Consider the following 60,948-nt stretch of genomic DNA (forward strand, 5'->3'; position numbering starts at 1 on the left):
TATTATAAGTAATCCAGAGATGACTTAAAATATAGAGGGGAATGTGCATAGTTATATGCAATTAGTATGCCATTTTATAAAAGGGACTTGAGCATCCTCAAATTTTGGTATCCGTGGGGATCTTGGAACCAATCCCCCTACCCCACACCAAGGGGTGACTGTATGTCAATTATATTTGAAAAAAATAAATAAGAATTTTTTTAATAAATAAAGATATTAGAATATAATAAAAATTAAAATATGATTCATATATACTAATTTATCTTTTTACCACCAGCTTTACTGTAGCCCACCTTTCTCAACACTGGATAGAAGCCATACAAGATACAATCACTGTCTCTACTATTGTTTTGACCTCGTGTAGACCTGAACCACAGTGGCATGTAGTGATGAAAGCCATCCCATGTAAATCCTGTCATAATCATTTAACCACATTATCCCAAGTTATCCAGGAATATTTGTGATTCTATCAGGTGTTTTGATGTAATTAACTGGATTATTTATGCAACTGGTCCTCTTAACTTTGGTTGTAGAAACCCAGCCTGGAAACAATCAAAAGAAGGTGAAATAACTGAAGGTGTCCATGATCTGAGTACTATACAAGTATAATTTTTGTGACTACAGTAGTCATTTACCTGAAAATCAGTATCAATCCATTCCCTTATTTGAAGTTTTGTTTATAAAATTTTCACTTCATGGCATTTATTCCTGTTTAGTGATATACTTCTTTCTGAAAAGTCATTGGTATTTCTTTGTTTCAACAGAAAATTACACTCACAAAATGACATAGGACAGATTCTGCTCCCAGAATTATAGAAATACCCTTACATTTTATTGATTTTTATAAATCAACTCAATGCCTAGGACATATGCCCTAGTCAAGGAGTATGTCATTAACTTAGTCAAGTCATTAACTCCTTACACATTAACTTCTGTGTAAGGAGTTAATGAAATAAGAAAATTATCTTTAGTTTCTCCTTAATACTTTCTCTGAGAAGTCCTAGAAATGAGAGTTCGATTCTATTTCAAACTGGGAGGTGAGGTGTGAAGTAACTGCAAAAATTCAGATTAAAACTGCCACTTAATTCCTTAAAAACTATTCACTTCATCCTAAAAATAGAGTTATTTTAAAGTAAAAAATAAATATACAGGGCGGCCCTATGGTCTAATGGTTAAGTTCAGCACGCTCCACTTCAGTGGCCCAGGTTCGGTTCCTGGGCATGGACCTACACCACTTGTCAGCAGCCATGCTGTGGCAGCGACCCACATACAAAATAGAGGAAGACTGGCACAGATGTTAGCTCAGGGCAAATCTTCCTCAAGAAAAATGAGGAAAATTGGCAACAGATGTTAGCTTAGGGTGACTCTTCCTCAGCAAAAAAATAAAAAAATAAAAATACAATCTTTGTAACACCTCTTTATAAGACTGAATTTACTTGTGACAAAATTATTAGCCAATTAATTTTTCAAGTGGCTTTCATAAATGAAATTACTAAAGCTTTGCTGTTTATTTATGAAATCACTTAAGCAGACTAGAAAACCTAAAGAATGTTATAATAGTTTTCTATCCACTCCCTAACCACAGTTTGATGGAAACTTTAAAATAGAAAGTAGAGCACTCAGAATCTGTTTGTTTTAGAATTATAATTTAGGCTGAAAAAATAGAGAGAGAGTTCAATGTCAGGCATTAACTAGAAAAGAGCAATATGAATGCTTCCCTCTTAATTCAGAAGTATGTTTTATTCTGATCCAATAGAAAAATGATATATAAAACACTCTCAGGCCAAACTTCCAACAACATTTTGAAAGACATCCACGTGTCCCAACAAATAACACCATTTATTTCCAAGTAAATAAGACTGCAATGTCAAGACCATAAGATGTATGATTTGAGAGTAAAACAAATACTAAAACTAGAAGTAGGAAAATTTAATTTATTTTTATAAAATAGTAAGTATTATGTAACCAAAAAACAGAGAGATACTGAAACACTTCCATTGGTGTCTAAAAGCTAGACAAAATAACACAAAATTTATTTTTTGAATATAAGTTTCTCCACATACACTTTGAACTTTGTATTACTTTGTGAAGAAAATACTATCTAGATAATTAAATTATTTCTGTTACATTTCATATCTACTAGAGCTATCATTGAGCCATCTAAGTTGGCCATTAATAAAGGCCACATTTTCAATTACCTACACAGCATTATAATTATACACCTGTATTATAATTACAGAAATGCATAACATACATATTTCACTAAAGCTTTGCTTCTTAATCTAGAAGCTAAATATCAGTGGAATTGAATGATTAAATATAAAGACAAATTCAAGGAGGCTTTTTTACGTTTATATAACAAAGCAAAAACTATGTGAATATACATGGAATTGCATACATTTTTAGTCAATTAATGTATTTACTGATACATGTAGAAGGTAACTCACTAACTTTAAGAGCATCATCTATTATGATATCTAAAATTTTACTGTGCAGAAAAAGGTCATCTATTATCAACTTTCAAGTAACATAAACCAAAACTTTATCATAAATCAAAACACACATCAAAACTTCAAAACTATAACCACTAATTTTTTTGCAGGGGGGGAGATTTGCCCTGAGCTAACATCTGTTGTCAACCTTCCTTTTTTTTTTTTTTTTGCCCCAAAGCCCCAGTACATAGTTGTATATTCTTGTTGTTCTTTTAGTTCATCTATGTGAGCCGCCGCCACAGCATGGCTACTGACAGACAAGTGGTGTAGTTCCATGCCCAGGAACCAAACCTGGGCCACAGAAGCGGAGCGCACCAAACTTAACCACTAGGCCATCAGGGCTGGCTCACAACTAATTTTTGATTAAAGAAAGATTTTGCATTTATACTCCCAAACCCTTAGGCATGACTAAATGTGGTCTCATCCTTTCTTTCTATTCTCAGCACCTAATTACTCCCCCCATGTATCTGTAAGAAAACCATACCAGAGTCCTTCATGTTCCACAAACCCATCATACTAGCACTCATTCCATTCCACTGCCTAGAAAATCTGCTTTCCTCTTCACTGCTTAGAGAAATTCCCCTCCATCATTCAACACCTAGCTCCAATTTCATCTCCTCTATAAAGTCTTCTTTAGTTCCCCAGACTTATGGGTTGGCTCTTCTGTGCTGTCAGAGATTTTTAATTTGTGCTTCTTTCCTAAATTATATTGAATATTCCTTAAGACCAGGATGTGTCTTAATCCTTTTTGAGCCTAACAGGGTACCTGAGGTAGGTCCTTAACAAGTACTTTGAGAAGAGAAAAGGAGAGAGTGAGAGAGGAAGGAAAGAAGATAAAAAGAAAAGAAAAGAGTTAGATGTTACTTCTAATAACTCTATACTTTTTTTTTTTTTTTTGGAAAATTTTTGGAATCACAAAATATCATGCGGTTAGAAGTCTATTTATAAACTATCACTAACATAATTCAGATACTGGAAGACTTGCAAATATAGAACTTTAATATCTGGTACCACAGCAGTGAGAAGGTACATAGGTTTTGCAAAAACATATGCCTTTATTACGGCTAATCTTTAGGAAAATAAAAGTTCAGAGTTATTACTTAAATGATAATATCTGTAAAATCTAGTTTGATTTTAAGAAAACTTTTATTATTAGAGTAAATCGCTTTCTAGTTAAAGAACAGTTAAACAAAGCCTATAGGGAAGGAAAGAAAATCACATGGTTATTAAGGAAGGAGTTTGAAGCAGATTCTGACATTTATTTGGGGCAACTGTTTCCCAGGAATGAACTGCTACACGCTAACGGGGTCAAAGACACTAGATGGTTCTCCAGAGGCCCTTTTCTATTCAAAAGGGCTTTCAAAATAAATTGGGGGTGGAAGAAGAGGCTAGGGAACCGTTCCTTTGTGCACCGAGTGCATCTCAGAGTACTAACATCTGTTTCAGTTTACATACTTCAAGTATGACGTTACACATGGAAATTATACTTAAGCAACAGGCCTAAGAAGCCTGTCTGCAAAAGAACTACATGTACCATCAACAGCTGGAATTTGTATAGGCCCACATTGCACACAGCATAAAATGCTGTGAGCCACCAACGACCCCAGTCTCAGAACCCAAATGTCAAAGAACAGTTCCTAATGCTCATGAAACTTTTACAGCAGAGAGGCATGAGACAGTCAGGGAAGAGGAATCTGATCCCAAAACAATATGGAGGAGTTCTAGAATTTAAAAAGATGCTTTTGGGGGCTGGCCCCGTGGCTTGGGGGTTAAGTGCACTGCACTCCGCTGCTGGCGGCCCGGGTTCAGATCCGGACCCGCGCCGACGCACCGCTTGTCAGGCCATGCTGAGGCGGCATCCCACATACAGCAACTAGAAGGATGGGCAACTACGACATACAACTATCTATTGGGGCTTTGGGGAGAAAAAGGGAAAAAAGGAGGAGGATTGGCAATAGATGTTAGCTCAGGGCCGGTCTTCCTCAGCAAAAAGAGGAGGATTGGCATGGATGTTAGCTCAGGGCTGATCTTCCTCACAACAACAACAACAAAAAGATGCTTTTGTAAATAAAAACAATTAAACATCCAAAGACCTTTTTTAATTTCTTTATATTAAGAAATACTCATTCCATAATATTCCACTAGGCTTACTTATTAGACATTAAAAATATATTTCAATGTGCTGGTAGAATAATCATAATTTCCGGTAGACTGAAGTATAATACAAAACCTGCAAAAATACTGATGTGCCTTTGCTGCCACCACGTGGTACATCTGTGCTTTTGCAGTTGTAATTTACGTTTTTAAATAATTTTCATTCCTAGTTCTGAGGTCATCATCATCAGCTCAGACCTCTGGCATGCAAATATTATTAAAGCCTTTAGGAATATAGGGTCTGTTCCCAGATAATTTATGCACTAACGAATCATCAACCAATAAATAGTAACTACCAACCCACAATGCAGGAAGCATTGCATTATGATATCTAGAAGAACAATACATTGTCTTTCCCTCAAAGAGGACACATCTCTTAACATCAAAACACAGACAAATCAAGTATTAACGTAAGACAACTCAAGAGATATTATATAATTGGATGGCAATAAGTGGTAAAGAAAATTTTAAGTGCTCTGAGTGGAAAGTTGTAAGATACCTGAGAATGTTCATGAAAGAGAACTGAGAAGTTTTGGGGCTCTTGGAAAGGATTTAAATATGCAGAATGAAAACAAGAGGGCATTTCAGATAGAAGTAACGTTATATAAAGGTACAGATCTAGAATCATCATGGAATGCAGGGCGACCACACCCATAGTGAAGTTCATAGAGGGGAGAAAAAGAAGATAGATTAGAAAGATAAGTCAGGACAATTTGTGGCAGTCCTGTATTGCCAGGTCAAGAAGCCTAGATTTTAGCTTACAGATCATAGGGAGTCATTGACTCAACGTATCATGCATTTTTTTCCCTTTGTAGATATACTCCGTCTGCCACATGAATGTCTATGAGTTTATATGAAAATAATTTATTTCCCAAACTGAGAATAATCTAGCAGCTCAGATTCTCAAATCCCTCACGCTTAGTAAGTAATCTGAGGTTACAACGGCCTGAAATCCAAGGCAACGAGTAAATCACTGCCAAATCTCCAGCGGAAAAAAAATTTAATAACTAAATATTAAAAAGGATGATGACTGGGTCCAAGGAGAGGTGAAATCTTCTTCCTAATAATTTAATCTTCTGTTCTGAGAGAATAGGTATGCATTGTAGGGACAGTGAAGAATTTTAGGAAAGAAGGAGAAAAAATTGAGGCTCACAGGCCCCTTTCCCAGCAGAGAGTACTGTAGTGTGCGCCGGGGAGCGGCAGCGTCGGATGAAGGAATGAAGGACTGGGATCACTGCAAGGTGAGACTTAGATGTCCAGGTACAAGTACAAACTCTAGCATTGGGTCTATTTGCTTAAAACGGTTGATACAGAAGTTAAAAAAAAAAAAAAGAAAGCTTATTGTGGGTCATATATTATTGGATGCCATACTGATTTGTTTTTAAAAATGAAGTTACAGAGCACCACGAAGAACAACGGATCACCAGAGTGAGGTTCAAATAACAGTGCTCAATCTTCACATGTGCCAAATCATGGGAGACACTTACACATAGCCTTCTCGAGAAAAAATAGAAATTCTCAAAGAAATACAGTAAAAATTCATCTTGTAAATGAAAACCTTCACTTCAACATAATAGGCACAGATGTTCCTGCTCACTAAAAAACAGCTCTTTCTAGTAATATGCAAAGTAGCAATGGTTTCCCTTTATTCTCCTCCAGCTTTCAAACAGATTCCTGGGACCTAAAGATGCCTTAGAATCCTTCCATTCAAGAGCCTTCTGCCCCTTAACAGCCACTCCTTAGCCACAAGAAACAGCAACATTAGATATTACAGTCTTGTCTTTAATTTTTATATTTTGTAGATAAGTAAAATTCATAGGTAGAGCTTTCTCTGTATGACAGAAAAGCAACATAAGGATATATCCAAACATTAGGATTAAAAAGTAGGGATCAACTAAAACAAAGGAATGATATTCCCTTCCATTAATAAGAAGCGTTAGTGGAATATAATGGAAAGAACTCTGAACTGGGTTTATCTTGTTATTCTCGTTCTAGCCTCTTTAGACAAAAGCTTAACTAATTTTCAGTCTTTTTTGCATTCTAATAAATGCCATTTAAAGACATAAATTTTCCTCTGAATATTGCTTTCTTTGCAGTTTTGGTAAGTTAGTGCTGTCACCATTTATTTCTAACAGTGCTATGTTCTATTTTGATTATATTTTAACTTCAGTTACTTAGGAAAAAAATTTTTTCATTTCCAAATGGATAATTTGGTTTTGTTTTATTGTTCTTGGCAATTATTTTGCTTTTAATTTCTAATTTTGTTGAACTGTGGTCAGTAAATGTGGCCTGCATGATGTATGCTTTTGGGAATTTGTTTAAATAGTCTTTATGATCTAAAAGATAGTCTGTTTTCGTGTATATTATGATGTGTGTTTGGGGGAGAAAAGTATGTTGTCTGTGGGATATGTATGTCAATTAGATCAGTCTGGCTGTGTTACTGACACATTCTACATCTTTATCCATTCAATACGTTGATTTGTGACAGCCAATTTCACCTTTAATTTCTATCAGTCTTTTTTTTTATGTTGTTTGAGGCTATTTTGTTGAATCATAAAATGTTCATGATTCATACCTTCTTAATGGAATGTTATCTTTTAACAATTTAAAAGTATTTCTTTGTTCCTTTAAAAGACTTTTTCCCTAAATTATACTGATTTAAGTATTGCTAAACCTACATTTTTATAGCACTTTTCTGTTATATTTTTTCCTACCCTATTTTCAAACTTTCCATATCTTGTTCTTGACTACATCTTTTGAAAACGCATTTGTAGGCTATTGGATTTGCTCTCCTGCTAATATTGTCTTTTTTTCTATTGGGTTGTTGGGGTGGGGACAGGGAGTTGGTCAATTAATAAGAGCTTTTTGTATATGTCTTATGTTAATCCCTTGTCATCTGCTTACAAATTTTTTTCCAGATCTTTCATATGTCTATTTATTGTTTATGGTGTTTTTGCAACATAAAGGATTTTTATTTGTGTAAAGTTAAATATGTCTATCTATTCTTTATGGTATCAGGATTACCAGCCTTAGTTAATAAGATCATCCTTCCTCTAAATTTTAAATGGTCTTCTATATTTTCTTGTAAATTTTGTATTTGCAAAATTTTGCAATTGTTTTGATTTTGCATTGACTTCATTATTCCATCCAGAGTTCATGGCATATAACAAGTTTATTTTTATTTTCTTCTCCTTGTTTTCAGTAATGATAGCCATGATTTATTACATAATCCATTTTCTCACTGAACTGACCTACTAACTTTGTCTTACATTAAATTATCTGAAATTTATTTCTGTATTTATTCTATTTCAATGATGAATTTGTCTCTTTCTGTGATAACAGAGACTTTGCGGTGAGCTTTGACTTCTGGTAAAGTCCCCTTCCACTATACTTTTTTAAATTTTTTTTCATATTTGGTTGATTCTTCCATGGCATTTATGTTCCTATATAAATTTCCAGATCATTTTGTCCAATCCTAATTAAATTCCTGTTGAAATTCTAATTGGAATTACACTTGATTTATATATTAATTTGGTGGCGAATTAACATTTTTATGATATATAACCTTCCCATTCAAGAACATGAAATACCTTTCCATTTGTTCAGACTTTAGTCTTTTAATAAGAATTTGTTTTCTCATATAACATCAGATCCACTGTCATTCTCTGAAACTCTTCTATCACCTGCATAGTGAGTTAATAGGGATGTGATTAGGAAGTCTTCAGTGGTGATACTAATATCTGTGATGGTTAATTTTATGTGTCAACTTGACTGGGCTAAGGGATGCCCAGACAGCTGGTAAAACATTATTTCTGGGTGTGTCTATGAGGGTGTTTCCAAAAGACATTAGCATTTGAATCTGTAGACTGAGTAAAGAAGATGCCTACAACAATAAGGGTGGGCATCATGCAATGCACTGAGAGCTTGAACAAAACAAAAAGGCAGGGGAAGGGTGAATCTGCTTTTACTTGACCTGGAACATCCATGTTCTCCTGCTCTGGGACATCGGCCCACCTGGTTCTTGGGCCTTCAGTTTTGGACCAGGACCAATTCCCTTGGTCCCTAAATTCTTGGGTCTTTGGATTTGGTCTGAGATTTACACTATCGGGTCCCCCGGGTCCCAGGCCTTAGGTCTTGGACTGATTATATCACTGGCTTTCCTGGTTCTCCAGCTGGCAGACAGCACATCATAGGATTTCTCTGCCTCTATAATCACAAGAGCTGATTCCTATAATGAATCACCACTTATATATATATCTCTACATATCCTATTGGTTCTGTTTCTCTAGAGAACCCTGACTAAAACAATTACCTGATTGTTTTTTCTCAAGTAAGAAATGAAAAGGAAGGAAGGAAAAGAGTTATCATCTACTATGACCATTCTTTCATAAAATAGGGAACGTTTCAATACCATAAAGTGTAGGAAGAAAATCTCCAACTAAATAAGAGAGTTATTTTTAATTAGATTTAAATAAATTCAGCTTTATAAAAATAAAAGTTACTACTTTTCCCTGGACTACAGACCAGTGTTGGAGAACCTTTGGTTCTCCAAGATAAAAATCCAAGATCTTTAAATACGGCACCCACAGTCCTCTGTGACTAGCCCTCTGTCTGGCTCTCAGCCCAATTTCTCATTATTCTCTCCCTGAGCTCCAGCAACATTAAATTGTGTATAGTTGTCCCCCCACATCACTCAGTTTGGGTCTTTGCTTATGCTGTTCATTCTGCCTGAAATGTTTTTTATAGAAATCTCTTTACATGGCTTACTTCTAGTCATCCTTTAGGAATTAGGTGAATCATCACCTCCTTCAAAAACGCAGGCCAGGTGGGGTGTTCTTCCTCTGTAACCCCATATGACCATGTGTATACTCCACACTTTCACTTGATTACAACATAACAGAATGATCACTTTCCATGTCCATATTCCTCAATGTAAGATCCTCGACAGAGGGACTATGTCTTAACTCATCTTTGTATCCCCAGGACCTAGGACACTGTCTTATATTAAATGTTCAATGTTTGTTGAATTAAAAAGCAAAATATTTTATTAAAAAGATAAATTACATGCTCATCAGAAGGGCCAAAATCCAGAACACTGACAACACCAAATGCTGGCAAGGATGTGGAGCAACAGGAATTCTCACACATTGCTGGTGGGATTGCAAAATGGTACACCCACTTCGGAAGACGGTTTAGCAGTTTCTTACAAAACTAAACATACTCTTACCATACAATCCAGCAATTGCACTCCTTGGTACTTACCCAAAAGAGCTGAAAAATTATAGCCACGCAAAAACCTATACATGGATGTTTATAGCAGCTTTACACACAATTTCCAAAACTTAGAAGCAACTAAGATGTCCTTCAGTGAGTAAATGGATAAATTGTAGTACATCCAGACAATGGATATTATTCAGCACTAAAAAGAAATGAGCTATCAAGCCATGAAAAGACATGAAGGAACCTTAAATGCATATTACTAAGTGAAAGAAGCCAATCTGAAAAGGCTACATACTGTATGATTCCAACTATATGACATTTTAGAAAAGGCAAAACTATGGAGACAGTAAAATGATCAGTGGTTTCCAGTGGTGGGGGTGGGGAGGAAAGATGAATAGGCAGAGGACAGAGGATTTTTAGGGTAGTGAAAATACTGTGTATGGTACTATAATAATGGATATATGTCATTATTCATTTTTCCAAACCCACAGAATGTACAACACTGAAGAGTGAACCTTAGGTAAACCAGGACTTTGAGTGATTATGATGCAGCAATGTAGGTTCATCTTTGGTAAAAAATGTACCACTCTGCTGAGTGATAACGGGGAAGGCTATGCATGTGTGGGAGCAGGGAGTATATGGCAAGTCTCTGTACCTCCCTCTCAATCTTGTTGTAAACCTACATCTGCTCTAAAAAAATAAAGTAAAAAAAAATCATAAATTAGGAAAGTATAAATTAAAATAATGACATACTACTATACACCTATTAAAATGGCAAAAAAAATGGATGAACTGTTTTATATAATAGCGACTTTCTTAGACCATTACAATCTCATAACTGATATGTTTTTACATTTTCACTTGTTTTTCAGATAATAATTGTCAAATTTATGAACTGAATTAACACACAAAAGGTTATATATCCACTCTAAGGTGCAGAAAAATGACCAATACCTCTAAAAAACAGCCATTAGAAATTCATCATTTTGACTAATGCAGACACACAATTCATTTTCAGACAATTCATCCATCCTACATGTTGAATTGAACTGAATTCCATGATTCCAACTATTAGTAGATAATTAAAAGCTGATTTAATGCAGATTTTATAAATTACAACTTGCTGCAGTAAACATAATAAAAAAGTGAAGAAACAAAACAGAGTAGACATCAATTACATGTAACCAAGAAGAATTTTTTAAAGTTCTACAGTATTTGGAAAATCAGTTTGCTGTAGAATGCAAACTTGAAAATAATACTGTACTAGAGATGTCAACAGTTTCCTCCATACTCACACTCATTTCTTAGCAACTGGCCTCCAATTTTGTTTAATTGCATACCCCAATAGTTTAAGAAATAATTTTAGTATGTATCCCCAAATACATGTATATTTACTTATTTATAATTTATATATATACAAATAAAATGGATATGGATATGTGTGTGCATATATACATATATTTAGTACTGCACGAATATCTTGTAAACATAAAAACAAAATAGAAATGAAAAGGAGTATGATCAGATAAGCTACAAAGAGAGATTAATGAAATCAGACCCTCAGCAGAGGAAGTGACTGGCAGACCATGCTGTTACCAAGACAGAAAAACTATTCCTTAGGGCTTTCCTATTCCAATTCTCCATCAAGCCCAGCTATACTTCCTAAAAGTTGATTCCATAAGATTTCCCAAACTCCTTGTCCCTAACCCGTTTTCAATTAAGGACATTAATCAAGGACATTTCTGTTTCATACAATAAAATGATCCCTAAAACAACATAAGAAAACATCATTTACTTATAAAGCACTGTGTCTGTCTTTTATTCACATATATTTGAAGTATTCTGCTTAAAATGATGTTATTGTTTAATATTTGAGGCAATAATGAAATAATCGCTATATTAACTTACTTTAGAGAGAGCTGTGTGAACTCACTAATCCATGAGTAGTTTTAAAAGCTAAGTTTGCCAACAGGTTTTCTATTTCTTGTGATATTTCTCAAGTATTAATATACTTCACTTCAATATAAAAACATGATCCATCACAGACCTACTGAATTAGGGTATTCTTCCCCGATCCCTCTTCTACTCACAAATAACCTCACCATAAGAAACATAACTTGCAGCTTCAGAATCCACATCCTTGTGGCTTTCAGTTTTAGCTTTGGTATCCCACATTCCTATGTGGGAGAATCTGATCGGCTCCTTGGTTCAGATACCCTCTCCAATTATATATGCCTTGGAGGAATTTCTCTGAGGCAGTGGTTTCCAAAGAGGGTCACTTGTATGACGATGCCTGGGGGTATGCGATTTAAAAATTATAACTTCACTTTACCTTTATTATTTATCTGATCCTCATCTCATCTGGCAGGTGCAGGAGTGCCTGGCTTAAGAGCCATATGTCCTACAGGAGATAATATCTCTTGAAAAAACCCATAGGCATTGCTTCCAGGGCTCACATGAGGGACAAAATTACAAGAGTAAACACACTCAGGAGCCAAAATTAAAGTGTCCTCATCAGGTACTTATGGTTCATTTATAGTTCCTCCCAGTCCAGATGCAATTTATCAATCAGGGGTCATTTTACCATAGGCAATAGTGCTTGTAACACAGTTGACATTCTATCTTTATCTGGTTTCCAGTAGAACAGAGATAGAAAGGTAGAACAGATAGAAATTAACTAAGGTCACATTCCTACGGTAGAAGGAGAAAGGGTTTTATTAATCTTTACCCACACTCCCCACAATGGGTTCTTTAATGTCCTTAACTAGCCCTGACAGATTTGATTTGAAGTTGCTCTCAAACAAGTAAAACATGGGCTAAAGCGTATCAGTGTAGCCAGGTGCACTCCTCAGCCCTGCACTGCACCCACCTTGCACATCTCCTGTCCAAGAACGTTCAGGGAACATACTGATGGCCTAGAAATATCCCAATGTGCATGGGACTCTTAAGTCCCATGGGAAAGAAATTTATCCCTCTCTACATATGGATTGAGATATAGATACTCATCTGATGGAGTGATTCAAAAGAAGGGGTATGGAACAAAGGAAGCCAGACTGAAAGGAAATTCTACTGCACCCCTAAGAGAAAAGATCCCCAGGACTGAAAAAGACTTTAGGGCCTGAGAGTCAAGAGAACAGTGGTTCCCAGTCAAGCTGTTCTTAACAGCACACCTACTCATCCTCCAAAAGTGCTTGTGTAGTGAAATGAAAAGACTGCATTGCTACAGGCTCATACAATGCTGTTAGGGATTACTAAAAAACATGAGAAGAAGACTCTTCCCTATCAGATGGAGAGACAGGAAAACATCAACAGAGCAGCAGTGACTAGAGCAGAAGGGCAGCTATATTGCTGGCAGAGGCTCTGATTGTATGGACAATCTCAACACCTGTATACACCTTGACAAAAAGTAATCTCGGGACCACCCGGTGGTGCAAGCGGTTAAGTGTGCATGCTCCCCTTGGCGACCCAGGGTTCGCAGGTTCAGATCCCAGGCAAGCACCAACGCACCACTTGTCAAGCCATGCTGTGGCAGCGTCCCATATAAAGTAGAGGAAGATGGGCATAGATGTTAGCTCAGGGCCAATCTTCCTCAGCAACAAAAAAAAAAAAAAAGAGGATTGGCATCGGATGTTAGCTCAGGGCTGATCTTCCTCACAAAAGAAAAAGTAATCTCACCACAGGAACACACATAGCTGGTGAGACCAGAATATTGCACGTGGGGAGGAAAACTTCCCGTAAAAATGAGACTTCCTTTGTGAGAACGTAGATTCTGACAGATTGTATTTTCCAAAGATGGCTACCACGTCTCCCATCCTAAAACATGATGGGACAACTTCTCCTGTTGAGAGGTGAGTCCATTTCCCCTTTGCTTCAAACTGGGCAGGCTTGTGACTGCTTTGAAGTCTCCAACTCTAATAATGGATTCATCTGTTTCTCCTTGCAGTTGTCAGTTTTTGCCTCACGTATCTTGATGCTCTGTTGTTAGGAGCATACACGTTAAGGACTGTTATGTCTTCCTGGGAATTGTCTTCTTCATCTCTTATAATTTTCCTTGCTCTGTAGTCAGCTTTGTTTGAAATTTGTTGAAATATAGTTAATCCAACTTGCTTTTGACTGGTGTTAACATAGTGTATCTTTCTCCATCCTTTTACTTTTAATCTATCTGTATCTTGATATTTAAAGCAGATTTTTTTGTCGACAGCATATAGTTGGGTCTTGTTTTTTATCCGCTATGATATTCTGTTTTTCAACTGGTGTATTTAGATCATTGATATTTAAAGTGATTATTGATATAGTTGGATTACTATCTACCACATTTTTTACTGTTTTCATTGTCCATCTTGTTTCTGTCTTCCACTCATTTTCCCCCTTTTCTTGTTTTAATTGAGAATTTTATATGATTCCATTTTTTCACCTTTCTTAGCATATTAATCATGCTTTTTTTTAACTGTTTTAGTGGTTGTCCTTGAGTCTGCAATATACATTTACAACTAATGCAACTTTCAAATAACACAATACCACTTCACAGGTAATGCAAGTACTTTATAATAGATTATTCCCAATTCCTCCCTTCCGTCCTTATAACATTTCTGTCATTTACTTCATTTATCCATAAGCTATAATCATCCAATACATTGTTGCTATTATTATTTTGAACAAACTGTTGTCTGTTAAATCAATTAGGAATAACAAAAGATTTTATATTACCTTCATTCATTCCTTCTCTATCATGCTTCCTTTCTTTATGTAGATCTGAGTTTCTGACCCATATCATCTTCCTTCTTTCTGAAGAACTTCTTTTAACATTTCTTGCAAGGTAGGTCCACTGGATACAAATTTCTTAAATTTTTGTCTGAGAAAGTCTTTCTTCTTTACTTTTGAAAGATAATTTCACTGGATACAGAATTCTAAGTTGGTGATCTTCTTCTTTCAACACTTGAAATATTTCACTCTACTCTCTTTTTGCTTTCTTGGTTCTCAAGAGAAGTCCAATGTAATTCTTATCCTTGTTCTTCTATAGGTAATGTGGATTTTTTCCTCTGTCCTCTTTCAAGATTTTCTCTTTGTCTTTGATTTTCTACAGTTTGAATATTATATGCTTAAGTGTAGACTTTTTTGGTATTTATTCTACTTGATGTTCTCCCAGCTTTCTGAATTTTTGTTTGATGTCTATCATTAATTTTGGAAAATTCTCACTCATTATTACTCCAAATATTTCTTCTTTTCTATCTCCTTCTGGTATTCCCATTACACCTTTTGTAATTGCCTCACAGTTCGTAGCCATTCTGTTCCATCTTTTGCATTCTTTTTTGTCTTTGCATTTCAGTTTTGGAAGTTTCTGTTGAGATTTCTTCAAGCTCACTGATTGTTTCCTCAGCAGTGTCCCGTCTATTGATGAGCACATCAGACATTCTTCATTTCTTTATTTTTTCATTTCTAGTATTTTCTTTTGATTCTTTCTGAGACTTTCCATCTCTCTGCTTACATTACCCATCTGTTCTTGCATGTTGTCCGCTTCTTCCATTAGAGCCCATAGCTTACTAATCATAGCTGTTTTAAATTTTCAATCTGATAATTCCAACATCTCTGCCATATTGAAATCTAGTTCCAATGCTTCCTCTGTTTCTTCAAACTGTATTTTTTGTCTTTTAGTGTGCCTTGTAACTTTTTGTTACAAGTCAGACATGATGTACTGGGTAAAAGAAACTGAGGTAAAGAGGCTTAACATAAGCTTTTGTGTTTATCTGGCTAAGAGTTAGGCTGTGTTTACTATTTATAGTAGCTTTAGGCATCAGAAGCTAAAATATCCTGCGATAGCCTTATTTTTGTCTCCCCTCTTGTCTTTGCATTTCCCTAGAGACTTATTCTTTTTATTTATTTATTTATTTTGGTAGGAGAGATTCACCCTGAGCTAACATCTGTTGCCAATCTTCCTCTTTTTTTTTTTTTTCCTCCCCAAAGCCCCAGTACATAGTTGTATATTCTAGTTGTAGGTCCTTCTAGTTCTTCTATGTGAGCCGCTGCCACAGCATGGCTACTGACAGACGAGTCATCTGGTTCCACACCTGGGAACCGAACCTGGGCCACCAAAGTGGGGCGTGCCAAACTTTAACCACTAGGCCCCCAGGGCTGGCTTGAGACTTATTCTTAAATAAGGTCTGAACCATGCAGTTTTCTCAGTTGTATTCCCCTGTTATTATACAGGATCCCTAGTGATGTGGTGGGAAAGTGTGGGGAAGGGGAAGTGTTCTACAGTCCTATGATTAGGTCTCAGTCTTTTAGTGAACCTATTCCCTGAGGCTGTGACTTTCACAAGTGCTTCTCAGATTTTTCCCCCTTAGGTGAGACAAGAAGGCCAGAGAGGGTAGAGGTGAGTACTTCCCTTCCCCCAGGTCAGTTAGATTCTGGTAAAATAACTGTTAAAGGCAGACCTTGTTAAGAAGAATTGAATAGTCTGGGAATATTTTAAATGGCTACTTTTTCCCTCCCTTTGCTGAAAGCATGGGGGAATTTTTCTCCCATCTTCACTATGAGAACCTGGTAGGGTTCCTGGAGATAAACACATAAAACTGTGGGGGTACTCCTGAGACTAGGTTCCCTTGGATTTTTTAACTCTCAAATTTGTCCACATTGAGCCTTCAGTAAGTCATGTAATTCTGCCCTTGGGCATCTACTCTAAAAAGCTGTGATTTTCTCTATCTGCCTGTCTCCAGTGTTGACAGCAGGGCTAGTGTTTTTCCTGGGATCTCAATTCTTTGATGGATCTAATAAGACTTGTTGATTTTCAGTGGGTTCAGCTTTTTTCTTGTTGTGAGGATGAGAGTAATGACTTCCAAGCTCCTTACGTGCTGGCCCAGAACTGTGACTACTTTGATGACTTTTGACACTAGGTCATAAAAGGCCATGAAGCTTCTGCTTGGTTCTCTGGAGACCAGAGATCTCTGGAGATCTCTCTAAAGGATGTCAGCCACCATGTAAAAATTCCAACTACTCTGAGACTACCATGTTGAAGAGGCTAAGTTTGGGTGCACTGGTTGATAACACCAGCTAAGCTTACAGCTAACAGTCAGCATCAATTGCCAACTGTGAGTGAGCCATTCTGGATGTCCAGTCAAGTCAAGCCTTTGGATGACTGCAGCCCAGCCAACATAAGATTACAGCTGCAGGAGAGCCACCAAGTGAGAACTGTCCAGCCAAGCCTTTCCCCAATTTCTGACCCACAAAATTGTGAGTAAAAACTGTTTGTTCCATACCACTAAGTTTTGGGGTAATTTGTTACATAGCAGTAGTAACAAGATAACAGGTTTATGAAATATTACTATACATGTGATGCTTTATCTTCAGTGTATCATACTCCTTTCCCATGGAAATGACCAAGAGCAAACTGACTAAAAGACTTCAATTTTTATGTAATCTGTTCAAAGAAACTTCAAGCCTGGCCAACAATATCCTATGATAGTTCAACTCCTAGTTAATCCTTGGGTCCCTGAATGAATGTATCCCAACATGAAATGAACTTCCGAAAATATATAGCACCCTTAACGGGCAGTCTCCCAAATGCCCATCTCAGATATGGCAATAGAGAACAACGAACAAGGTAGGTATTCCCAGAATGCAGAACTAGGGACTAAAGCAATTAGGTCCAAACCTCACTCAGGTCAACCAATTCAAAATAAGCATAAATCAAGCATATAGAAATGAGAGAGAAGTTTGCAAATATGGGGGCCTTCTGAGAAATGCAGTGCCTAGGATGCGTGTGTCTCCCATAAGCCTCAAGTTTACTTAAAAGTTCTGAACAACAACAAAAAAAAAACTGTTAAAGCTATATATTTTAAGGGACTTGACTGATTATAAAAACTTCCTTGTCACTGAGTGAGAAATGTCCCTAAATGCCCTGTTGACTAAAATATCAAGGGTTTGTAGGTATTAAGTCACGTCACCAGAAATAACCAGGACCCAGCCTATGGAAACAATTACAATTGACAGTGAATTAAGATGCTATCAATTACCAGATGTCGTTGACTATAAGATATATCCCAGCATCAGAGATGTGAAAATGATTCTTAGCTATGATGAAATACTGCAATGGTTTTAGATAAGGAGGTATCACCTATAATCTTATTTTAGCCAACTGGTTTACCTCTAATTTTTTTTTTTTTTAAAGATTTTATTTATTTATGTTTTTCCCCACCAAAGCCCCAGTAGATAGTTGTATGTCATAGCTGCACATCCTTCTAGTTGCTGTATGTGGGACGAGGCCTCAGCATGGCCGGAGAAGCAGTGTGTCGGTGCGCGCCCGGGACCCGAACCCTGGCCGCCAGCAGCGGAGCGCGCGCACTTAACCGCTAAGCCACGGGGCCGGCCTCACGTCTAATATTTTTAAAGGAATGGGCTTGAGAGAGACCTGTGATACTACCCTTGATGTCTGACCCAATCTAACCTTGCCACATGTTAATCTTCTGCCTTTCTGCCCCTCCTCTCTCACTAACACTTCAAGTAAGGAATCCAGCTTTGCCGCATCTTTCCCTCTCATCTTTCAGTTGAGCTACATTTGATCTGAGCTAATCTTCTTCTTATAGAACTTTGCTTAAGGCCGAAAAATCTGGGCAACATTCTGCTGCTATTTGACTTAATACTATCACCTTGATAAATGCATGGTCTGATTCTCAAGCAACAGTAGTTAACCAAATTGAAAAATACTGTGAAGTTTATATTCTACTGTGAAATATCTATTGATCACTGTGGCATTGGTTTCATAAAACTATTATTATTGGATAAAAGCTCCTCTCATAGAGAAATTCCAACTCCACCATTCTACCCTTGATTGACTCATAAATTTTTTTATAGTTGTTTGAATCAGGAAAAACTAAAGTCCACATGTTGTAATTGGTTGACACGTCTTAAGATTCATTTAAGCCACAGGTCCACCATTCCCCTTTTTTTTTTATTTCTTTTCAATTTATTTATTAAAGAAATCAGGTTGTTCACCTTATAGAATGTTCCTAAGTCTGATTTTGCCAATCACATCCTTGTAATGTCATCATGTTTCTCTATCCCTTGTATTTTTTGAAAATTGGTAAGTGATCTAGAGACTTGATCACATTTAGTCTTTATTTTTTTACAAAGTTAAGTTAGAGACTTCATAGGAGGCACATGATGTCTGGGTGTTCCTTTGTGGTGTCGGCAGCCATTAACAATGCATTAATTCATTAGGGGTTGCAAAATGGCGATATTATAATTCTATCAGTCCTTCTTACTTACTATTTAGAATACTTACATGAAGAGAAAGTTTCCTCCATCAACCACTTGGTTATCCAAAGGTACAATTCATATAGGAAACACAGAATAAATGCCTGATTCTTAATTTCTTTTTTTAAATAAGTTTTTTGTTTTTGGTTTTTTTGTGTGTGTGAGGAAGATCAGCCCCGAGCTAACATCCATGCCAATCCTCCTCTTTTTGCTGATAAATAAGTTTTTTGAAGTAATTACTTCATTTCCTAGTACCCTCCAAAGATGACCAATGACTTTGTTTTATTTGTATCGTTATGTACTCATGGCTTCAAGTATAACATGTATGTTTCAATCCATTGCAATTATTATTCTTTTTGATACTCAAAATGTCCCAACTCAGTGAGACCCTCTTCAAGTTGGTTCCTGAGTCCATCTGACTCAACCCCAGTGGTCTTGGGTAGCTCTCTTGCTTTCTGGTATGATAAGATGTCTTGTACATCTGTGTATAAGACCTGAAATCAGCCATTTCTACAAGGAGTTTTGTTTCCTTTTAGTGGAAAATGGAATTTAGAAGCCACATATGGGTGCTAAGAGTACTCAATGCTACCAGGTTAATGACAAAATACATTTTTTTTAATAAAATACATCATAAGTTTATAATGCCACTTCCAATTCAAATTCAGAACTATCTTCAGATGTTTCCAATGGGAAGCCAAGGTAAAGAATCAGTAAGCTAGGCCTAGCCTGTCTCCAAATACAGCAGTATTTTTAAACTTGTCTTTTAACATTAGAATCACCTGGGAAACTTTTAAAACCATGATGCCCAAAAAGAAATATCTCAAATCAATAACCTAACTTTACACCTTAAGGAACTAGAAAAAGAGGAGCAAACTAAACTCAAAGCTGGTTGAAAAAAAGGAAATAATAAAGATTAGAGTGGAGATAAACAAAATAGAAAATAGAAAAATAATACAGAGAATCAATGAAACCAAAAGTTGGTTCTTTGAAAAGATTAAAAAAAAAAAGTCTCATTGATAAACATTTAGGTAAACTATGAAAAAAAAGAGAGATGATGCAAATAACTATGATCATAAATGAAAGTGGGGATATTACTCCCAGTCTTACAGAAATAAACAGATTATAAGAGAATAATATAAACAATTATAAGCAAACAAATTAGACAACTAGATGAAGTGGAAAAACTCCTAGAAACACATGAATTACCAAAATTGATTGAATAGGAAATAGAATATTTCAACAGACTTATAACAAGTAAAGAGATTGAATCAGCAATCACAAACCTCCCAAGAAAGAAAAGCTCAGGACCAGATGGCTTCACTGGTGAATTCTACCAAATATTTAAAGAGTTAATACCAATCCTTCACAATCTCCCAGAAAAAACAGAAGATGAGGGAACAATCCCTAACTCATTCTATTAGGCCACCGTTATCCTGATATCAAAGCCAAAGACACCACAGAAGAGAAAACTATAGACCAATATTCCTTATGAATATAGGTACAAAAATCCTCAACAAAATACTAGCAAACCAAATCCAACAGCATATTAAAAGGATTATACACCATAATCAAGTAGGATTTGTCCCAGAAATGCAAGGGTGTTTCAAAACATGAAAATCAATGAGTGTAATACACCACATTAATAGAATGAAGGAAAAAATCCCATACAATCATCTAAACTGACGCAGATTTAACAAAATCCAACATCCTTTCATGATTAAAACACTCTGCAAACTAGGAATAGACGAGAATTTCCTCAACATGATAAAGAGCACCCATGAAAACCCACAGCTAACATCATACTCAATAGTGACAGACTGAAAACTTCCTCCCTAAGATCAGGAATACGACAGGGATGCCTGCTTTCACCACTGCTATCCAGCATCGTACTGGAAGTTCCAGCCAGATCAATCAGCCAAGAAAAAGAAATAAACGGCATCCAAATTGGAAAAGAAGTAGTAAATGTCTATTCACAGATAACATGATCTGATATATAAAAAATCCTAAAGAATACACAACAAAAAACTACTAGAGCTAATAAATGAATGCAGCAAAGTTGCAGGATACAAGATCAACACACAAAAATCAGTTTTATTTCTATACACTAGTAATTGGGGAAGGGGGGGATACTAAATGACTGCTTAATGGTAAAGGATTTCCTTTTGGGGTGATGAAAATGTTCTGGAACTAGAGTGGTGGTTGTACAACATTGTGAATGTACTAACTAGCACTAACAAAAAACTTTATGTTATGTATATTTCACCGCAATTTAAAAAAGAAAACTGATGTCCAGGTGACATTGTAGACCAATTACATCAGAATCTCTGGGGGTAGGACCAGGTTTCATTACTTTCTAAAGCATTCCAGGTGGTTCCTACGTGTAGCTGAGACTTACTACTTTTTTATACTTAGTAAGGAGAATTTAGTGAGAGGTTGGTATGAGTAGCTAGACTATCCCTTGGGGATACAGCTGGCATAAAGTATGTATTAAGGCCAGGCACTTAAAAGTATAGTGTTTTGTATAAGTTGATTTTTTATGTGGGTAGGGCTTGAGAGTCTACTTGAGGCCTTATTTTGCACCATTGTCATTAAAATGTGGAATCTTTTTACCTTTATGAAGTCATTCCCTATTGCCTAGTCTCTCAAATTGAGATTTGAAAGGTCAATGAGAATTTTAAAATTTTGAGATATCATTTTGATAATCTGAGAAAAAAAATTACCAGCATAACAACAAAAGTTCTTTTTTGCAGTGATACTTCCTAATTGAATTACATCTTCAATTTGTAAAAAATAAAATAATATTATCTGTTTCCAATTTTTATGGACACCCTCCATTCTCCCTTCCTACCTCCTAAAGCAAGAGTCAGCATATTTCTTCTAAAGAGGGCCAGATAGTAAATATTTTAGGCTTTTCATGACATACAATCTCTGTCACAACTACTCAACTCTGAGACTGTGTGCAAAAGCAGTCATAGACAATACGTTAACAAGTAGACATGACTCTGTTCCAATAACACTTTATTTTCAGCAAAGATGACAGGCCACAGTTTGCTGAACCCCATCCTAAATGATTATTTCATATCTTCTCCTCTCTCCTCAAACCTCCAACAACTCCTTCCCTATCTTATCTCAGTTGATCATCTTATTTGCTGTTTCACTGAAAAAATACAAAGCAAGCAAAAGAAAAATTCTAAAATCTCCTATAACCACATCTCCCCATCTACCATCTATCTTAATCTCCTCTCTGGTTACTATGGTTGAAGTGTCTGTGCTCCCAGCAAAGGCCAGTCCCTCTACTTGTATACTAGATTTCATCTTCTCTCACCTATTTAAGTAACTGCTCCAGCAATTCTTTCCTTACTTTCTTGCATTGTCAGTTTTTCTCTTTCTCCTGTGACCTTTCTATCAGTCTACTATCTGCTGCAATGTCTCTACCTTAGAAACAAAAAAAAGCCCTTGTCTCTTGACCTCACTTCCCTTCCAGATATCACACCATTTTTCTTCCTTTCTCTGTAGAGCAAAACTCCTAGAGTCCTTACTGTCTCTAATTTCACTCCTCTATTCTCTATTCCCACTCATCAGATTTTCATTCCCATCACTCCACCAAAACCACTCTTATCAAGGTGCCCAAAGATTTCCATATTGCTAAGTGCAATGGTCAATTCTTTGTCTTGCTGTCACTTAACCAGCTGACAAAAAAAGATCAGTTCTACTTTCACGAAACACTTTCTTCACTTGGCTTTCCTGGCACCATATTCTCCTGGTTTTCTTCTTACACTGGCCAATCATCTGCTGGTTTCCTTTTCATCTTCCTGATCTCTAAACATTAAAGTGCCTCAGACTCAGTCCTTGGACCTCTTCTATTTTCTAACTACACTCACTCCACTGGTGATCTCAGCCAGTCTCATTGCTCCCCCATATCATCTATATGCCAATGACTCCCAAATTTATATCCCCATATCATCTATATGCCAATGACTCCCAAATTTATATCTCCAGCAGAGACCTCTGCCCTAGATTCCAATAGGATAGCCAACTACCTACTCAACATCTCCATCTGCATGTCTTATAAGAAGCTCACACCTAGTTCCTAGTAGTGTCCACTCCACTGAATCTGTTATTCCATAGTCTTTCCATCACAGTACATGGCAATCCCAATATTCAAGATTCTCAGTTCTAACCTCTGGAGTCATCTTGTCTCCTATTCTCTTATATACAATATTTGATTCATCCGAAAATACTATTTGTTTTACCTTCCAGAATTCAGACATCTCTCACCACTCTTACTGCCCTAGTCTAAGCCACCATCATCTCTCAACTACACTATTTCAAGAGACTCCTAACAGGGCTTCAAGCTTCAATCTTTGTCCCCCATCAGTCTCTTATATACAGGGATCAGACTGATCCTGTTAAAAAGTTAGCCTAGAGACTTTCAGTTCCTGTCAAAATGGAATCAGGACACTCCACCCTATCTCTCCCACTAATTACAGCTAAAAATCCTAAGCAAAATACCAAGTAAACTAACAGAGGCCTCTGAAAGGTAGATAAGAGTGAGTGGACTAGGTAGAAAGATGAGGACTCCAAGGAAGGCTTGGTAGCAAGTGATGGAAACGAAGAAGCTCTCCCTTTCCTCTACCCTCACCTGGGAGTGGTGGCCCCTGTGCGATGCAGCTCTTCTGATTCTCCTGGCTCCACCCCAGATGAGATCCAATAATGAAGTTACATTTATTCAGCAGCACTAACAATGGTGGTGGCAGGGGGTATGGCAGTGGTGGCCCCACATATTCTTTGCCCTCACCACTTTGCCCCCATATAGGCCTACCTGTGGAAAAGTATGCAACAATGTGGGGAAAAAAAGTCTGGGCTTTCTAACCAGAACATTAAGAAGGGAAACCAGTGAAGCCCAAGAATGTAGAGAGTATCACAGAGAGAAAGGAGCTGGAGAGAGGGATCCCTTAAGACACGAAATACTGGGCTTACCTGTGAGCTGTGCTTGCATGAAACTGAGAATTAGCATGGCCAAGGCTTAAAGGATTTTAACACAACCCAGGATCTCTTAACATAATGTCTAGGATAAAATCCAAAATTACTCAACACACAAAACCAGAACCAGAAAAATATCAATAACTCTCAGGGGAAAGGCAACCAACAGATGCCAATCCCAAGATGACCCAAATGTTGGAATTATCAGACAAAGACTAATTCCGTTAGTATAACAATACTCAAAAAAGTAAAAAAAAAAAAAAAAAAAAAAAAAAGTTCTTGAGAGGAATGGAAAAATAGAAATTTTTATGAAAGAAACTGATGGGGTTCAGGACAGGCCACTCTGGTATACGCATTATTTCGAGCTGAAAACAATAAAGGCTCAGAAGACACAGGAAGAACATTTGGCCTTCCCCCAAAGTGCCTAAAAGAATTTAAGATAGAAGGCCTGTTCCAGGAAGGAGCTAATACCACAAGATAACTATAGTATAATGTAAAATAGATGTGATAAGAAAGGCACCAACAAGTCCATGAAATTCTGTCTCTGGCGCCACATTCTCTATATGTGGCCCCGTAAACAGTTGTCTGACAAACATTTGCTTTTCCATCTCCATGTGAACTGCCTTCCTCCCCTCTGAAGTTCCAAACCACCACCCCCGACATCCTCCTTTATCCTTAGTTGAGATGATATTTAAGGTGGCAACTTTGGCCATTGTGGCAAGTTGCTCAGTTTTCTGGGTTTCTCCCATGTATACATGTTATTAAACTTTGTTTTATTTTCTCCTGCTAACCTGCCTTCTTAATTATTTGACCATCCATAAGAATCTTCAGGGAAAGGGCAAGGGAGATTCCCCCTCTCCCCTACAAAACAGAGGCTATAAAAAACAACCAAATGGAAATTAACTCAAAATGGATCATAGACCTAAATATTAAGTGTAAAACATAAAACTATAAAACTCTTCGTATAAAACATAGGGGAAAATCTTCATAAACTTGGAATAGGTAAAGAGTTCTTAGATACAACAATAAAAGCATAATCCATAAAAGAAAAAAATGGATAAATTATACTTCATCAAAATTAAAAACTTTAGTTTCATGAAAGATACTATTAACACAATGAAAAGACAAGCCATAGTCTGGGAGAAAATACTTACAATTTACATATCTGACAAAGGACTTGTATCCAAAATATATAAAGAAATCTAAAAACTCAGCAATAAGAAAACAACCAACCAATAAAATAATGGGTAAAAGATTTGAAGACACTGCACCAAAGAGGATATACAAAAAGAAAATAAATACATGACAAGATGCCCAACATCATTAGTCATTAGCGAAATGACAACAAAAACAATGAAATCCCACTATAAACTTATTATAATGGCTAAAATAAAAAATACTGACAACAGCAAGTGCTGACGAGGATGTGAAGCAACTAAAACTTTCATACATTTCTGACTGGAATGCAAAAAGGTACAGAAACTCTGGAAAAACAGTCTGGCAGTTTTTTAAAAACGTAAACATTTGATTTGACCCAGGAACCTCACTTGTTGGTATTTATCCTAGAGAAATAAAAACTTGTGTTCACACAAAAACCTACAAATGAATGTTTAGAGCAGTATTATTCATAATTTCCAAAACTGGGGAAAAACCAAACATCCTTCAACAAAAGAATGAATAAACAAACTGCAGAATACCCATACAATAGAATACCACTCAGCAACAAAAGAGAGGAAACCACTAATCTATACAACATGAATCTCAAATGCACTATGCTAAGTGAAAAAAGCTAGACTCAAAGGGTTACAAACTATATAATACCGTTTATATGGCTTTCTGGAGAAGGCAAACCTGGGGGAACAGAGAACAGATCAGCGGTTGCCTGGCGTGATGGTTCATTTTATGTGTCAACTTAACTGGGTGGCAGTGTGCCCAGATATTTGGCTAAACATTATTTCTAGGTTCGTCTGCAAGGGTGTTTCCAGATGAGATTAGCATTTGAATCTGTGGACTGAGTAAAGCAGAATGCCCTTTTCAGTCTGGGTGGGCGTCACTCAGGGTCCATTAAAGGCCTGAACAGAACAAAGGGAGGAGGAATGGAGAATTCATTCCTTCTCTACCTGACTGCTGAGCTGGTACGTCAGTCTTCTGCACTTAGACTGGATTTACACCACCAGCTCGTCTGGTTCTCAGGCCTTCAGACTCAGACTGAATTATACCACTGCTTTCCAGGGTGTCCAGCTTGCAAACTGCAGACTGTGGGAGTTTTCAGTCTCCATAACTGAGGGCACCGATTCCTTTTAATAAATAAATAAATCCTATTCATTCTGTTTTTCTGGAGAACCCTGACTAATACAGATTTTGGTACCGAGAGGGGGATGCGGCTGTAACTAACAAATACCTAAAAATGTGGAAGTGGCTTTGGAACTGGATAAGGGTAAAGGCCGGAAGAGTTTTAAGATGTGTGCCAGAAAAAGTCAGTATTGCCATGAAGGGACATTTAAAGATGACTCTGGGGAGGACTCAGAAAGAAAAAAGGAGAGCTGGAGAAAACCAGGAACCTGTCAGATGATCAGCTTCCCTTCCCAACAAATGAGCCAAACTTTCCTTGCTCTTTTCTAGGAAATGCCTAGGTAAGTATCTGATCATTTAACACCACGTGCAGATTGTATCTAGCCACCTTCTATCATTCTCAGTATTATATTAATTCTTTCCAGTCCTTCAAACTACTTCAGAAAATTTCGCTTGTGTTTTAGTGTTTGAGGGCCAATTAACATATAATATACAAATGCCAGTATGTGAAAGGAAATATTAGACTTAAGTATCAGAATTCATTATACTTAACAATTCTTGACAAAGTGAAACACCATATGACAATCTAAATTTTAAACAATGGGCTACCCAGCCCTCACTACCTTTCCATTGTTGCTCATTGATGCAGTTTTGTTTTGTTTTATGAGAATGCTCTTATTTTATTTTATTTTTTTTTGCTGAGGAAGATTCACCCTGAGCTAACAACTGTTGCCAATCTTCCTCTATTTTGTATGTGAGCCACCATCACAGCATGGCCACTGATGAGTGGTGTAGGTCCACGCCTGGGAACCGAACCCTGGCCGCCAAAGCGGAGCACACCAAACTTAATCACTAGGCCACCAGGGCTGGCCCATCATTGATGCAGTTTTTATAGGCAATTTCGCTTGCATTACACCATTTCATCAGTCCTTTTCTCTCCTGACTTCTTAAGAAATCATACTCTTATAATACTTTCTCTCCTTATGGATTTGCCCCAAACTTTAGACTAAAAAACTAAGTTAAATGTTTCACTTTTTTTAACTGCCATTAGTTATTCCTCCTGGCTTTCCCAGTAACACATCTCAATTCTATAAAACATTCCCTCAAAATAAAAATGCAGGTATGTTTCAACCCCGCAATACCTATTCTAGGAATCTCCCCTACAGCAATACTGTCACAAATTTATGTGTCCTGTAGCACTATGTGGCATTTTAAAAAAATGAAAATGACTAAATATTCACCTTTGAGAGAATGATTTAATCAATTATGACACATTTACTCTATGAAATACTATGCAGTCATTAAAAAGGAGATAAGATTTGTATACACTACAGTGAAAGCACACAGAATAAAAGAATACCTAGTGCACTGCATTGAAGAATAATGTTAAGATATATGTATATCTAGAAAAATATAAGGAAGCATATCATCAAACTTTTAATGGTGGAGAGATACTCATGGGGCATAAGATGGACTGGGACCATTCTAATTATATTTCTGTATTGAATTATTTTACCTCAAATCTGTATTAATGTTGAATTTTTAAAATATCATTTTTTTAACCTGCACAACTTTAATACACACACATTCATCAGGTTAAACCCAAACTTCCTCAGAGAAAACTATTCTTTCTTCTTACTGTTTTATTTTCTTCAGCACACAATCTGTAACTATTTTGTTTGTTAAACACTTTTATCGTCTCTCTCCCATGGACGGTAACAGGGCAGGGATCACGTCTGTCTTGCATTATGTCTCACATACAGAAGGCTCTCAAAGGTTATTAGCCTCCAGAAAGACTGAAGAGATGTGGTAAATTTTGACACATCAAGGCGTGACAAGTACAAGGCAGATCTCCTGCTCCTGTTGGAGTTAAGCTGTCGGTGGCTCTTTACTCTTAGCAGTGGTAGAGAGCTGGCACAGGGGGATCGGTACATGTTTACTGAACGAATGACTGAATAAAGACAAGCACCCCCCAATATACAGAGACCACGAAAATTATACACTTAACTTTATAAAAAAGAATGGAGATGGGGGCATAAACATGCTCGGAGTTCAGGGCTTCCTAACCCACAGACACGGTCGACTAACGGGGGAAGCTAAAACCAAGGCAACACGCACAAACCAACCCATAGCAAACCAGGGAGCAGCGGCCCCGGAGCTTGGCCGGGGTGGGTGGAATGTCAGCTCCACCCGAGCTGCTCCACTGAACCGGAGAGAGAAGGATGCACCACAACCCCGGAGCAGGAGCCAGCTGTCCAAAGCAAAAAGCAAGGCTCTCGGAGCTGGGGAGATTCTGTAGGAACGTACGCTATGCTCAGAGGAACGAAGCGATGGCTCATGAAAGGAGCAAACAGCTGTGCAAAAAGTAGAAAGCTCCCTTTCCACTCAACAGCTCACCTGCGCGACCAAAAAACCAGGTCGCACGCGATGCTGGCGTCACCTCGCAGCGCCCCAATCACAGCTACGAGAAAGGTCACGTGACACATTATGGGCCACCTTTCCCTTCTGGTGGGATAAGCTACAGAGTCAGATCGACAACGCCGGAGAGAAATTTAACTGTACTAAATAAGAGTTTAGAGGTATTTAATATAAATTCATCGTTTCTATGTCTCTGTTTCGCTTTTACCTTTTTCACACGTGTCCTAATTTGACGTTGCCCATACCAAAGATGGCAGCACAGGCGCTGGGTCCTACCATAGAGACGGCGGCCCAGAGGCGCCCGTGCGTGGGTTCTGTGGGCCGGGACACGCGCCCTCTCACCCGGCCTCCGTACAGGAAGTTCGGGGCGGGGCCCGCGGCCGCGAGGTCCTGCGTCTGCGCGAAGATGGTGGAGGAGGAGGGTGTGCGCGTGGTTCGTTGCGGCGGCAGCGAGTTGAATTTTAGGAGAGCGGTGTTCTCTGCGGATTCCAAGTACGGGGCCAGCGCGCGTTGTCACCCGGGGCGGGGGGAGGGGACTGTCAGGCGCGTGGGGACTGGCCCGCGAGCGGATCTGGGCTCGGGGGAGGGGTGCGTGCGGGAGCCCCCGGGGCCCGCGGGAGGGAGCCGGTGCGTGTGTGCTGAGAGGAGTGAGGAAGCTCTCAGGCCCGTGGCCCCGCGCGCTGGGGCGGCGTTCCCTCCCCGGACAGTCACGTGCAGGTAGATTGAGGGCCCCGGGGGCGGGCCCACGTGTCTAGAATCGGCTGGGCGTTGGGCGGCTGGAAAATGGTCCAGGCATGGATGTGTACGCCACTGCCCTTGCAGTACCGCGAGCAGTGTCCCTCTCTCGGACAGAGTCGTGACTTGGAATTACTGAACGATTAAAGATTCAGCTTTTTCCACCTTCTTCTACCCGCCAGAAAGGCATTTTGGCAGCCTTTGTGGAGCTTTGCGTGAAAACTATTAGATTCTGTAAAGGATGAAATCATACAGAAGCTCTGGTCCCTCCTCGCGAGTTCAGTGTATCTGAAAACCAAGCTACTCCCTGGGTTCCAAATGGGGTTCTTCCATTGTGTGACATTTGCAAGTTTCTTAATCTCTGCCTCAGTTGCCTCATCTGTAAAACAGGAATAATATTTAGTAATCTAATAGGGTTATTGAGGATTAAATGCTTTAATACATATCAAGCACTTGAAACAATGCCTGGCACTTAACGACTCAATGTATGTTAGCTATCATTATTGTTGCTATCTTGTCAGCATCACCTAGAAGTGACACATTGTACGAAGACAAGGTTTTCAAATCATTTAAGGTTAGAGTCACACTTAGGAAAAACCTTTAGTAAAAATCTTTTCTATCTTAGAAGAGTAGAGATAGTATCTTATGAAAGTTTGTGTCCACCACAATATCTTGCTTATGGGTGTATGGCAGGGTTGTTGAATGCGTGCATGGCTGAAGGAGCTTTCATAAATTGTCTTAGAGACAAAAAAAAAAAAAATGAATCGTTGAACTTGACAGTAGAGAGGTCTTTGTTGATATTTGTCTTATGAATCAGAGGAAGAAACTGAGACTAAAAGAGGTTGCCAAATTTCTCCTACTTTGGACTTAAATCTAGATATCCAGTTTCTTTCAACAGTGTACTGTTTCTACACCTTATTCCTTATATTGAGATCCATTGTGTTTCATTTGCTAAGTTCTACAATGCATTTTTGAGTATTTGTCAGCTATGTGTTATTTATAACAAGCTAAGATGACAAAAGCTAAGATAATTCCAAAATCGGTCCTACCTTCAAGAGCTTACAGTCTAGTGAGGAAAAGAAAATACTCTAACAGGTGTTTCATACTCTGGTACTTTGGGAGCTCGTAGGGAGAGAGAACATCAGACTTTTAGGGGTGGGGAAGGTTGCTGAGGAAGTGACGTTTAGGCTAGGCCTAGACAGGTGGATGGTATTCTGACTGGGGCATGTGGAGGGAAGGCATTCCGTAGGGGGCACAGTGTAAGCAAGAGGAGTAGAAGCCTGTTTTTGTTGACAGACTGTAGTCCAGTTAGCTAGTAGAAATAGTATATGAAGGGAGCTAGTGGGAAATGAGGTTGGAAGGGGAACTTGGAGCCAGTTCTTCATTGTTCTTGGGTCCAAAGAGAGTGTATTTTTTAATTCTCTAGATAAGAGTGGGTTGGGGGAGGTAGCATGATGTTTCTTGAAGAATATTAATCTGAATACTATGTATAAAACTGTATAATGTGTGTTGGAGAGATGAGAGGTGAGTAGGCTGGCATACTCAAGGTACAGTGGTGGCATAGGCGAGGGAGGTATATAGTGAAAGTTTCCCTTCAGTAGTAGGCCCTGGCAAGACGAACCGGAGTTTGCCCCACCAGTGATTTTGGGGGAGGGTATCCAGGCACAGTGAGCAGCTTGAAATGCGGGTTGTGGGGGAGCGTGTCATGTATGTAGGTCAGTGTAGTTGCAACATAAGGTGTAGGGAAGTGGTGGGAGAAGAGTCTGGAAGAGTAGAGACCAAGGCTTAGAAGGCTAATCAGGCATCCAAGCAAGAAAAGACTGGCCTGAACTAGGATAACATTGAAGATGAAGAGAAAAGACAAGAGTTGGGGAGCGATTTAGCAATTAGATTAATGAGAAGACATTGAGTTCACTTCAGGCCTTCAAAATATTGGGGCCTGTTGAGTTTAAGGTACCTGTAAAACAACCAAGTGGACGTAGTAAATAGTAGGTAGGAAGTTCAGGCCTGAAGTTTGGGGAACTTAGTCAAGATTTAGAGATATGTACTTTTTTGGGTCATCTATATAGAAGCTAATAATTAAAACCAGTTCTCTAGCAAATAAACAGGATTATAATGAACTCATTAAGGATTTGAATGTCATCTAAAAGGTACCACAGCAGGTTAGTTAGCTTATACAAAGGATAATAAGGTATTTTTGTATTTTACCTCAAGGAGCTTATCAAGAAAGCTGAAATAGTAAATAAAACAACAGAATGGTGGAATTTTAGCAGCTTCCTCTTGGTCACTGGTCCTCTTGGAACTAGGACAAAAACTCTGTTCTGCCTACTTGAGTGGGTTGTTAGGAGAGGCGGGTGGGGAGGTGGGTGTGCATGAGTGGGTTGTTAGGAGAGGCAGGTGGGGAGGTGGGTGTGCGTGACAGGACGTGGCATTCTTGGATCAGGTATTACTGACTCCCGGTCCAGCACAGTTTGCATCACATCCTGTTGCCTCCCACAGTTATGTGGTGCTGTGCATTATAGCATTAGGTTGCTAGGGTATAGAAAACTAAAATAACAGGTCATTTTTGCCTTTTACGTTCCTAAATTATCACAAAGCTAATGTCCCTGACTCTAAATACTTTTTCCTTGCAGATCATTCTGGATACTGCTTCTGTAATAATTTTCGTGAAGTGTTACTACTATCATAACATTATTACCCTAACCCTTATTCCTAGTCTTGCTCAGAACCCTGCAACAGTCTTCTCTTGCCTTCCTTAACTACAGCTCTTCTCTCTGGCTTACAGGGCCTTCCCTGATCTTGCTCAGCTCTGCTTATCCGATTGAGTTACCTGGTATTACCCATTGTGCACACTTTGCTTGTTAGATAGGTATGTTCCCTGTCTTTCCTAGGTACCATGTTAGTTATTATTTCCCTGCTTTTGGTTATGTTGCTGTTCTTTTCCCTTCCCAGTCCTTAACTCATGCATCCTTCATAGCTTCGTTTAAATCCTGGTTCCTGCTTGAGAGCATCCCTTACTTCTTACTTCTCCACTTCATCAACAAAGGTGACTGAGTCCTGTGTGACAGGCATTGTGGTGGGTGCTCTACAAGCATTCCTCTCAGCAAGGTCTAGATATTATCATCCTAATTTTGTGGAAGCATTTATTGAGTGGTTCCTGTGTGTGCTAAGCTTGCGTTTGCACGCATTGTTTCATTTAGTCCTCATAATAACCCTATGAGAAAATGTTATCTGCATTTTACAGTGGAGAACATGAGGTTTAGAGGGATTAAGGAAACGCCAACATCATTCAGCTAGTACATGGTAAAACTGGCATAGGAACCCATTTGTATTTGACTTCTTAAAAATACATCCTTTTCTACCATACGGTGTTTCTGTTGTTATTTAAAATAAGTAAACCCACAGTTCCTCCCCTCGAGGAGCTCACAGTCTGGTAGGGGAAGTCTTGCATTTTGCCATGTGGTAAGTGTGTGATAGAGTTAAGCCCACCATCCTGTAGAAGCACATTAGGACAGGTGGCTGATCTGGAGTGAAGATGAAGGAAGGCTGCCCTTGAGCTGAATCTATATAAAGAGGTAGTCAGAAAGAAAGAATGTTCTGTGTAGACAGCAGAATGTGCAAAAGCATGGAGAGAGTTTCCTTTGGGGCTTGCATTCAAATGGAGATAGAGGAAATTCCATTCCTCTGGGGAAGCATATCAGAGTCAATTAGGGGAGTTTTCTTGGCAGACAGTAGCCCCTCGCCCACTGCTGTCTCAAGGAACCACTGCCTAAACGACTTGTCAGTACTAATGGGGTGTGTGAGGGGCGGGGTGGGGGTGTTGGAGTTGTGAATCACTTGGCACAGTGTTAAAGTGAAAAAGTGGTTCCAGTCAGACTGGAGTCAAATCACCAAAGGCCATAGGAGTCTGGATCATATCCTGAAGGCAGTAGGAAAACATGGACAGATTTTAATTTAATTTCTTCTTTACTTAAGGAAGTGATGTGGTCAAGTTTGTAGAATTAGTCTGGTGTGAGTGTGAAAGATGAATCGAAGGGCCACACCTGGAGACTGTAGGAAGCCCTTAAGAGTGGTCCAGGCTGGCGATGTTAAGACTCTGAACTACAGTACCCATGGGAATGGAGAGGAGGATCCGGCCAGAGGGGAGACCATACACCTTAGATGCTTTGCTGCTTGTCCTTTCTTGATCTGTTAGACAGTTGCACACAACCGTGCTGTGACTGCCTCCTGGCCACAGCAATTACAGGATGTGTCCTGATTTCAGAGAGGTAGACCTGTGAAAAATCAGGTGTCTGAGAATTGATAAAATAGGGTAGGAGCAAGTCAGCGTCAGAAGATTTACTGTCTTATTATTTTGTAATAATTTTTTATTGGTTCATTTTATCCAGTTAGTTTATGAAACCTTTGAGGATTAGGCAAGTTCTATTCAACAAACTGTTGGTCATTGGGAATCGAAGATAAATTAAGGCCTTTGCCCTGTACGAGCTAATGGCCAGTTAAGTTAAGGGTGGTGGATATAATGTAAACAAGTATTTCAACCCAGTGTGAAAAGTACTAGAATCAAGTTGTGCACAAGGGTGCTTTGGGAGCACAGAGAAAGTTTGCACAGAGCAAACTTTTTTTATTTGATAGAAGATTTGCATTTCAGAACTTTGTTCTATGGTTATATCTGTTATGAAAATTGTCAAACAAATATTACCCCAACTTAACCACTTTTAATAATTTAGTAGCCTCTGCTATATGGAAGAAAGCCACAAATCCAGAAAGATAAAAGCAGAACCAGCATTTCAACAACAAGAAAAAGAACTGCCACAAAGTCTTTGTACTTTGCTATGCAAGAGACCTCCCATCTAAAGAGAACCTCTGACTTAGTGTTTTTAAGCTGGTGTCCCAGTGAACGATGGAGAGCTGGGGTATGTGGGAAGACTGCTGTTAGCAGAGCACATGAAACTTATTTTCCTTTCTTATTTCCAGGTATATCTTCTGTGTCTCTGGAGACTTTGTTAAAGTTTATAGCACAGCTACAGAAGAATGTGTACACATATTGCAAGGGCACAGAAATCTGGTGACTGGAATCCAGCTCAACCCCAGCAACCATCTACAGGTGTCAAATGATTTATATTGAATATTTTAATTTTGGCTGGGAAACTTTCCAGGTCATAATCAGAAAAATGTGTTGATTTTCTGATTCAGAGTATTTTTCACTTATTTTTAGCTATTAAAGTAGGGGCGCAGCCTAGAACTACATTGCCTGTGGTATACTCTGTAAACCACTTGTTCCGTAGGATGCTAATAGGTGTTACTTGAAAGAAGGGTTCTTGGCTGTTTGAGTTTCTGAAATTCAGGATTAAGCACAGTTAAATGAATTTCTTGATTGTAGGTCTTCTCAGGTCCCCTTATATGCATTGTGAATATCCAAAAGGGGTATATAGTATTTGGTGTTTCTCAGACGTATATGCCCTTGAACCCTTTGGTTTCTGGAACACAGTTTTGAAAAGGTTGGCTCAGAGGTATTGATTTTGTAGATATCTATTCTTTCACAGGTGAGGCTGTTTAGTGTTAATGCAGATGTTACCTAATCTCAAGGCCAGTGTCCAGACAAGAGGAAGGGCTTCTTTAGTCAGTGGATTGACCCGTTAATTTCAGGACAAACTTAGGAATCTAGTTTAGTCCAGACTTCCCCACGCCCCTCTCAAAGCAGCTTTTGCTTCTCAGAATTCGAGAATAATAGAACGTCATTTTAATTCTGTTCTTAAGTTTCAGCAGCTACTAAAGAGTTATCTCAAAAACATGTTACTCTTGCTCTAGTTTTTGATCAAGTTCCATTTTTCCAGATTAGTCACAGCCAACTTGGAAGTTATTGATGATATGAGAATGGATTTGCATTGCCACTCACTGTGTTATCAGAAAGGAAGTGGGGCATAAAGTAACAGTGATCTTTCCAAAATTCAGTGAGCTACTGTTGAAAATCGAAGTTAAGTAGCTTTTCTGCAGGATCCAAGCACAGATTTTTTCCTTGCTGTCTTCTGAGGGTTTGAGAAAACAGCTTATCATTATCTGTCGCATTTGAATGTTTTTGATAGCAAAAATTCCTTTCGTTAAAATTGGTTTGGCTGAGGTGGTGGGGAGTGCAGAGTCTCTGGACTTCAGAGTCATAGTATTTGTGTGTTAACCATTGTTTTGACAGTGATTAGGTGTTTGCCTTGTATTTTACTAATCCATGTTCATGATTCTAATGTTATATGTGGTAATTGTGATGTACTTTAATTCTTTTACTTGGATAGATAATCTTTTCTTACTCTATCATTTTTTATTTCTATTCTCTGATCCCATGTCCTCGTTGGCAGAAATGTTAAAATTGCCACTTTCTTTCAAAAAAACTTAAAATTATTTATGAACATTATAAGCAAAGTGTTTTTACAATAACAGCAAAAAATCCGGCATGACCTTAGTAAAACTAAATCCACTGGGACAAAAATAAAAATACGTATTACTAAGGCCTTCTGGTGCTCCCAAAGTGTGGTCCACAGACTGTTGGTTACCAGTCTGCAGTGAGATAAGGATAGAAATTGAGTGTCCCAAAACTTCAGAGCACTGTGATATTGCCACAGCATCCAAGTACATAACAACTTCTATTGTATTTACACAATTATTAGTCCTTAATGGGTTCAGAATTTAAAAAAGAAAACAAAAAAGACATTCTCAGATCATTTGAGAAGCACTCCTTTAATTCCCAGGAAAGACGAAAGCAGTTGTGCTAATAAAAACAGACCAGGCTCTGGGAGAAATAGCAACAAGCTGTTAAGTGCTTTTTGTAACTCAGTACGTTACCATCTGCCTCCTGAAGATAGAAGGTTGACTTTTTCCCCCTCATTTTGGTGAAAATTTGAAATTGATGGATCTGCTTCCTCAAAAGAGCTATGATAAGATTTTCTATTTTGCAAAAACAGTATAAGTTAATGACTCCACTTCTTTAAGGCTAACAATAAATTAGTAAATAGAAAATGCCTTCTGTATCAGCACTTAATTGTTCATTGGTTATCTTAATGGAGCTCTATTTTTTTAATCAATTTTGTACTATTTTTACTCTTTTAGTTGTATTCGTGTTCCTTTGATGGCACAATTAAACTGTGGGATTATGTAGATGGCATTTTGATAAAGGTACGTGGATTGATCTTTCATTTTCATTATGTGAAAAGGAATGACAACGTAATTTACAGATATATTGATTCCTTCTATAAGGCCCCATCTTTAGATAGCCTTCCTAAACAGGTCTTGAAAGTCACACACCATAAAAGAAAGACAAATTTGACTATTTAAAAATTTTAAACTTCTAACAAAAAGATGAGCAATAAAACTCGAGGAAAATATTTATAAGAGATGTTATCCCTAATATACAAAAAATCCCCAAAAAATCCCCAATAAAGAACAACTAATAACCCAGTGGAAAAAATTGGCCAGGGTATGAGTATTTAATACACAGAAAAAGAAATAACAGCCAGTAAACATGAAGAGATAGTTAACCTCATTAATAAAGAAATGCAAATTAAAACAAATGATATAGCATTTTCCCCTATCAGTTTAGCCAAATTGCAGATAGAGGAAAAATCTAGGGGCCTGCCTGATGGCATAGCGGTTAAGTTTACGCGTTCGGCTTTGGCAGCCCAGAGTTCACTGGTTCAGATCCTGGGTGCGGACCTACTGACCGCTCATCAAGCCACGCTGAGGTGGCGTCCCACGTAGAAGAACTAGAAGGACCTACAACTAGGATATACAACTATGTACTGGGGCTTTGGGGAGAAAAAAGAAAAAGAGGAAGATTGGCAACAGATGTTAGCTCAGGGCCAATCTTCCTCAGGAAAAAAAAGAGAAAAAATCTAGTGATAGGTAAAGTGTGGAGAAACTGATACTTTTATACATAATCAATGAGAGTAAAACTGAAAATGAAAAAATAACTTTTGTTCCAGCAGTCTCACCTTTAGGAATCTCTTGTTGAAATAATGGCGTGTATATATAGTTCTTACATCATTGTCTATGGGAGAAAAAAACTAAGTATAACCTTGATGTCAGTTAAAATTTGATATTCATTCAGTGGAATACTATACAACTGTTAAAAAGAAACAGGAAGATCAGTATGTATTAACTTGAAAAGTTATTCAACAAATATGTATTGAGTATCTCCTGTAGGCCAGATACTCTTCTGATGTTGGAGAGATACAGCAGTGAGCGAAATGGATAAAAATTCCTTGCTCTCTATGGAATTTATGTTCTAGTTGTCAAGGGAGGGGATGGCAGACAGACAGTAAACAATAGGGTCCTTTTTATCTTTCAGACCTTCATAGTTGGACATAAACTTCATGCCCTTTTTGCTATTGCCCGTGCTGAAGATTCTGTCTTTGTGACAATAAATAAAGAAAAACCAGGTATAGTATAAATAATTCATTTTGTTTTCTGTAGCATTGAGTGGCTCCTTATATTTTACAGTTTCTCAAAATTTAACATTTTGGATTTAGTCTGAAGTTAACGGTGTCTGGAGTCGGTGTTTAAATTGCTTTCATTGTCATTGCATTCATTTGGGGGAGGCTTCGTATCAGTTCTGAAATATGCAGTGAGGGAATGGTTACTTTCTGTGTGGTTATAACAACAGTCTGCAGGGCTCAAATGTTAAAACTCTTTTGCAGAGGTGGGCCAGAATTCATCTTCCTACTGAACTTAATCTGTCATTCTTAAGCCTCACTATCATTGTACCCATCACTGAACACTCCTTTTGTTGATCTTGAATCTGTGAGAAATGGTATAGAAAACAGGTTGATATTAAGAACTAGTAGTGTGACTAAATCATTATTATTATATTATCATTATCCCTGGAACATTATTCCATTGAAATTGCCATGTTTCAGAGCATTTTAGGAGTTCTGGAGTGTCTTCAGTGGTTAAAAATAATTGTCCTTGGGGCCAGCCCTGTGGCATAGCCGTTAAGTGTGCATGCTCCGCTGCTGGGGGCCCGGGCTCGGATCCCGGGCGCGCATTGACGCACCACTTTTCCGGCCATGCTGTGACAGCGTCCCATGTAAAGTGGAGGAAGATGGGCACGGATGTTAGCTCAGAACCAGTCTTCCTCAGCAAAAAGAGGAGGACTGGCGTGGACGTTAGCTCAGGGCTGATCTCCCTCACAAAAAAAAACATTGTCCTTTAGCAGAGAATTTGATATATCAGAACACTGACATGAAAGATTTATCAGAGAATTTTTCTAATTCCAGAATTCAAAAATGCCACTGCACCCTGTGGTGTCCTCCATGAAATATGGCTGTATTCAGAATTCAAAGTTTAAAGCAGCTTTAAGATGGTTATTTAGCAATCAGCCAATCTGGTTTACGGCTCATTAGTTAAGTAAATTTTTTCCACAGTGGTTTGTTTGTTTGTTTTTGTTTTATTTTGGCTGAAACAAATTTGCAAATTGTTATAGATCATGGACTTTTAAGTTACCTGAGAATAGTCAAAACTGTGAAAGCTAAATCTGTTTTTTTAGCTAAAACTCGTTTGGTGCCCAGTCTGTTAATGAGTAATATTTCATCTATCAAAAACGTGACATGAAAGAATAAAAATCAGTAAGTTTAGTTTTCTTATGTGGCCCGTAAACCACCTCTAAAGGACATTCCAAAAAATGTTCTGGAAATGGCAACGTTCTTAAATAATTAAGTCGCCTTCCCAGATGACTGCTTTAAAGATAACACTCTTCAATATTTAGATTCCATTCTGTCTATAAATATGTAGATTGTTAATGTCTATCCACATACTTAACTAAAAATGCAGATTCCTAATGTCCCTGACTGACAAGTGATTCACTAGGTCTGAGATTTAGTCTAGGAATCTGCATTTTTCATATCTCTCCAGGTGATTCTGCTCACCACTCACATTTGGTGACTACCCCATATACTCATCCCATGATTCCTCAATTGAAAGGGTAGTTGCCAATAACTGTAGCAAAACTTTTCTAGCCATTATCAGTGAGACTAGTGAGTCTTAACACTGGCTGCACATTAGAATCACTCCAAGGAACTAAAAACGTAAGATTCTCTGTAGTGCGGCCTAAGTATTTACTTATATATTCCCTAGTTGAGTCTAATGTGCAACAAGAGTAGAAAGTGATCTAAAGTAAAGATCCTAGTCATTAGTCTTTTGGAGTCAGCTGTGGAAACTTCAAATGCTATACTCTAATCTGAGTTCTGTTCATGGTGGGATCTAGTGTTACTCTCCAGTACTTGGCACATCATAGGCACTCAGCATGTGAAAATCTAGTTATCTATTACGTAAAAATGTGAATCAGGCTTGGAAAGATTCCCTGTGACTGGCTCCTAATAAAATATATATAAATATATCTCCTCTCTTCATTTGTTTCATCTTTGTTCCACAGTCCAAAACCAGTCTCTGGTAGAAAATGGTATAAATCACACTGAAATACGTTTCTCTGGTTTAAAAACAAATTAATATTTACATATTATCTGTTATGGTGTCATTTCTTGACTGTATGTAATTGATTCATTCAACAGCTAACTGAATGCTTACCATGTGCCAGATGCTATTCTGGTTGCAGAGAACAAAACAGACAATAAATCCCAACAGTAAGCAGACTAGATCAGTCATATGATACAATAATATGAAAGGTGTTTTAGAGAAGAACTTAGCAGGAGAGGGGAACAGGTAACATTGGAGGAATACATATTGAATAAGTGGTCAGGGAAAGTTCTGAAAGGAAGAAGAAGAAACTGCAGCTGTGTTGGAAAAGCATACTCGAGAGCATTCCTGGCGTGTTCAAGGAATAGAAGCAGGGAGGCTGGATTGGAGTAAGCCAAGGAAGAATAGATAATATAGAGCCTTGTAGGACATTGGAAGGACTTTGGTTTTTACTCTGAGTAGATAAAAAGCCATTGAAGAGTTTTGAGCAGAAGAGTGACATGATCTGACTTAGTTGTAATAGAATCACCACCTTCTTTGTTGAGAATAGACTAAAGGGGGACAAGAGTGGAAGTAGGGAGAAGAGTTAAAGGGTCATTGCTCCTAACACTTAGAGTATGAAACATGATCATGGCTTTAGACTGGTTGGTAGCGGCAGAAGTGGTGAGAAATGATTGAATTCTGGAGGGGTTTTTTTTCCTGAGGAAGATTAGCCCTGAGCTAACATCTGTTGCCAATCCTCCTCTTTTTTTGCTTGAGGAAGATTAGCCCTGATCTGACATCTGTGCCAGTCTTCCTCCACTTTTTTATATGTGGGTCACTGCCACGGCATGGCTGACAAGTGGTGTAGGTCCGCACCCAGGAACTGAACGCAGGCTACCGAAGTGGAGTGCGTCAGACTTAACCACTAGGCCACAAGGCCAGCCCCTGGATATCTTTTGAAGATACAACCAACAGAGTTTGCTGATGGTTTGATGCAGGATATGATAGAAGTCAAAGATGACTCAACAATTTAGTCTAAGGAACTGGGTAAATGGTAGTGGCATTTCCTGCAATGGGCAAAATGGGGAAAGACTAAGTTTAGACAGGAAAATCAAGAGTTCAGGGTTTGGGTATGTAAAGTGTGAGATGACTGGGAAGGGTAGAAGAATCAAGAGTTCAGAGCATATAATAAGCAGGCTGGGAAACGGGAAAATGATAGATCAGTGTGTTACAGAATTTTAGACACATTATAAAGCCTAGGAGGATAAGGAGATAGCATAGTAAAATGTAGCTATTTCCTCTTGAAGAGAAATTTTTAAACGCGATGTAAAGAGAAGAGCATGTCAATATTACAGAAAAAGAGATTTGTCCTATGAATGTGTGGCAAGCCTATAGCGTTTCTGAAAGTTCTCAGAGGGTGTGTTGCCTTTGGCTGCTTAGTTCACCAGTATATCATTCCATCTCCATTTTAAAGGTCAGCTTAGTGCCTTGGAATGTAGAATGCACCAGTAAGAAATTTTTTTCTATTTCTACATATATAGAGCATGAATATATATGGGTTGTGGAATTAGACTTCCATTTGAAACTTGTATATTCAGAGGAGTCCAACTTTAAGGTGCATTTTGTTCAAGATAGTCTAGAATTATTATCTTGGCATCTAATGAATTCTAGAGTACTAATTAACAGTTTTATATGAATAAACCCACATCTTCACTTTCTCTAGAGAAGGTTTATATTGATGTAGTTTCCTTTGGCTAGATGTATTTCAGCTGGTTTCAGTGAAACTGCCAAAATCATCAAGCCAGGAAATAGAGGCTAAGGAGCTCTCCTTTGTTTTGGATTACATAAACCAGTCACCCAAGTGCATTGCCTTTGGACATGAGGTAAAATTTGTTTTGTTGGTTTTCATTTTTGTACATAAAATCTCTTTCTTACAGTCTTTCCTCAGCGTTTTATGTTATAGTGATTTAATATTGCCTTGAGTTACAGTATTTTTGTTAGTAACTAAGAAGTGTGTTTCATTGCTTTAGCGTGAAAGATTTTGGTGTAGACTTTTTAGGACCATCTTAATTTTGTATAAACTGTCCTATTGCTCTTGTAAACCCTCTAATTGTTCCGAAAATATCAACGTTTTGGCATTTGTACTGTATTTCTTAGCCTGTCCCACGTAAAAGCCACTCAGATCCTTTTATCTTGGACCGTGTGTCTTTAGAAAATATGACCTCCTTGTCCATAATTAATATGCCCATTATAGAAAATTTGGAAATTAAAAATAAAGTGAAGATATTAAATCTTACCAGTGATAATATTTAAGGAATCTCTTTCTAGACTTTTTCCTAAACGTATAAAATAACTTTTTCCAAACTGAATTAGTATCTGAAGGCTTTTTATGTTTTTTTTTAACTTAACATTGCAGCGAGTGTATACGTAAGTTTTCGTCAGAAATAATAACTGTGATGTTCGTACCATGATTTATTCAGCCGTACCCTGTTAGTAATCACTTCGTTATTTTAAAATCAAGTACCATCAAAAGCCCCTAGACATCATTGTGGTGGCATGTTTATTTAGTCTTAAGTTTTATAGCCTTATTTTGGCTTTGTTCTGAAAAGGGTTAATTTCTTAGAGTAGTGAAAACTCTTTAACATTATTAATATCTTCATTCTTCAGCATCATAGTCATCAGTTAAGTACAAATTAAAATCACAGTGAGGTGCCACTTCACATTTGCTAGAACAGCTAAAGCTAAAAAGCCTGACAACACTGAGAATTGGCAAGATATGGAGCAAAGTTAAACATATAATTGTATGATGCCCGGCAGTTCCACTCCTAGGGAGAGAAATGAGAACATGACCACAAGTAGCATGTACGAGAATGATTAATATTCATAACAGTCCAAAATGGAAGTAATCCAAATGTCCATCAATAAGAGAATAAACAATTCATGATGTATATTCATTCATTGGAATGCTGCTTCATAATAAAAAGGAACTAATGATACACGTAAGAGCATGGGTCAGTCTCAAAGGTGATGTTAACTAAAGAGTCCATACACAAAAAAGTACGTACTGTACCCTTCTGTTTGTGTGACGTTCTAGAACAGGCAGAGAAGTAGACCAGGGTGATAGAAATCAGCAATTGCTGGTAGGGGTGGGGGCTTTGGGGAACAACTGGAAAGAGGAACAAGGGAACATTCCTGAAGTCAAGAAAATGTTCTAAACCTGGAATGTGGTGGTGGTTACATGGGTATACACATATGTCACACATTGCATTTTATTGTATATAAATTATGCCTTAATGGGAAAAATTTAGATCATTATACTTAAAGCTAGAGAGTCTAGTTTTGGGATCTAGGACCTAAGTTATTCTTCTGATTTTCTATGATTATTTTAAAAGTAAGATTATCCTTTCCATAGCTAAACTATTACATAATCATTTTATATTAATATGCTCTTAATCTGCAAAAACAAAATGTATTGTTACTGTGTTAACTTTTTGATGAGAAGGTTTTTTCTAAAGAGTGTTGACTGTTTTTGTGAATGTTATCTCTTTGAAATACCAGGGAGAATATGTTGCTGTAGTACGGGACTTTTACTTGTCTGTTTATTTTTTCAAAAAGAAAAAAACATCGAGGTAAGAATTCCTTTTTGTTAGCTTTATTTTATTTACTCAAGTTTGTTACAATTTTATTTCACTTTCATACCTGTGATCTAAAGCTGTTCCTAAGCTTTGTGTTGCCAGTGACTGTGAAACCACAAGACAGAGAGGTAGAGTTTTAACCCACAGCAGTGAGGTTGAGGAAATCGTTAGTCACAAAAACCTAGGGAGCTTTGTCCGGCCAAAACCCCCTGCACACCTAGATTCTGGTGTGCATCCTTGGTGTCAAAATCGGATGTAGTTTGGTAAGGTTCCCCAGTGATCTTCATTATCATTTTGTGGCTATCAGAGTGAATACAGGCTTTGGGATACCTGGGTTTAAAATGAGTAAAATTTAATCCATTGAACCTCGCTGCACCTCAAATTAACATATATTTAAATGGGGATAGTATCTACCTAATAGAGTTGTAAGGATGAGTAAAATAACCTATTAAAGAGACTGGTGCTGGGCCGGCCCCGTGGCTTAGCAGTTAAGTGCGCGCGCTCCGCTGCTGGCGGCCTGGGTTCGGATCCCGGGCGGGCACCGACGCACCGCTTCTCCGGCCGTGCTGAGGCCGCGTCCCACATACAACAACTAGAAGGATGTGCAGCTGTGATGTACAACTATCTACTGGGGCTTTGGGGGAAAAAAATAAATAAATAAATAAATAAAATTGAAGAGACTGGTGCTAAGCATGAGTAGTCACTCTTCAAGTGACACTGTCCCCTCCTCCCTTTTACTCTGCTATGGTTAACGTTTGTTTTTCTTTGCAATATAATAAGGATCCTGACATCTTTGGACACATTAGCCAGTTGTCTCAGATTTCTTAGGCTAGTTCATACCTCATGCTGAAACTTAGCTTCAACAAGAACAAGAAATTTGAACAAACTTTGTCCAGGCAAAAAGCCACTAAAAGAACTGTCTTTACTTCTGTCAGTGACCTCCATAGACAAGTTATTATAGTAGAATGTTAGTCATGTGAAATTTATATTGTATATTAATAAACGTTTACAAAACACAATTCTCGATTCTTTTTTTGTGAGATCAGCCCCGTGCTAACATTTACCAATCCTCCTCTTTTTTTTTGCTGAGGAAGACTGGCCCTGGGCTAACATCTGTGCCCATCTTCCTCCACTTTAGCCAAGCAGTGTGTCAGTGCGCCTGGGATTTGAACCGGTGAACCCCGGGCCGCTGCAGTGGAGCGTGCGCACTGGACCACTTGCGCCACCGCGCCGGCCCCAAAATTCTTGATTCTTGATCACAATTTTTTTTTAAACCATGCATTTATATTTAATGAACTCTGAGAGCTCTCCAGTTTTGGTTGATAAGAATGAGAACTCCCTTTTCCTTAACTACATCACCACTTACGAAGAGACTTTAATAATCAAAGGAAAATTTTTTTCTTCTAGGTTTACTTTATCATCGTCAAGAAATAAGAAACGTGCTAAGAACAATTTTACGTGTGTAGCATGTCACCCAAAGGAAGATTGCATAGCAACTGGTCATAAGGATGGCAAGATTCGTCTTTGGTCAGTTAACTCCTGAAGTGTGTGGTGATCATTTATGTACTATTGTGTATTAGTCCTGTAGAACTGAGCTCTCTTGGGGTCCAGGAAAAAGAGTAGCACAGAAAAGCCACCACTGGAAATGGGGATTGGGCTCTGCTGACATCCTCCCTTTCTCGTCTTCCTGTGCTCTTCATTGCATGGACTTACTATTAGAATTTCCAACCATGGGCTTGTAGCAGGGGTAAAAAATGCTATTTTGCCTATAATTGTTTTATTGAAGAGAACTTTTTTGCAAGCCTTTAAGTAAAAAGCAAGGAGTGACAGTAGTGAATATCAAACTAGTAGGACACCATGATGGCCTGTTGTTTGTGGAAGTAACTCTGGTTAGAAAGTAGAAAGTGTACTTTTTGCATGTTAAGACCTGTAAGCTTGATACCTTGGTTTATTATATTTGGCATACATTATGTTCGTGATATTTGGCATGCCATCATTTTCCTAATGTATGCCTTTGGTGAAATTAAGAATTTTGGTTTTCTCCAATAGGAGGAATTTTGATGACGATAAGAAATACACATACACATGTTTACATTGGCACCATGATATGGTTATGGATTTGGCTTTTTCGGTGACAGGTAAGTGCAAGTTTAATAATTAAAATGAACTTTTGAAGAATGTGAATCAAGTATTTTAATTCACTGTATTTATAATTTGAAAGATTAGAATTGCATGGGCCAAATGAGCTGTGAACACTTGTCTGCCATCCCTGCGTTCTGGGCTTTGCTCAACACAATACCATGTACTTTAGGTTTCAGAGCCTTTCAGAGTATCAAGGTGTACACCTGTGATGAAGTCTCTGTTATTAACATAAAGAACCTGTTCAAGTTAAAATGTATATCTACATAGCTAAGTGCGTCTTGCCCGTAAGTGTAGCTATAGTTTATCAGGTGCAAATGACTATGCTAGTGCTTTACATCATTATCTCGTTTAATCCTTGACCCTATGAAATAGGTGACATTATTCTCATTTTACAGCCCAAAGAAGTGAGATTTGTAGCTGAGAACTAACTTGCCTCAGTTCACACGGCTCGTAATTGGGGTTTGCACTTGGTCTGATTCAGAAGTTTATGTTCTTAACTGTTAGATTGCCTTATTCACATTCACAGTTTTAAACTAATTCAGACCTTTGTTCCATTGAAGCTGCATGAGAGCGTGGCTATAGTGATTAAAAATCTTCCTTGAAGATAGGATGATCTTCAACAGAAATTTGGAGAAGGACATTTTGTCTTGGTTACTTTTAGCACCCTCATGCCCATGTGGTGAAAATGATGTGGGCATATTTTGACTGGTCCTGAGAAAAGGAGGCTAGATGCTTGAGAAGATTTTGTGCTTGGAGAAAGTGATTTTTGTTTCTGCAGATCTTCCTAGAAACTACTGGGACAAGTCTTAGATAGTACCATGTGCTCTACATCCTTATAGGGTTACTGGGTTTAACTCACTGGAGCCTCAGAAAGGAGGAGGCACCTTCAGCCTATTTGTGCTTTGGGTTGGGGAAACAGTGACTGGTGTGTGGGGTTGGGACCCAGCCTAACACACTCAGAGTAGTACAACAGGAGTACAGTTGTGACATACAGAAACTAAGAATAGAAAGAGAATGAAAAGGATGTTAACCCTCTAGATACAAGATGTAGGCTACTCTTATCTTCTCCACCCTCCTCCATCTCATCCCTCAGAAATACAGATGCGTGTGTGTGGCATGCATATGTACATTTGTGTGTAATGTGCCAGGCAGAGTCTTTCTTCTCTACCTAAGGTCGTTTCTTCTGCCCTTCCTCCTCAATTTTTTTTCCTCTGCTGTGGCCTTTGCACAAATCAGGGCCGAGATGAATTGATATTTGTTGTCTCTGTGACTTTTCTCTGCTGGGTTGCTCTTAGCCGTCTTGTCCACCTCCTCTCACACTAGTTAGCAGTCACAGCTTTCTGTGGTGGCCTTACTTACGTTAAGCCCTGGGACATTCAAGATTGGCCTTTTCAGGTGGAGTTTGGGGAAGAAGAAATCTCTAGTTAGACTAGTTGGCACTCAAAGAAAGGAAAAGAAAGAATACAGAGCACTGCTGAACCAGGGCTTGGGTATAGGAGGTACTGCAGGTAACCTGGGCTGTAAGAGACTTGAATTCCTGACGTTATATTTTTAAGCCTTATGAATACTTGTAAATGAGAAGTAATGGTAAATATAGTACATCATTGGCAGTGAAATGTCAGCATCGACCCTGTATAGGTATAAGAGTTAATAGAAGAAGAAGAAAAAAATTAGTTGTCTGTGTAAACAAAGTACAAATTATAGTTGTTCTGAGAACTGTGTGAGGTAAGGTGACTACGAACAGCCTAAACTGTTGGGGCTGTGCTTTGAACCCAGGCGTGCTGTGTGTGAGCACTGAAGCAGTTACATCCTTCTTTCCAATCCTTCAGCCTTTCTTGTCTCATTTCAGAGTACTAGGACCTCTAGTTAATGTTGAATGAAAGTGATAATAGTGTTCCCAATCACAGGGGGAAAGTGTTCAGTATTTTACCACTTAAAATGATATTTGCTGTAGATTTTCTCTAGGTATGCTTGATGAAGGATAGGTATCGTAGGTATCCTAGGTAGCTGAAAGTTTTTATCATGGGTGTAGAATTCTAGCATTTACTTTTTCTGCATCTGTTAAGATACTCCTGATTTTTCCCTTTATTATGTAAATGGAATTAATTGCATTTATTTTTCAAATGTTAAAATAATCTCACATTCCTGCAATAAACTCAACTCTGCAGTGACATCTTATCCTTTTAATATATCATTGGATTCAGCTTGCTAATATTTTGGGGGGGAATTTTCATCTGTCATAAAATTGGCCTGTAATTTTCTTATACTGGTTTTGATATAGAATTATGCTGGTCTTGTGAAACAAGTTGAGGAGTGTTGTTTCTTTTTTGTTACCTGGAAGAGTGTAAAATTGGTTTATTACTTCCTTAAATGTTTGGAAAAATTGACCAGTGAAGGAATCTGGGCCTAGAGGATGTTCATTTCGTTTTTCTAGTTATTGGCAGAAGAGTTGGTCAGCAACAGACTAGTCATATTATTAGAAAGGAAAATCCCTAAACCAGGATCTTTAAATCTTTTGTCTTAAGAGTATAAAAGATATGAAGACACTTGTTTGCATGTTTTTCAAAATAGTTTATTGCTCTAACATGGTAGGAAAAATTAAAATGTTCATCATATTTTTCTTTCTGTTTTTCTTCCCCCAAACACTCCTCTTCATTTCTGTGAATGGATGAGAAGGCACCAGTCTGCTGAGTGGTGGCCGTGAGTCTGTGCTTGTTGAGTGGCGCGATGCAGCAGAGAAGAATAAGGAGTTCCTCCCCCGTTTAGGAGCTACCATTGAACATATCTCAGTCTCGCCAGCGGGGGATTTGTTCTGTACTTCTCACTCTGATAATAGTAAGTCTGAATTCGCTGTTGTGAGGAAATAGAATTTGTGTAATGCCTAAATTAACTAGCATCTGTAGGGAATGGAAAATAAGAGACTAAAACTAATTGAGAAGCATAAGATTTAATGAGCATTTTTTCTTCCTTCCTTCCTCTTTTCTCTACCCTTTTGTGCCCCTAGAACCCAACATTTTCATAATTGTTTTTATGAAAATGTGGGGCTAAGTGTGTTTGGTTATTGTCATGCCACTTATATTTCTAAACCTTTTCATGAAAGGATGATGTGGGGAAGTAAAGGGCAGGTTTTGAAGTGGGCATTTTGCTTTCACAAATATAATGGCATTTTCAAAAGAGCACTAGGAGGTTCTCCTTAGATATAGCCGTTGTCTCAGTGTGGGAGTCCTGTGGATTCTTACTGAAGAGGAGGCATCTTGTATTCCTGCAAAACTTTTTGCTCATGCTGTTACTACTCAGCCTAGATGTAGATCCCATAGCCCATTGCCTCCTTTCTTTTCAAAAAAGAATATAACTGTGGACAATCCATTAGTGCAGTGACTCATTTCAAAGTAAACTGTCTTTTTTAGGGTTTATAAGTTTCTGAATTAACTCTTGAAATATACTCATAGGCATGGCTGATGAAACTTAAAGACTCCAACAGAAAAGCCCCCATGCCCACCTGTGGTTTTTCAGCTAAATCACCAAATATATTCCTGATTTTCCAATAACACTCAGGGTAAATTGAACTTACTCAATTGTTTCAGAATGTTAAAAATTCAAGTGATTTTATTTTACCTTGAAGTTCTGATCTATTTTTTTTTTAACCCACAGAGATAATAGTCATTCACCGAAACCTTGAGGCATCTGCAGTAATTCAAGGCCTCGTGAAAGGTATTGCAGAACCCAGTGGATTTGGAATCATGTACATTTTAAAAGTGAATATTTGTTCGATTTCAACTATTTGTCACTTTTTTTACAGACAGCAATATCTTTACTGGTTTGATGATTGATCCAAGAACTAAAGCTTTGGTTTTGAATGGAAAACCTGGCCACTTGCAGTTTTATTCTCTCCAGAGTGATAAGCAGTTATACAATGTAAGATTTTGATTCATTAACTAGCCTTAAAAGTAATGAAAGCTCTTTACAGCACCACTGGGGTCAAGTAACTTATTTAGTAGCTTCTAAAACAAGATCCTGTGCCTATGTTTACTTGCACATAGTCAATATTATCTTTGGTTACTTCAGTTGTTTACAACATAATTCTGTCGAGGCCACAGTTACAGGTTAAGTATACATGTAAGCCAGTTGCCACTCTTGTGCTAGCTCTCTCTCTGTTTTACTCTGTTTCAGACTGCACTCTAATTAGCTGTCACACACATTTGTGTCTTTGTGTACAAGTAGAAGGAAATGAGAATGTGGGGATTGACAGTATAAATATGTCTCTGCTTTGTGGTGAAGCAGTGTCATATGTATATACTGATGATGAAATTTTCAGTGTAGATTAAAGGAATATTTCTTATTAATCCTGATAAATGCAGTCCAGACTTCCCATTTTTTTTGTGCCCCACGGTACAGATTTCTATCATAGCACCTGTAACACTTGATCTCTTTCCTTCCATTGCTTTTAAACCCCTCAAAGAAAGGAAACTTATTGATCTTTGTACATTTCCAGTACAATGCCTAGAAATAATAGGCACTAAATACATATTTAGTAAATAGATGAGGAAATTGGATAAAAGAAACAATCATAAATAAAATGCTGGCCTACTTACAACATTGCTATCTTTTTTCACTTCTTAAAAATTGTAGGTTTTATTTTTGATCTTCTTGTTTTTAGCGTTGTGGAATCTAGCCTTGAGATTTCATGTGAAGCTATTTGTTCATAGAAACAAGAGAAAAACATTACTGTAAACTAAAGGTTCTACTGTATCATATAAATGAATCATAGTCGTCACTAAAATTCAAGGTCATAGGATAATCACTACTGAATTGGTACTATGTAATGTGCTCTCTTTTTTAATGGCAATTTTGATGTCCATAACTAACAGTTAATTTTTCCCTTTATCTAAAAATCTATTACTGTAAATTCTAGAAGTTATGTTTGTAGTTAATGACCATTGCTTGAAAGCTTTAACATTTATATATGTACATTAATAAGTATTTTGGATTTATTTTAACCCATCAGTTAGATATTGTACAACAAGAATATATCAATGATTACAGTCTGATCCAAATTGAGCTAACAAAGGCTGCGTTTGGCTGCTATGGTAACTGGCTTGCAACGGTGGAACAACGTCAAGAAAAGAAAACAGAGCTTGAAATGCAGATGAAACTGTGGATGTATAATAAGAAAACACAAGGGTAATACTACATATGTAGCCATTTAATTTCAGAGTAGAAAATATTTGACTTTCTATTTTGTGATTTCAATTGTTGGTCTTTAAGATGTTTCGTTTTGATAGGTTTTGGATTTAGAGAAATGAGGGAGGTGTTATTTTTCTAATAAAGCCTTTAAGCTTTCTGCTCTGAGAAAGTCTTGGTGTCCTCCAAGTTATAATGTCATCTCAATGCGTAAATGAGGAAACATGGAAAACTGACACCCCCAAGGACATAATACCTAATTCCAGGCAAATCCAGGATTAGAATCCAAATGTCTTAGTTTTTTTGCTCTTTTATTAACAGTATGCTGCCTTCTTTGGAAAAATGGCCGTGGCAGGTGGTGGTAGTGTAGCATGTGTGCTTTGAGTGGATGAGGAGCCCACTGGCTTCTCACACCATGGTTACAGTAGCCATTTAGCACGTCCTTGCTGCTTGCCTGGAACTAGGCTTCGTGCTTTCATGCCTGTTGTCTTATTAGTCTTCACAGGAACACTGTAAGATAAGCTTGTTTTCCACATTTTACAGGTGAGGAAACAGGCCCAGAGGGATTAAGTGGTTGTCCCTAGTCACCCCTCTTACATCCTGGAATTTTCAAAATCACGCCACTATCTTGCCCTGATGTTCTTTTAAGAACACAGTGCTAGCATAGGTTATCTTTCATTCACAGCAGAGCCCTGTCAAGCTGGGAACAAGCTTTGAGGGGTAGCTTGGGTGACTGTAAATATTAAATATTGACCAAGGCAGTTTGAATAGGTAGTTTTCTTTCTGTATTTTCTTGCCAAAAGTAGGGGCTATTGCAGTCATTCCATTTTTTGCTTACTTTCAAAGGTAGGTAATGAGACATCTGGGTTCTATACAATTGTCATGCAGAGTTTAGTATAGTAGGCTTCCAAGTATCATTTTGTAATGACTCCTATTTTATACTCATTTTGTATCAGTAAGTTGACACTACATAATCGTCTCTATATTATGTAAGTTGCATGAGGACAGAGATGATGTGTTAGAACTTGGCATCCTGTGGCGATTAGAGATAGAGCATTCAGTTGTTTGTCATTCTTGGTGATAGTGTATCAGTTGCCCATTCTTAAAGATGCTATTGTAAAATGTATAGTATGTAAGAAATTCTTATGCCCATGTGACAGTATATCGTATTGTCCTGATGTAAGAATAAATTGGTGCTTTCCTTCTTATTAGGTTTGTTCTTAATACAAAGGTTAACATGCCACATGAAGACCACATCACAGCTCTCTGTTTCTGTAATGCAGAAAAATCTGAAAACCCCACCTTGGTTACAACCAGTAAAGATGGTCACTTCAAAGTGTGGATATTAACAGATGATTCTGATATATACAGTAAGTTAATTAAATTTGTCTAAAGAGTGCACAGTTTTAAGAATTGATATATTTATCTCTTTCATGAATTGCATCTGTTCTAGGAGGAGGTTTTCTACCTTGTTTAATTCTATGGGATATTGCCTAATTTTAAAAAGATTTAAGAGTTAGATTTTTACATGCCTTTTTCCCCAAATCTTTACCGTTTTAATGGCACTCTTGAGTAATCATGTGTTTGGTTGTTACAGTCTGTGAGGGTGTGGTAAAAAGGGCTTGTGCGATTAGTCATTGCACTCTTCCACTAGAGGGAGCTCAAGGTCTCCAGGAAGGAGCGCCAAGTTCACATCAGTCAGTGCTTTGTGGCACTTCTGACTAAAGTTTTGGGGAGCAGGTTCTTTGTTGCTTAATTCTTATTGCCTGTAAGTTCCCTATAATGTTATCCAGCATCTGTACCATTTCTGAACTCTTTGCTCTATATTTTCGCAGAAAAAGCTGTTGGCTGGACCTGTGACTTTGTGGGTAGTTATCACAAATACCAAGCAACTAACTGTTGTTTCTCTGAAGATGGCTCTTTACTAGCAGTTAGTTTTGAGGAAATAGTTACAATATGGGATTCAGAGACTTGGGAACTTAAATGTACATTTTGTCAACGAGCTGGGAAAATAAGGTAGGTAAATAATTTGGGGAGTGTGTAGTACTAGACTTTCTGCATAAACTTAACTAATAATTTATGCTTTCTTTAAAGGTAGCTTGTAGGTCAGTGAGGCCAGCAACTGACCAAAATGCTGAGAATCTAAGCATTCTGGGTATATGAACAGTGTACTGTGACTTACCCATTTCTGAAATCAAGTATAACATTTAATTCTTGGCCTACAGACTTTTCCTTTGTAATAAATATTTTTCATGGTTGTGCTGCATAATAATAGAAGATATACATGAGCCTCAGTGGATCAAAACAATGCTTACCTTCTGTATATCCCCATAAAAACGACATTATGCTCAAACCTCATTGTTTCTAAGAAGGGCAGGGGAAGGTAACAGCAGTATCTTCCATTTTACTTCAGGTAACTGGGCATTTGAGGGCAGAATGGCTGATGACTAATGAAATTGTTTCTAATTCCCAGTATGCCTGATTCTGAATTTACTTTGTAAAAATTTCTTCAGAATTAAAATTGCAAATTTACCTCTTCTAGGTAAACAAGCACAAAAAAGCGTTTTTATTAAATCACTGTGCATTTCATGTATATTTTCTCTACATGTGTTAATTAGTATAGTGCACAACATATTAGAGAAAAGAATTGGTCATCAAACCTATTTTCCTGAAGAATCAAAATAGCTAAATAAACCTTTCCTTTTGTATTCCTTAGCCCCTTTTTTCAGCAGAATAATTATAAACAAAGAAATAAGTGTCTATCTAAAAATCTGCAATGCATAAAACTAATACTGTGCCGGAAGTCTGCAGTTCTTTGTAACTGAGTGCGCTGGAACTAACTGTTGCTAACTTCCTTGTGGTTTTAATCTAGGCACCTTTGCTTTGGGAGATTGACTTGTTCGAAGTATCTTCTTGGTGCTACTGAAAATGGTATTCTTTGCTGTTGGAATCTGCTCAGTTGTGCATGTAAGATATTTTTACTATAATGTGACTTGACAAAGCATGTAGGAAGTAGCCATTAAACTTTGGCATTTTAGGACTTCTGGCTCATATACTCATGTCTCTACCCAGAGAATATATAATTTTTCACATAACACATTGCACCACCAAAATTTGGAGTACTAGGCCTGTAATAGACTTAGATTATTTATAAACTGCCTAATTGTCAGTACCTGTAAGTAGACTTCCATTATCCTCACCTTTTTCCACTGTGTTCAGTGTCTATGACTTTCTGTTGCCCTCCATAATCCTCATGACAATTTGAGGACTATTTCTACTAATTTGTGATGCATATTAACCTGCAGTATCCCCAATAGCTTCAAATTTGAATGTAGCCTGCCACAGTCCTCCTAACAAATGTTGACTTAGTGTCATTTTGCTCATTCAAGTATGTGTTTGGAAGACATGGTGGTTGCTTAGTAATCAATGTGTATGATAATATTTTTGTATATTCTCCACAGTGACTCTGGTAAACATTTTGCCCACATTTAGCAGCAGGGAAAAAGCACCAGACTATAGTTGCACTGAAATAATAACTGTTTCATAATTGTGTGGAAGGAGTACTTTCTTTTTCTGCCTCCTGCCCCTTGCTTTAGTGCAGTCTTCCACAGATAATTTCAGTGTGTCTCCATGTGTTACCTGGAAGCGTGAAATCCCTCTTCCTAAGAAAAATAGAATTGATTGTCCCTATAAAGATTGAGTACCTAATTTAAATGACAGGCTTAAAAAAGCTTTTGGTAAATCTGTTCTTAAAAATGAATCACCTTTGTTTTTCCCCAGTGGAGTGGAGTGCAAAATTAAATGTTCGAGTTATGGAACCTGATCCTAATTCAGAGAATATTGCTGCAGTCTCTCGGTCTTCTGTGGGTTCAGACTGTAAGTACAGACCATACTTTAATAGCAAGAGGAGATCTATTACCTAAATTTTCTTTTTAATATCTTTAATACAATTTAAGTCAAACTTGCCTTCAAATCAGATGTTCATTTGAAGCCATTTTGCCTGAGGCACTGCCGTTCCTTTCTTGAATTCTTGTTCCAACACCTGGTTGTGTATGCATTCAGACTTAGTTCTAGGAGAGCTCCAGTACCTTTCTCATTTTTCAACATGCCAATTCCTACTCAGCCTTCAAAATCAATTTCACCCCTTGAAGCGTCCTCAATTCCCCTAAGAAGCTTTAATCATTCTTCCTCTATGCTGTTGAAGCACTTTCTACACATCTCTGGTCTATACTTAAGACAAAATACTGTAATAATATTTCGGTGTCTGTCTTCTGCAGTGGACCTTGGTCTCTGGAGTAAGGATTCTTCTTTTTCCTTTTCCTTTTCATAGCCCTCATTCCTAACCTGCTTGGCATGTAGTAGGCACCCAGTAGATATTTATTGAGTCAAAGCCATCAAAATAGTTATGACCTGGGCCATATACTCAATGGGGTAAGTCCCAGGATTAGTGTGACCTGCCAGCCTGAGGCTAGAACTAACCTTTGCAGGCAAGATGTTATTATCTGTTTGTTTTTTCCCTCTAGTGTTTGTATTTAAACCTAGTGAGCCAAGGCCATTGTGTATTCAAAAGAATATCTCCAGAGAGGAAGTCCAGTGGGGAGTGTTTGTTCCACGAGATGTTCCTGAATCATTCACCTCAGAAGCTTACCAGTGGCTGAACAGATCCCAGTTTTACTTCCTAACAAAATCACAGGTAACCATCCCACCTCAAAAAAGGCAGTCGCTGTGTATATGTAATTTCCAGTTGCTTTAATGTTTGAGAGTAATAGTCAGCCCATAACAGGTAGAATAGTTTCATTAAAGGATATTTCCCAGAAATAATCTAATATGCTCTACAGCAGTTTTACTAGTGTGAATGTATTAGCATGCTTCACCTCAACTTTGAGGCTCTTTAAATGTTGTTTGCATTAACTCCGTGACAGCAAAAAAAAAAAAAAAAACACCTACAATACTTTATATTTATTAGCATACTTGATTTTTTTTTTTTTATTTTTAGTATTTGATTTGCCATAAAGAAAACTTTGGCTTCAGTTTGATCCATCAGTTGAATTTTATTTCATTACCAGTTCTTAAATATGATCTCTCAGAGCAACCTTATAACTGTCACAGCAGTTACAAAATGTGTGTTAAATCTTTTGTTACTTTTCTGTGGGCAGATATATATATCAAGATGAGAAACTGACCTTCTCATTTTGTAACTTTAACATCTGTATTTAGATTTGCACTCTACAATTTATCTTTTGCGTCATTAGTTGATCTGTCTTTTCAGAGTTTATTGACATTCAGTACAAAGTCTCCGGAAGAGAAACTCACACCAACAAGCAAACAGGTATGTTATAGGCACTCACGGGTGCAGACTACATTGCCTCCCTACAAAGATAAGGTTGTCTTTTAGAACTCAGCTGTGGGAAGAACGTTTCATGTTCCCTAAAGTGGAATTAGAAACCATACACATAAAAACTACTTGCCTGTTTCGGGGTATATTACTCTTTTAAAATGTGGTTTTAATTTGTAATTAAATTACAGATCACAGTAATAAATGCTTGCGATTTAAAGAGTCGAATAGTTCTTAAGACTTTTCAGGAAAAACTTTTCTAACACCATTGTCGTTACCCACAAAGATAAATCACTTTCAGCTCTTTTAGCTATAGGTTTTATTTACCTCCATATCTTTAAGAAACATGTTTATATTGCTAATTCTGAATTTTTCAGATTTAGGTATTATCTGTTAACTATGATCTATTGAAGTTGAAGTTGTAGCTCTTTTTCACACCACTGCTCACTGAATACACAACACACACACCTGTACTGTCCCCCAATTTTCCCAGTATAGATAAATCTTAAATTAGGTTAGTATTCATCATTATTACCATGTAAACCAATTCATAGCTGAGCCATGTAGTAATAGACAGATTGTTTTTCCTTTTATCCCCAACTTTTTGTTTTCTCTGAAGTTAATGATTGCCTTCTTTTCTCATTTGCTTAGTTTTCTATTTACTTCTCATCTAATTCACCCCTAAACTCTACTCAAGTTGTGTAAATATCTTCTGTCAATATTTTCAGACATGTTAGGCATTCTTTCGAATCTTAAAGAAGTATTTCCAAGAGCTCTCTGATCTGCTTCAATCTGGACTGATCGCTCTATAAACCTGCTGCACAGTAGTCCTCATAGAATCTACATTCACCATCATTCTGGGGACTCCTTTCACCTCTGCTGTAATAGCCCTAGTTTTCCTCTTTCTTTGGTCACACCCTTGCTTTAATGAAGCACATTCTGTTAGTACATGGGAGGCAAATTTAAGACCTCACGTGTTTGGAAATGTTTCTGTTTTCTCCCACTTGGTCGATTGGGTATAGAGTTGTAAATTGAAAATCATTTTCTCTTAGGACTTTGAAGGTATCATCCAATTATTTTATAGCTTGGGGTGTTACTAGAAGTCCAATACCATTCTTATTCTTGATCCTTTATCTGTAACCTGGCTTGTTTATTTTCCTCTGAAAACTCATTGAATTCATTGAGCAATTTTTTGTTTTATCATCTGTTCTAGATGCTTGGGATACATGAGTGAACAAAATAATCAAGTCTTTAAACTTGTGGTGTGTACAATCTAGCAAGAAGTTACAGACAGTGACAAGCATTAAATAAGTAAAATATGTAGTATTTTAGAAGGTGATAAAAATTACAGGGGGAGGAATACAGGAAAGGAGGGTATGGAGTGCAGCTTCCCATTTTATATAGGGTGGTCAAAATAGGCCTTGATGAATGTTGGCTTTCCCTCTGAGTAGAGCCCTTTGGAGAGTTTTGATCAGAGAAATGACTGAGGAAGAATTACCTTTTTGCCTTCGTTTTTTCCTGGAACTCCTGTTATTTAGTGCTAGACCTTCTAGAATGGTGCTTTAATACTCTTATTTTTTCTCCTATTTTCTTTCTGTTTTCTGGGAGATTTCTTCATCTTTTATCATCTCATTTTCTACTTTTTTTCCTCTCTCTTGCATGGTCCATTTCCGTTTTGTTTTGTTTTCAATGTATTTTGGTCTCTGTCTTTCATTTTGGAGGTTTTCATCAGTCTGATGAGTCTTGGCTGTCTGCTCTTATTTAAAAGTGAGCAAAAAAGCCATTTGGAAAGTCTCTGCCTGGGTGGAATTTATCTGCTGGCCTCCACTATCTGGCTATTTTGAGAAAGTCTCCAATGTCGTTATTTTTAGGTCTTTTTCTCTTAAGGTGGTCAAATTGCCCAGATAAAATTCTTGTAAATTCTTGCCTGCAGGATGTTGACCTGGTTTGAGAAGGACCCTGTAGCCCTGTATGAAGTAAACACACACACACACACAATCTACACACACACACACACACACACATCCAATCTAAAGATGCACTTCTGTTTTGCACTCCAAAGAATATACTTCCAGCCCTCTGCTGGGGCTGAGAAAGAGATCTGGGAATCTGAGTGCTCTCTAAATAGACTTTCAACCAGGCTACCTGGTGAGTTTTTTAGCTCTTTACAGAGGTATTAATACCATCAGTACCAGTGCCTGAGCACTGCAGGATTCTGCAGGATAAATCGGGATGCTTCTTTCCACGGCCAGCTTCAATCCTGCTTTCTCAGGTCTACTAAGTTACTTATCACTCTTCAACCTACTTTTGCGCTTCCAGCATGCTGTCGTTTACCCATTCTCTTTATCACTGTGGGTTTATGCGCTTTTGAAAATTCCTTTGCTGTCATTTTTGTAGGATTTTGGGGAGAAGCACTACTAAATGCTTATTTTATTCTGTCATATAAGTGTCCACTGTTAGCTTTTCCCCTAGTAAGTGGGCTACTAGGCCTCAGTTGTTTTACCTGTAAAATGAAAGAATCATATTACATAATTTTTAAAGTTCCTTCCATCCCTGACATTTTATGACTCTGTAGTATTTCTTACTGAGTCAAGAGAACTTCCTCCTTTTTATTCAAGTAATTTTCATTTATCTTAAATCCTTATAGCTACTAGCAGAAGAAAGTCTTCCGAATACCCCATTTTATTTCATACTGGGAAAGCACAGGCAACAGCAGCATGAGAAATTAAATGCAGCTTTAGAGAATGAACTGGTACAACTACCCTTAACAGAAAACATACCTGCAATTAGTGAGGTGAGTAGCAATTAAAACAATGTGGAATAGATTAAATGCATTTAGAGTTTTTATACAATTAATCTGTAACAACTTTTGAATAATCATTTGTATACTATGCAACTTTAATACCCAAACCGAGTAGCATAAACTTATGATATCAGATTATTGTGGCCTGACCTGGGGTGAGGGGAGGGGTTGTCGTTTGCATAAAGGTAGGAAGGTGGGAGTACATCTTTTCTTTGGTTTGGTTTTTCTGTGGGGAAAGCTTGTTGTGTTCGGCATTTACTCTTTTTAAATGAAACCCTGTTTTTCTGTTTTTACTCCAGCTTCTTCACACTCCAGCCCATGTACTGCCATCCGCTTCTTTCTTGTGCTCCATGTTTGTAAATTCATTGCTGCTGTCTAAGGAGTCTAAGAGGTAAAGCAGTTCTTAAAACAATGTTTAGATATTCTGTTTTGGGAAACAGGATAGTTTGTGTTATCCTCCATGAGAATATTCTTCCACTGTATTTCTCTTTATAATAACCCATAATTTTTTTTTTTTTTTTTTGGTGAGGAAGATCAGCCCTGAGCTGACATCCATGCTAATCCTCCTCTTTTTTGCTGAGGAAGACCGGCTCTGAGCTAACATCTATTGCCAATCCTCCTCCTTTTTTCCCCCCAAAGCCCCAGGAGATAGTTGTATGTCATAGCTACACATCCCTTTAGTTGCTGCACGTGGGACGCCGCCTCAGCATGGCCGGAGAAGCAGTGCGTCAGTGCGCGCCCGGGACCCGAACCCTGGGCCGCCAGTAGCGGAGCGCGCGCACCTAACCGCTAAGCCATGGGGCCGGCCCCTATAATAACCCATAATTTTTAAAGTGTACCCAATAGCAAGATTTTTATTTACTTTGTCCATGTGATTATATTTCTACATCGGTGTCTTAAATTAGGAAGTTATTGTTTAGGAATGTATTTTTAAATAGTAATTGTCTATATTTTATTCTGTTATTGTTAAAGTGCTGAAGAAACTCCCAATGATGTAGATATGGAAGAAGAAAAAGAAAGTGATGATTCAGATGAAGAAAATGATTTTACTGAAAAGGTCCAGGATACAGATAACACAGATTTGGGAGAAGACATTATACATCAGTTGTCAAAATCTGAAGAAAAAGAACTGAGAAAATTCAGGAAAGTGGACTATAGCTGGATAACTGCTCTTTAAGCCTTAGAGATGAGGGAGGGTTCTTGCACTTTTTTTTGTATGTTGATACTCCAAAAACATGTATTTTAATGTTTTTTCTGTTTTTAAAATAAAATATTAAATATTAACTGGCTTTACTTTTTAAATAACTGGTAATATGAAGCTGTATTTGCGTCTTGCTTTACTGTTGCTGGGAACATTCAGATACACAACATCGCATTTTTATTTTGAGTCGCATCAGCCTTATAAAATAGCTAGATATTTTCTTCACAGGTGATACAGCAGAGCTGGGACTTGAATTTATATAGCATATGTCCCCTTATCTGCAATTTGGATGTATAAAATGTTTTGAAAATCAAAAGGTTTTATTGATGATATTGTCAAGTTTGACGCCAGAATTTATTTGGTGGGCAAACATGACCTGAACTGATGTGAGGTTTTCTATAGTCCTGATTCATCCATCTTAAGTGTATTTATTTCTCTTGAAGAAATTTAGAGAAATGATTTGATTATGTTGTGTTCCACAGACCTCTTGAGGGTATTATATAATAATGTGGGCTGCCTAAAATCTGAAAAATTCTAAATTAAAATCACCTGGCCCCAAGCCTTTCCCATAAGGGCTCGTCTACCATACTTAGAACTGTAATTTTCATGACGGCGGTGAAAGAAGGGCTGGTATCACTCTGTCACTGTTACAGCCACGTATGCTGAGTCAA

The 60,948-nt window shown here is 37.8% G+C and overlaps 1 protein-coding gene across 1 annotated transcript; it reads left to right on the forward strand.

Annotated features, from left to right (window-relative positions):
• The first annotated feature begins 29,176 nt into the window (after positions 1 to 29,176).
• WDR75 (WD repeat domain 75) lies at positions 29,177 to 60,360 on the forward strand. The gene is made up of 21 exons (XM_004426723.3): positions 29,177 to 29,300; positions 34,518 to 34,647; positions 36,639 to 36,704; positions 37,876 to 37,966; positions 41,739 to 41,863; positions 43,539 to 43,609; positions 45,023 to 45,142; positions 45,665 to 45,753; positions 48,434 to 48,592; positions 49,409 to 49,468; positions 49,557 to 49,672; positions 50,763 to 50,938; positions 52,151 to 52,308; positions 52,774 to 52,954; positions 53,811 to 53,905; positions 54,719 to 54,814; positions 55,462 to 55,631; positions 56,208 to 56,267; positions 58,921 to 59,067; positions 59,376 to 59,467; positions 60,049 to 60,360. Exons 1-21 carry the CDS (start codon positions 29,215 to 29,217, stop codon positions 60,251 to 60,253), a joined length of 2,493 nt encoding a protein of 830 aa, XP_004426780.1. The 5' UTR covers positions 29,177 to 29,214; the 3' UTR covers positions 60,254 to 60,360.
• Positions 60,361 to 60,948: the final 588 nt, after the last annotated feature.

This window comes from Ceratotherium simum, chromosome 9, assembly GCF_057802395.1.
Source record: "Ceratotherium simum simum isolate JZ-2026a chromosome 9, ASM5780239v1, whole genome shotgun sequence".
Taxonomy (NCBI): domain Eukaryota; kingdom Metazoa; phylum Chordata; class Mammalia; order Perissodactyla; family Rhinocerotidae; genus Ceratotherium; species Ceratotherium simum.

Bases quoted from the DNA above. Each gene is read 5' to 3' on its own strand.
- WDR75 (XM_004426723.3), top strand. From the start codon at position 29,215: ATGGTGGAGGAGGAGGGTGTGCGCGTGGTTCGTTGCGGCGGCAGCGAG. The intron at 53,906-54,718 runs GTAAGATATTTT...GTTTTTCCCCAG, and splicing joins GAATCTGCTCAGTTGTGCAT to TGGAGTGGAGTGCAAAATTA. The intron at 59,068-59,375 runs GTGAGTAGCAAT...TTTTTACTCCAG, and splicing joins ACATACCTGCAATTAGTGAG to CTTCTTCACACTCCAGCCCA.